Below are 72,089 nucleotides of genomic sequence, written 5' to 3'. Positions count from 1 at the left end.
GTGGCATGGAACATAAGAAATTATCGATACGTTGGAGACGTATCAGCATCCCCAAGCTTAGTTCTGCTCGTCCCGAGCAGGTAAAACGATAACACAGATAATTTCTGGAGTGACATGCCATCATAACCTTTATCATACTATTTGTAAAGCATATGTAGTGAATGCAGCGATCAAAACAATTGTAATGACATGAGTAAACAACTGAATCATAAAGCAAAGACTTTTCATGAATAGCACTTCAAGACAAGCATCAATAAGTCTTGCATAAGAGTTAACTCATAAAGCAATAATTCAAAGTAAAGGTATTGAAGCAACACAAAAGAAGATTAAGTTTCAGCGGTTGCTTTCAACTTATAACATGTATATCTCATGGATAATTATCAATGCAAAGCAATATAACAAATGCAATATGCAAATATGTAAGAATCAATGCAAAGTTCACACAAGTGTTTGCTTCTTGAGGTGGAGAGAAATAGGTGAACTGACTCAACAATAAAAGTAAAAGAATGGTCCTTCAAAGAGGAAAGCATCGATTGCTATATTTGTGCTAGAGCTTTTATTTTGAAAACATAAAGAGAGCATAAAAATAAAGTTTTGAGAGGTGTGTGTTGTTGTCAACGAATGGCAGCGGGTACTCTAACCCCCTTGCCAGGCAAACCTTCAAAGAGCGGCTCCCATTTTATTTTATTTTTGGGTGGCACTCCTTCCAACCTTTCTTTCACAAACCATGGCTAACCGAATCCTCGGGTGCCTGCCAACAATCTCATACCATGAAGGAGTGCCTTTTTATTTTAGTTTTATTATGATGACACTCCTCCCAACCTTTGCTTACACAAGCCATGGCTAACCGAATCCTTCGGGTGCCGTCCAACAATCACATACCATGGAGGAGTGTCTATTTTTGTTAATTAATTTGGGACTGGGAATCCCATTGCCAGCTCTTTTTGCAAAATTATTGGATAAGCGGATGAAGCCACTAGTCCATTGGTGAAAGTTGCCCAACAAGATTGAAAGATAAACACCACATACTTCCTCATGAGCTATAAAACATTGACACAAATCAGAGGTGATAAATTTTGAATTGTTTAAAGGTAGCACTCAAGCAATTTACTTTGGAATGGCAGGAAATACCATGTAGTATGGTGGACACAAATGGCATAGTGGTTGGCTCAAGGATTTGGATGCATGAGAAGTATTCCCTCTCGATACAAGGTTTAGGCTAGCAAGGTTGTTTGAAGCAAGCACAAGTATGAACTAGTACAGCAAAACTCACATAAAAGACATATTACAAGCATTATAAGACTATACATTGTCTTCCTTGTTGTTCAAACACCTTACTAGAAATTATCTAGACCTTAGAGAGACCAATTATGCAAACCAAATTTTAGCATGCTCTATGTATTTCTTCATTAATGGGTGCAAAGCATATGATGCAAGAGCTTAAACATGAGCACAACAATTGCCAAGTATCACATTACCCAAGACATTTATAGCAATTACTACATGTATCATTTTCCAATTCCAACCATATAACAATTTAACGAAGAGGAATCTTCGCCATGAATATTATGAGCTAAGAACACATGTGTTCATACGAACCAGCGGAGCGTGTCTCTCTCCCACACAAGCATGATGTAATCCAATTTATTCAAACACAAACAAAAACAAAAGCACACAGACGCTCCAAGTAAAGTACATAAGATGTGACCGAATAAAAATATAGTTTCAAGAAAAGAAACCTGATAAGTTGTCGATGAAGAAGGGGATGCCTTGGGAATCCCCAAGCTTAGACGCTTGAGTCTTCTTGAAATATGCAGGGATGAACCACGGGGGCATCCCCAAGCTTAGACTCTTCACTCTTCTTGATCATAGTATATCATCCTCCTCTCTTGACCCTTGAAAACTTCCTCCACACCAAACTCGAAACAAACTCATTAGAGGGTTAGTGCATAATCAAAAACTCACATGTTCAGAGGTGACACAATCATTCTTAACACTTCTGGACATTACCCAAAGCTACTGGAAGGTAATGGAACAAAGAAATCCACCCAACACAGCGAAAGAAGCAATGCGAAATAAAAGGCAGAATCTGTCAAAACAGAACAGTCCGTAAAGACGAATTTTAAAATGGCACCCGACTTGCTCAAATGAAAATTCTCAAATTGAATGAAAGTTGCGTACATATCTGAGGATCACTCACGTAAATTGGCATAATTTTCTGAGTTACCTACAGAGAATTTTGCCCAGATTCGTGACAGCAAAGAAATCTGTTTCTGCGCAGTAATCCAAATCTAGTATCAACCTTGCTATCAAAGACTTTACTTGGCACAACAAAACACAAAACTAAGATAAGGAGAGGTTGCTACAGTAGTAAACAACTTCCAAGACACAAAATAAAAACAAAGTACTGTAGCAAAATAACACATGGGTTATCTCCCAAGAAGTTCTTTTCCTTATAGCCATTAAGATGGGCTCAGCAGTTTTAATGATGCACTCGCAAGAAATAGTATTTGAAGCAAAAGAGAACATCAAGAGGCAAATCCAAAACATATTTAAGTCTAACATGCTTCCTATGAAAAGGAACCTTGTACACAAATAAATTCATGAAGAGCAAAATGACAAGATCAGGAAGATAAAACAAGTGTAGCTTCAAAAATTTCAGCACATAGAGAGGTGTTTTAGTAACATGAAAATTTCTACAACCATATTTTCCTCTCTCATAATAACTTTCAGTAGCATCATGAGCAAACTCAACAATATAACCATCACATAAAGCATTCTTATCATGAGTCTCATGCATAAAATAATTACTCTCCACATAAGCATAATCAATTTTATTAGTTGTAGTGGGAGCAAATTCAACAAAGTAGCTATCATTATTATTCTCATCAAGTGTAGGAGGCATAGTATAATCATAACAAAATTTACTCTCCATAGTAGGTGGCACCAAAAAACCACTATCATTATAATCATCATAAATAGGAGGCAAAGTATCATCAAAGAAAATTTTCTCCTCAATGCTTGGGGGACTAAAAAGATCATGAAAACCAGCTTCCCCAAGCTTAGAACTTTCTATATTATTATCAACAATGGTGTTCAAAGCGTTCATACTAATATTACTACCAGCATGCAAATAAGATTCCATAGGTTTTTTAATTTTCGCATCAAACAATCCATGTTTTAAATCAGGAAATAGAAATAGAAGCTCACTCTTGTCCATTATGCCAAACTAGTGTAAAAAAGAAACAAAAAGATGCAATTGCAGGATCTAAAGGAAATAGCTTTGAGCACAAACACAATGGCGCCAGAAAAGTGCTTTACCTGGAACCGGAGTATGAGTGCCTTTTACCTTTCCTCCCCGGCAACGGCGCCAGAAAAGTGCTTGATGTCTACGTTCCCCCTCCTTTCCTGTAGACAGTGTTGGGCCTCCAAGAGCAGAGGTTTGTAGAACAGCAGCAAGTTTTACCTTAAGTGGATCACCCAAGGTTTATCGAACTCAGGGAGGAAGAGGTCAAAGATATCCCTCTCATGCAACCCTGCAACCACAAAGCAAGAAGTCTCTTGTGTCCCCAACACACCTAATAGGTGCACTAGTTCGGCGAAGAGATAGTGAAATACAGGTGGTATGAATATATATGAGCAGTAGCAACGGTGCCAGACAATAGCTTGCTGGCGTGTAGTTGATGGTGGTAGTATTGCAGCAGTAGTAACACAGTAAAACAGTAAACAAGCAGCGGTAGCAGTATTTAGGAACAAGGCCTAGGGATTACACTTTCACTAGTGGACACTCTCAACATTGATCACTGATACGTCTCCAACGTATCGATAATTTCTTATGTTCCATGCCACATTATTGATGTTATCTACATGTTTTATGCACACTTTATGTCATATTCGTGCATTTTCTGGAACTAACCTATTAACAAGATGCCGAAGTGCCGCTTCTGTTTTCTTGCTGTTTTTGGTTTCAGAAATCCTAGTAAGGAAATATTCTCGGAATTGGACGAAATCAAAGCCCAGGGGGCCTATTTTCTCACGAAGCTTCCAGAAGTCCGAAGGAGAGACGAAGAGGGGCCACGGAGGGGCCACACCCTAGGGCGGCGCGGCCCCCCCTTGGCCGCGCGGCCCTGTGGTGTGGGGCCCCCGTGCCGCCTCTTGACCTGCCCTTCCGCCTATAAAAAGTCTCCGTGACGAAACCCCCAGTACCGAGAGCCACGATACGGAAAACCTTCCAGAGACGCCGCCAACGCCGATCCCATCTCGGGGGATCCAGGAGATCGCCTCCGGCACCCTGCCGGAGAGGGGAATCATCTCCCGGAGGACTCTACGCCGCCATGGTCGCCTCCGGTGTGATGTGTGAGTAGTCTACCCCTGGACTATGGGTCCATAGCAGTAGCTAGATGGTTGTCTTCTCCCCATTGTGCTATCATTGTCGGATCTTGTGAGCTGCCTAACATGATCAAGATCATCTATCTGTAATTCTATATGTTGCGTTTGTTGGGATCCGATGAATAGAGAATACTTGTTATGTTGATTATCAAAGTTATGCTATGTGTTGTTTATGATCTTGCATGCTCTCCGTTACTAGTAGATGCTCTGGCCAAGTAGATGCTTGTAACTCCAAGAGGGAGTACTTATGCTCGATAGTGGGTTCATGCCTGCATTGACACCTGGGACAGTGACAGAAAGTTCTAAGGTTGTGTTGTGCTGTTGCCACTAGGGATAAAACATTAGTGCTATGTTCAAGGATGTAGTCACTAGTTACATTACGCACCATACTTAATGCAATTGTCTGTTGTTAGCAACTTAATACCGGAGGGGGTTCGGATGATAACTCGAAGGTGGACTTTTTAGGCATAGATGCAGTTGGATGACGGTCTATGTACTTTGTCGTAATGCCCAATTAAATCTCACTATACTCATCATGATATGTATGTGCATGGTCATGCTCTCTTTATTTGTCAATTGCCCAACTGTAATTTGTTCACCCAACATGCTGTTCGTCTTATGGGAGAGACACCTCTAGTGAACTGTGGACCCCGGTCCAATTCTCTTTACTGAAATACAATCTATTGCAATACTTGTTTTACTGTTTTCTGCAAACAATCATCTTCCACACAATACGGTTAATCCTTTGTTACAGCAAGCCGGTGAGATTGACAACCTCACTGTTTCGTTGGGGCAAAGTACTTTGGTTGTGTTGTGCAGGTTCCACGTTGGCGCCGGAATCACTGGTGTTGCGCCGCACTACATCTCGCCGCCATCAACCTTCAACGTGCTTCTTGACTCCTACTGGTCCGATTAAACCTTGGTTTCTTACTGAGGGAAACTTGCCGCTGTGCGCATCACACCTTCCCCTTGGGGTTCCCAACGGACGTGCCAACCACACGCATCAAGCAAATTTCTGGCGCCGTTGCCGGGGAACTGAAGAAAAGTTACACCACAGAGATCTCTAACTCCCACGTCAACTTTGCGCCAAAGAAATTTCTCAGGCGCTCGTTGCTTCGGGGAGATCAAGACACGCTGCAAGGGGAGTCTCCACTTCCCAATCTCTTTACTTTGTTTTTGTCTTGCTTAGTTTTATTTACTACTTTGTTTGCTGCACTAAATCAAAATACAAAAAAATTAGTTGCTAGTTTTACTTTATTTGCTATCTTGTTTGCTATATCAAAAACACAAAAAATTAGTTACTTGTTTTACTTTACTTAATATCATGCATGTTTTTATTTCACTAGTTAAGCATAATGGAAAACAACAAAAATATGAGAGATCTTTATGAAATTTATCTTGAATTAGGACATGATGTGTTTGAAGAGAGAATTAAAAAACCCATGGAACTTTATATGCATGCTAATGGGAATGTTATTACTATGAATGCTTTGAACACCATTGTTGCTAATGCTATGGAAAATTCTAAGCTTGGGGAAGCTGGCTTTGATGAGCATGATCTTTTTAGTCCCCCAAGCATTGAGGAGAAAATTTTCTTTTATGATTACAATATGCCTCCTATATATGATGATAGCCACTTTGTTGAATTTGCTCCCACTACAACTAATAAAATTGATTATGCTTATGTGGAGAGTAATAATTTTATGCATGAGACTCATGATAAGAATGCTTTATGTGATAGTTATATTGTTGAGTTTGCTCATGATACTACTGGAAATTATTATGAGAGAGGAAAATATGGTTGTAGAAATTTTCATGTTACTAAAATACCTCTCTATATGCTGAAATTTTTGAAGTTACACTTGTTTTGTCTTCCTATGCTATTCACTTTGTTCTTCATTGACTTGTTTATTTACAAGATTCCTTTTCATAGGAAGCATGTTAGGTTTAAATTTGTTTTGAATTTGCCTCTTGATGCTCTCTTTTGCTTCAAATACTATTTCTTGTGAGTGCATCATTAAAACTGCTGAGCCCATCTTAATGGCTATAAAGAAAGAACTTCTTGGGAGATAACCCATATGTTTTTACCTACAGTACTTTGTTTCTATTTTGTGTCTTGGAAGTTGTTTACTACTGTAGCAACCTCTCCTTATCTTAGTTTTGTGTTTTGTTGTGCCAAGTTAAGCCGTTGATAGAAAAGTAAGTACTAGATTTGGATTACTGCACAGTTCCAGATTTCTTTGCTGTCACGAATCTGAGTCCACCTCCCTGTAGGTAGCTCAGAAAATTAAGCCAATTTACGTGCATGATCCTCAGATATGTACGCAACTTTCATTCAATTTGAGCATTTTCATTTGAGCAAGTCTGGTGCCATTTTAAAATTCGTCAATACGAACTGTTCTGTTTTGACAGATTCTGCCTTTTATTTCGCATTGCCTCTTTCGCTATGTTGGATGAATTTCTTTGATCCATTAATGTCCAGTAGCATTATGCAATGTCCAGAAGTGTTAAGAATGATTGTGTAACCTCTGAATATGTCAATTTATATTGTGCACTAACCCTCTAATGAGTTGTTTCGAGTTTGGTGTGGAGGAAGTTTTCAAGGATCAAGAGAGGAGTATGATGCAACATGATCAAGGAGAGTGAAAGCTCTAAGCTTGGGGATGCACCCGGTGGTTCACCCCTGCATATATCAAGAAGACTCAAGCGTCTAAGCTTGGGGATGCCCAAGGCATCCCCTTCTTCATCGACAACATTATCAGGTTCCTCCCCTGAAACTATATTTTTATTCCATCACATCTTATGTGCTTTTTCTTGGAGCGTCGGTTTGTTTTTGTTTTTGTTTTGTTTGAATAAAATGGATCCTAGCATTCACTTTATGGGAGAGAGACACGCTCCGCTGTAGCATATGGACAAGTATGTCCTTGGCTTCTACTCATAGTATTCATGGCGAAGTTTCTCCTTCGTTAAATTGTTATATGGTTGGAATTGGAAAATGATACATGTAGTAATTGCTATTAATGTCTTGGGTAATGTGATACTTGGCAATTGTTGTGCTCATGATTAAGCTCTTGCATCATATGCTTTGCACCCATTAATGAAGAAATACATAGAGCATGCTAAAATTTGGTTTGCATATTTGGTTTCTCTAAGGTCTAGATAATTTCTAGTATTGAGTTTGAACAACAAGGAAGATGGTGTAGAGTCTTATAATGTTTTCAATATGTCTTTTATGTGAGTTTTGCTGCACCGGTTCATCCTTGTGTTTGTTTCAAATAAACCTTGCTAGCCTAAACCTTGTATCGAGAGGGAATACTTCTCATGCATCCAAAATACTTGAGCCAACCACTATGCCATTTGTGTCCACCATACCTACCTACTACATGGTATTTTCCGCCATTCCAAAGTAAATTGCTTGAGTGCTACCTTTAAAATTCCATCATTCACCTTTGCAATATATAGCTCATGGGACAAATAGCTTAAAAACTATTGTGGTATTGAATATGTAATTATGCACTTTATCTCTTATTAAGTTGCTTGTTGTGCGATAACCATGTTCACTGGGGACGCCATCAACTTTTCATTGTTGAATTTCATGTGAGTTGCTATGCATGTCCGTCTTGTCTGAAGTAAGAGAGATCTACCACCATATGGTTAAGCATGCATATGTTAGAGAAGAACATTGGGCCGCTAACTAAAGCCATGCTCCATGGTGGAAGTTTCAGTTTTGGACAACAATCCTCAAATCTCAAATGAGAAAATTATTAATTGTTGGTATATGCTTATGCATAAAAGAGGAGTCCATTATCTGTTGTCTATGTTGTCCCGGTATGGATGTCTAAGTTGAAGAATAATCAATAGCGAGAAATCCAATGCGAGCTTTCTCCTTAGACCTTTGTACAAAGGCATAGAGGTACCCCTTTGTGACACTTGGTAAAAACAATGCATTGTGATGATCCGGTAGTCCAAGCTAATTAGGACAAGGTGCGGGCACTATTAGTACGCTATGCATGAGGCTTGCAACTTATAAGATATAATTTACATGATGCATATGCTTTATTACTACCGTTGACAAAATTGTTTCATGTTTTCAAAATCAAAGCTCTAGCACAAATATAGCAATCGATGCTTTTCCTCTATGGAGGACTATTCTTTTACTTTCAATGTTGAGTCAGTTCACCTATTTCTCTCCACCTCAAGAAGCAAACACTTGTGTGAACTGTGCATTGATTCCTACATATTTGCTTATTGCATCTATTATATTACTCTATGTTGACAATATCCATGAGATATACATGTTACAAGTTGAAAGCAACCGCTGAAACTTAATCTTCTTTTGTGTTGCTTCAATATCTCTACTTTGAATTATTGCTTTATGAGTTAACTCTTATGCAAGACTTATTGATGCTTGTCTTGAAGTGCTATTCATGAAAAGTCTTTGCTATATGATTCACTTGTTTACTCATGTCATATACATTGTTTTGATCGCTGCATTCACTACATATGCTTTACAAATAGTATGATCAAGATTATGATGGCATGTCACTCCAGAAATTATCTGTGTTATCGTTTTACCTGCTCGGGACGAGCAGAACTAAGCTTGGGGATGCTGATACGTCTCCGACGTATCGATAATTTCTTATGTTCCATGCCACATTATTGATGTTATCTACATGTTTTATGCACACTTTATGTCATATTCGTGCATTTTCTGGAACTAACCTATTAACAAGATGCCGAAGTGCCACTTGCTGTTTTCTGCTGTTTTTGGTTTCAGAAATCCTAGTAAGGAAATATTCTCGGAATTGGACGAAATCAAAGCCCAGGGGCCTATTTTCTCACGAAGCTTCCAGAAGTCCGAAGGAGAGACGAAGAGGGGCCACGGAGGGGCCACACCCTAGGGCGGCGCGGCCCCCCCTTGGCCGCGCGGCCCTGTGGTGTGGGGCCCCCGTGCCGCCTCTTGACCTGCCCTTCCGCCTATAAAAAGTCTCCGTGACGAAACCCCCAGTACCGAGAGCCACGATACGGAAAACCTTCCAGAGACGCCGCCAACGCCGATCCCATCTCGGGGGATCCAGGAGATCGCCTCCGGCACTCGCCGGAGAGGGGAATCATCTCGCTGAGGACTCTACGCCGCCATGGTCGCCTCCGGTGTGATGTGTGAGTAGTCTACCCCTGGACTATGGGTCCATAGCAGTAGCTAGATGGTTGTCTTCTCCCCATTGTGCTATCATTGTCGGATCTTGTGAGCTGCCTAACATGATCAAGATCATCTATCTGTAATTCTATATGTTGCGTTTGTTGGGATCCGATGAATAGAGAATACTTGTTATGTTGATTATCAAAGTTATGCTATGTGTTGTTTATGATCTTGCATGCTCTCCGTTACTAGTAGATGCTCTGGCCAAGTAGATGCTTGTAACTCCAAGAGGGAGTACTTATGCTCGATAGTGGGTTCATGCCTGCATTGACACCTGGGACAGTGACAGAAAGTTCTAAGGTTGTGTTGTGCTGTTGCCACTAGGGATAAAACATTAGTGCTATGTTCAAGGATGTAGTCACTAGTTACATTACGCACCATACTTAATGCAATTGTCTGTTGTTAGCAACTTAATACTGGAGGGGGTTCGGATGATAACCTGAAGGTGGACTTTTTAGGCATAGATGCAGTTGGATGACGGTCTATGTACTTTGTCGTAATGCCCAATTAAATCTCACTATACTCATCATGATATGTATGTGCATGGTCATGCTCTCTTTATTTGTCAATTGCCCAACTGTAATTTGTTCACCCAACATGCTGTTCGTCTTATGGGAGAGACACCTCTAGTGAACTGTGGACCCCGGTCCAATTCTCTTTACTGAAATACAATCTATTGCAATACTTGTTTTACTGTTTTCTGCAAACAATCATCTTCCACACAATACGGTTAATCCTTTGTTACAGCAAGCCGGTGAGATTGACAACCTCACTGTTTCGTTGGGGCAAAGTATTTTGGTTGTGTTGTGCAGGTTCCACGTTGGCGCCGGAATCACTGGTGTTGCGCCACACTACATCTCACCGCCATCAACCTTCAACGTGCTTCTTGACTCCTACTGGTCCGATTAAACCTTGGTTTCTTACTGAGGGAAACTTGCCGCTGTGCGCATCACACCTTCCTCTTGGGGTTCCCAACGGACGTGCCAACCACACGCATCAATCACATAACAGAATAGATAAATGCATACTCTACACTTTTGTTGGATGATGAACACATTGCGTAGGATTACACGAACCCTCAATGCCAGAGTTAACAAGCTCCACAATTAATGTTCATATTTTAGTAACCTTATAGTGTAAGATAGATCAAAAGACTAAACCAAGTACTAACATAGCATGCACACTGTCACCTTCATGCATATGTAGGAGGAATAGATCACATCAATACTATCATAGCAATAGTTAACTTCATAATCTACAAGAGATCATAATCATAGCATAAACCAAGTACTAACACGGATGCACACACTGTCACCATTACATCGTGCAGGAGGAATAAAACTACTTTAACAACATTGCTAGAGTAGCACATAGATAAATTGTGATACAAAACATGTTGCAATCATAAAGAGATATAAATAAGCACTTCACTATGCTCTTCATAACAGTGAATAAGTATTCTGTGAAATATAGCCTAAGAGACCCACACGGTGCACACACTGTCACCTTTACACACGTGGGACAAGGAGTCTCCGGAGATCACATAAGTAAAACTCACTTGACTAGCATAATGACATCTAGATTACAAGCATCATCATATGAATCTCAATCATGTAAGCCAGCTCATGAGATTATTGTATTGAAGTACATAGGAGAGAGATGAACCACATAGCTACCGGTACAGCCCCGAGCCTCGATGGAGAACTACTCCCTCCTCATGGGAGCAGCAGCGGTGATGAAGATGGCGGTGGAGATGGCAGCGGTGTCGATGGAGAAGCCTTCCGGGGGTACTTCCCCGCTCCGGCGGCGTGCCGGAACAGAGACTTCTGTCCCCCAGATCTTGGCTTCGCGATGGCGGCGGCTCTGGAAGGTTTCTGTGGGTTTCGTCGAACTCATCAGGGTTTTCGCGACGGAGGCTTTAAATAGGCGAAGAGGCGGCGCAGGAGGGCTTCTGGGGGGCCCACACCATAGGGCGGCACGGCCCCCCCTCTGGCTGTGCCAGGGTGTGGTGTGGGGCCCCCAGGGCTCCCCTCTGGCGGCTCTCGGGTGTTCTGGATGGTTCCGGGAAAATAGGAACCTGGGCGTTGATTTCGTCCGATTCCGAGAATATTTCGTTACTAGGATTTCTGAAACCAAAAACAGCAGAAAACAGGAACTGGCACTTCGGCATCTTGTTAATAGGTTAGTTCCAGAAAATGCACGAATATGACATAAAGTGTGCATAAAACATGTAGATAACATCAATAATGTGGCATGGAACATAAGAAATTATCGATACGTTGGAGACGTATCAACCCTCGCCCTCCTCTGCAAAGGCTACGCCTGCGTCGAGCATGTCCTCGCCACCCTCTAGCCCGTAGACACCAGCGAATGCACGCGCCTGCACCGTCGCCACCGTCCTTGATACGTCTCCAACGTATCGATAATTTCTTATGTTCCATGCCACATTATTGATGTTATCTACATGTTTTATGCACACTTTATGTCATATTCGTGCATTTTCTGGAACTAACCTATTAACAAGATGCCGAAGTGCCGATTCTTTGTCATTGCTGTTTTTGGTTTCTGAAATCCTAGTTTCGAAATCTTCTGGGAATTGGACGTAATCAACGCCCAGGGTCCTATTTGGCCACGAAGCTTCGAGAAGACCGAAGAGGAGACGAAGTGGGGCCACGAGGTGGCAGGACTACAGGCGGCGCGGCCCAAGCCCTGGCCGCGCCGGCCTGTAGTGTGGGCCCCTCGTGCCGCCTCTTGACCTGCCCTTCCGCCTACAAATAGCCTCCGTGACAAAACCCCCAGTACCGAGAGCCACGATACGGAAAACCTCCAGAGACGCCGCCGCCGCCGATCCCATCTCGGGGGATCCAGGAGATCGCCTCCGGCACCCTGCCGGAGAGGGGATTCATCTCCCGGAGGACTCTACGCTGCCATGGTCACCTCCGGTGTGATGTGTGAGTAGTCTACCCCTGGACTATGGGTCCATAGCAGTAGCTAGATGGTTGTCTTCTCCCCATTGTGCTATCATTGTCGGATCTTGTGAGCTGCCTAACATGATCATGATCATCTATCTGTAATCCTATATGTTGCGTTTGTTGGGATCCGATGAATAGAGAATACTTGTTATGTTGATTATCAAAGTTATATCTATGTGTTGTTTATGATCTTGCATGCTCTCCGTTACTAGTAGATGCTCTGGCCAAGTAGATGCTTGTAACTCCAAGAGGGAGTATTTATGCTCGATAGTGGGTTCATGCCTGCATTGACACCGGGACGGATGTAAAAAGTTCTAAGGTTGTGTTGTGCTGTTGCCACTAGGGATAAAACATTGATGCTATGTCTAAGGATGTAGTTGTTGATTACATTACGCACCATACTTAATGCAATTGTTTGTTGCTTTGCAACTTAATACTGGAGGGGGTTCGGATGATAACCTGAAGGTGGACTTTTTAGGCATAGATGCAGTTGGATGGCGGTCTATGTACTTTGTCGTAATGCCCAATTAAATCTCACTATACTCATCATGATATGTATGTGCATGGTCATGCCCTCTTTATTTGTCAATTGCCCAACTGTAATTTGTTCACCCAACATGCTGTTTATCTTATGGGAGAGACACCTCTAGTGAACTGTGGACCCCGGTCCAATTCTCTTAACTGAAATACAATCTACTGCAATACTTGTTCTACTGTTTCTCGCAAACAATCATCTTCCACACAATACGGTTAATCCTTTGTTACAGCAAGCCGGTGAGATTGACAACCTCACTGTTTCGTTGGGGCAAAGTACTTTGGTTGTGTTGTGCAGGTTCCACGTTGGCGCCGGAATCTACGGTGTTGCGCCGCACTACATCCCGCTGCAATCAAACTTCAACTTGCTACTTTAATCCTACTGGTTCGATTAAACCTTGGTTTCTTATCGAGGAAACTTGCCGATGTGCGCATCACACCTTCCTCTTGGGGTTCCCAACGGACGTGTCAACCACACGCATCAAGCAAATTTCTGGCGCCGTTGTCGGGAGATCAAGACACGCTGCAAGGGGAGTCTCCACTTCTCAATCTCTTTACTTTGTTTTTGTCTTGCTTAGTTTTATTTACTACTTTGTTTGCTGCACTAAATCAAAATACAAAAAAATTAGTTGCTAGTTTTACTTTATTTGTTATCTTGTTTGCTATATCAAAAACACAAAAATTAGTTACTTGCATTTACTTTATCTAGTTTGCTTTATTTACTGTTGCTAAAATGGCCAACCCTGAAAATACTAAGTTGTGTGACTTCACAACCACAAATAATAATGATTTCTTATGCACACCTATTGCTCCACCTGCTACTACAGCAGAATTCTTTGAAATTAAACCTCGCTTTATCGAATCTTGTTATGCGAGAGCAATTTTCTGGTGTTAGTTCTGATGATGCTGCTGCCCATCTTAATAATTTTGTTGAACTATGTGAAATGCAAAAGTATAAGGATGTAGATGGTGACATTATAAAATTAAAATTGTTCCCTTTCTCATTAAGAGGAAGAGCTAAAGATTGGTTGCTATCTCTCGCCTAAGAATAGTATTGATTCATGGACTAAATGCAAGGATGCTTTTATTGGTAGATATTATCCCCCTGCTAAAATTATATCTTTGAGGAGTAGCATAATGAATTTTAAACAATTAGATACTGAACATGTTGCTCAAGCTTGGGAAAGAATGAAATCTTTGGTTAAAAATTGCCCAACCCATGGACTGACTACTTGGATGATCATCCAAACCTTCTATGCAGGACTAAATTTTTCTTCACGGAATTTATTGGATTCAGCTGCTGGAGGTACCTTTATGTCCATCACTCTTGGTGAAGCAACAAAGCTTCTTGATAATATGATGATCAACTACTCTGAATGGCACACGGAAAGAGCTCCACAAGGTAAGAAGGTAAATTCTGTCGAAGAAACCTCTTCCTTGAGTGATAAGATTGATGCTATTATGTCTATGCTTGTGAATGATAGGACTAATATTGATCCTAATAATGTTCCATTAGCTTCATTGGTTGCACAAGAAGAACATGTTGATGTGAACTTCATTAAAAATAATAATTTCAACAACAATGCTTACCGGAACAATTCTAGTAACAACTATAGGCCATATCCTTATAATAATGGCAACGGTTATGGTAATTCTTATGGGAATTCTTACAATAATAATAGGAACACACCCCCTGGACTTGAAGCCATGCTTAAAGAATTTATTAGTACACAAACTGCTTTTAACAAATCTGTTGAAGAAAAGCTTGGGAAAATTGATATACTTGCTTCTAAAGTCGATAGTCTTGCTGGTGATGTTGATCTTTTGAAATCGAAAGTTTTGCCTAATGAGAATCATCATAATAAAATTGTTACTACAGCAAATGCCATCCAAGTTAGAATTAATGAGAATATAAGATTAATGGCTGAACTGCGTGCTAGGTGGGATAGAGAAGAAAATGAAAAACTAGCTAAAGAAAAGAAGGTAGCTAAAGTTTGGACTATTACCACCACTAGTAATGCTAATGCTACACATGTTGCTGCACCTCCTACTAATACTAATAAAAGAATTGGTGTTAGCAATGTTTCCACTTCTAATGCAAAGCGAGAAACGCCTCTGAAATCGCTAAAGCTGAAACTGCCTGTGATAAAACTGCTGAAATTTTTTCCAACATTGGGGATGATGATCCCATTGCTTTAGATTATAATGGTTTGAATTTTGATGATTGCCACATCTCTGAAGTTATAAAGTTCTTACAAAAACTTGCTAAAAGTCCTAATGCTAGTGCTATAAATTTGGCTTTCACACAACATATTACAAATGCTCCCAGAAAAGCTAGAGAAGAGAAACTAGAGCGTGAAGCCTCTATTCCTAAAAAGTTAGAGGATGGTTGGGAGCCCATCATTAAGATGAAGGTTAAAGATTTTGATTGTAATGCTTTATGTGATCTTGGTGCAAGTATTTCTGTTATGCCTAAGAAAATTTATAATATGCTTGACTTGCCACCGCTGAAAAATTGTTATTTGGATGTTAATCTTGCTGATCATTCTACAAAGAAACCTTTGGGGAAAGTTGATAATGTTCGCATTACCGTTAACAATAACCTTGTCCCCGTTGATTTTGTTGTCTTGTATATTGAATGCAATGCATCTTGTCCCATTATATTGGGAAGACCTTTTTCTTCGAACTGTTGGTGCTACTATTGATATGAAGGAAGGTAATATAAAATATCAATTTCCTCTCAAGAAAGGTATGGAACACTTCCCTAGAAAGAGAATGAAGTTACCTTTTGATTCTATTATGAGAACAAATTATGATGTTGACACTTCGTCTCTTGATAATACTTGATACACACTTTCTGCGCCTAGCTGAAAGGCGTTAAAGAAAAGCGCTTATGGGAGACAACCCATGTTTTTACCTACAGTACTTTGTTTTTATTTTGTGTCTTGGAAGTTGTTTACTACTGTAGCAACCTCTCCTTATCTTAGTTTTGTGTTTTGTTGTGCCAAGTTAAGCCGTTGATAGAAAAGTTCATACTAGATTTGGATTACTGCGCAGAAACAGATTTCTTTGCTGTCACGAATCTGGGCAAAATCCCCCTGTAGGTAACTCAGAAAATTATGCCAATTTACGTGAGTGATCCTCAGATATGTACGCAACTTTCATTCAATTTGGGAATTTTCATTTGAGCAAGTATGGTGCCATTTTAAAATTCGTCAATACGAACTGTTCTGTTTTGACAGATTCTGCCTTTTATTTCGCATTGCCTCTTTTGCTATGTTGGATGAATTTCTTTGATCCACTAATGTCCAGTAGCTTTATGCAATGTCTAGAAGTGTTAAGAATGATTGTGTCACCTTTGAATATGTTAATTTTTATTGTGCACTAACCCTCTAATGAGTTGTTTCGAGTTTGGTGTGGAGGAAGTTTTCAAGGATCAAGAGAGGAGTATGATGCAACATGATCAAGGAGAGTGAAAGCTCTAAGCTTGGGGATGCCCCGGTGGTTCACCCCTGCATATATCAAGAAGACTCAAGCATCTAAGCTTGGGGATGCCCAAGGCATCCCCTTCTTCATCGACAACATTATCAGGTTCCTCCCCTGAAACTATATTTTTATTCCATCACATCTTTTGTGCTTTGCTTGGAGCGTCTTTTTGTTTTTGTTTTTTGTTTTGTTTGAATAAAATGGATCCTAGCATTCACTTTATGGGAGAGAGACACGCTCCGCTGTAGCATATGGACAAGTATGTCCTTAGTTTCTACTCATAGTATTCATGGCGAAGTTTCTTCTTCGTTAAATTGTTATATGGTTGGAATTGGAAAATGATACATGTAGTAATTGCTATAAATGTTTTGGGTAATGTGATACTTGGCAATTGTTGTGCTCATGATTAAGCTCTTGCATCATATGCTTTGCACCCATTAATGAAGAAATACATAGAGCATGCTATAATTTGGTTTGCATATTTGGTTTCTCTAAGGTCTAGATAATTTCTAGTATTGAGTTTGAACAACAAGGAAGACGGTGTAGAGTCTTATAATGTTTTCAATATGTCTTTTATGTGAGTTTTGCTGCACCGGTTCATCCTTGTGTTTGTTTCAAATAAGCCTTGCTAGCCTAAACCTTGTATCGAGAGGGAATACTTCTCATGCATCCAAAATACTTGAGCCAACCACTATGCCATTTGTGTCCACCATACCTACCTACTACATGGTATTTTCCGCCATTCCAAAGTAAATTGTTTGAGTGCTACCTTTAAAATTCCATCATTCACCTTTGCAATATATAGCTCATGGGACAAATAGCTTAAAAACTATTGTGGTATTGAATATGTAATTATGCACTTTATCTCTTATTAAGTTGCTTGTTGTGCGATAACCATGTTCACTGGGGACGCCATCAACTATTCATTGTTGAATTTTATGTGAGTTGCTATGCATGTTCGTCTTGTCTGAAGTAAGAGCGATCTACCACCTTATGGTTAAGCATGCATATTGTTAGAGAAGAACATTGGGCCGCTAACTAAAGCCATGATCCATGGTGGAAGTTTCAGTTTTGGACATATATCCTCAATCTCAAATGAGAAAATTATTAATTGTTGTTACATGCTTATGCATAAAAGAGGAGTCCATTATCTGTTGTCTATGTTGTCCCGGTATGGATGTCTAAGTTGAAGAATAATCAATAGCGAGAAATCCAATGCGAGCTTTCTCCTTAGACCTTTGTACAAAGCGGCATAGAGGTACCCCTTTGTGACACTTGGTTAAAACATGTGCATTGTGATGATCCGGTAGTCCAAGCTAATTAGGACAAGGTGCGGACACTATTAGTATACTATGCATGAGGCTTGCAACTTGTAAGATATAATTTACATGATACATATGCTTTATTACTACCGTTGACAAAATTGTTTCATGTTTTCAAAATCAAAGCTCTAGCACAAATATAGCAATCGATGCTTTTCCTCTATGAGGACCATTCTTTTACTTTATTGTTGAGTCAGTTCACCTATTTCTCTCCACCTCAAGAAGCAAACACTTGTGTGAACTGTGCATTGATTCCTACATACTTGCTTATTGCACTTGTTATATTACTCTATGTTGACAATATCCATGAGATATACATGTTATAAGTTGAAAGCAACCGCTGAAACTTAATCTTCTTTTGTGTTGCTTCAATGCCTTTACTTTGAATTATTGCTTTATGAGTTAACTCTTATGCAAGACTTATTGATGCTTGTCTTGAAGTGCTATTCATGAAAAGTCTTTGCTTTATGATTCACTTGTTTACTCATGTCATATACATTGTTTTGATCGCTGCATTCACTACATATGCTTTACAAATAGTATGATCAAGATTATGATGGCATGTCACTCCAGAAATTATCTGTGTTATCGTTTTACCTGCTCGGGACGAGCAGAACTAAGCTTGGGGATGCTGATACGTCTCCAACGTATCGATAATTTCTTATGTTCCATGCCACATTATTGATGTTATCTACATGTTTTATGCACACTTTATGTCATATTCGTGTATTTTCTGGAACTAACCTATTAACAAGATGCCGAAGTGCCGATTCTGTTTTCTGCTGTTTTTGGTTTCAGAAATCCTAGTAACGAAATATTCTCGGAATTGGACGAAATCAACGCCCAGGGTCCTATTTTGCCACGAAGCTTCCAGAAGACCGAAGAGGAGACGAAGTGGGGCCACGAGGTGGCCAGACTACAGGGCGGCGCGGCCCAAGCCCTGGCCGCGCCGGCCTGTAGTGTGGGCCCCTCGTGCCGCCTCTTGACCTGCCCTTCCGCCTACAAATAGCCTCCGTGACGAAACCCCCAGTACCGAGAGCCACGATACGGAAAACCTTCCAGAGACGCCGCCGCCGCCGATCCCATCTCGGGGGATCCAGGAGATCGCCTCCGGCACCCTGCCGGAGAAGGGATTCATCTCCCGGAGGACTCTACGCCGCCATGGTCGCCTCCGGTGTGATGTGTGAGTAGTCTACCCCTGAACTATGGGTCCATAGCAGTAGCTAGATGGTTGTCTTCTCCCCATTGTGCTATCATTGTCGGATCTTGTGAGCTGCCTAACATGATCAAGATCATCTATCTGTAATCCTATATGTTGCGTTTGTTGGGATCCGATGAATAGAGAATACTTGTTATGTTGATTATCAAAGTTATATCTATGTGTTGTTTATGATCTTGCATGCTCTCCGTTACTAGTAGATGCTCTGGCCAAGTAGATGCTTGTAACTCCAAGAGGGAGTATTTATGCTCGATAGTGGGTTCATGCCTGCATTGACACCGGGACAAGTGACGAAAGTTCTAAGGTTGTGTTGTGCTATTGCCACTAGGGATAAAACATTGATGCTATGTCTAAGGATGTAGTTGTTGATTACATTACGCACCATACTTAATGCAATTGTCTGTTGCTTTGCAACTTAATACTGGAGGGGGTTCGGATGATAACCTGAAGGTGGACTTTTTAGGCATAGATGCAGTTGGATGGCGGTCTATGTACTTTGTCGTAATGCCCAATTAAATCTCACTATACTCATCATGATATGTATGTGCATGGTCATGCCCTCTTTATTTGTCAATTGCCCAACTGTAATTTGTTCACCCAACATGCTGTTTATCTTATGGGAGAGACACCTCTAGTGAACTGTGGACCCCGGTCCAATTCTCTTAACTGAAATACAATCTACTGCAATACTTATTCTACTGTTTTCTGCAAACAATCATCTTCCACACAATACGGTTAATCCTTTGTTACAGCAAGCCGGTGAGATTGACAACCTCACTGTTTCGTTGGGGCAAAGTACTTTGGTTGTGTTGTGCAGGTTCCACGTTGGCGCCGGAATCTCTGGTGTTGCGCCGCACTACATCCCGCCGCCATCAACCTTCAACGTGCTTCTTGACTCCTACTGGTTCGATTAAACCTTGGTTTCTTACTGAGGGAAACTTGCCGCTGTGCGCATCACACCTTCCTCTTGGGGTTCCCAACGGACGTGTCAACCACACGCATCAGTCCTCATCCGCTTTCGGCCGCGCACGCCGTGACAGACATGGCACGCGCCCGAGCTATCCCATCACGCCCTGGACGCGCCAGCTATACCTAGAGCATCGCCATGATGCCGCCTACAAGATGCCGTCCTTGCCTCGCCCTTTCGCACGCCGGAGACGCCGCGCCATGATCGACCCTCCACAGCACCCACGGCACCCTCACCCGCCTATAAATAGAGCTCTCCCGCGTCTTCCTCCTTCACACCAACTCATTCTCCTCCCCTCCCTGATTCTCCTCGCACAGTTCGCCCACTAAATTGACGCTGGAGCCGCTCCAATTTGAAGCCGAAGGCCGCCGGAGACCTGAGATCGCCGCCATCGATTCACGCCTCCCCGAGCCTCGCCACTGCTACCAGGAGCTTCCTCACCGTCGACAACGCCGCCTCGCACCCAGCAGAACCCCGCGGGAACTTCGGTAAGCCCTCCGACCCCCTAGGCTCGCCGCCAGGTCGTCGGCTTCTCGCCGGAGAAGAAGGTGACCGTGCGCCGTTGATCTCCCTTCTGATCCAACGGATCCTATCGCGCGTACCGTTCGCTCTTTAAGAGCCACTGACGGGTGGAGCCCACCCTGTCAGGCGGCCCGCATGTGCGAGTCACACTGCTGGGCCGGCCCAGCTCGTTTCGTCTGTTTAGCCCGTTTAGCTTTCCCGCCAAGCCCAATAATTCAAAAATAGAATTGCTGTTTAATTCAAATTCCCTGCTGATGTCCACTTCAAATTTGAATAGTTTAAAATCTACTACACCAAATTTAGCAAATTTTATATATTCGGAAAGGTCATGAAATTATCTCAACAATGCCACTGGCCTCATTTCCAAATTCGTAATTGAATTCAAATGATAAATATAACAAGACAGGGCCTTTTCTAACTTCAAATAAATATTAAAAATTATCTACAAATGATTTTGAGTTGATTCCAATTCTCAAAAATCACATTTGACATACTCTAATTGTTTCTGCAAAAATATAACATAGTTGTTTTGCATGATCATGGACTAGAGCACAATAATGGCTATGGAGCCATTTCTAGTCCATTTAACACATACACATAAATTTATTTAAATAGTATGAGAGCTACTCTCTCATTTAAACCTTGATCCTAAGTAATTCAATAAGAGGTAAGGACCTTAGTCTAATGAACCCCATATTTTATTACTTAGAGATATTAAATCATTACCATGCTAGTATTAAAATGCATGAGGTGTAGCACCTCATTTAAATTATACTCTCAAATAATAGATATGAAGTGTTGACCTTGGTCAACCTATACTCATATCTTATTATTATTTGAAGAGATTAAATCTTAATAAGATTCAATGAGAGGAAATTATTTCCTCCAAAGCATTAAAGAGCTATACTAATAAATAAATATAATGAGAGGAAATTATTTTTCTTTACAATAAAACAAAGTAAATCACCATGCTAAATAAGATGTGAGGTTAGCATAGGTTTGTGTGAATCTTTGGTGTGTTTAGCTTAGCACTTAAGTTTTTGTGGTGATTGTATACCTCGTATTCGTGTATAGACGCTAGTAACGAGGAGTACCAAGAGGAGGAAGGCTACTCTCAAGAGGAGGAAGAAAACTTTGACTCCTATCCCCACCAAGGCAAGCTAACACTCTTGCAAGCCACCCTAATGCAAAGCTCCACAAGAGCAAGGCACCATTACATATTACTTATGTTTCATGAACCTATCCTATGTTTTTATCTTGCAATTGATTTTGGCATTATATTTCAAATCTTACTTTTGATTCATGATTCACTTGTCTAGAATAGAACAAGAGCATCAAAGTTAGCCTAAGCAAACAAAGCTAGATAGCACCCCCTCATGACTAGTTGCTATTGCTAAGAAACTAAAATTGACTACTCTAGATGGGAACAATGTGAAATGAAATGACTTGAAAGATTTTGAAGGTGAATATGACCTTGATGACTTGGTGAATTTTGATGAAAACTGATGATTGGGTTCGGATGCGATACCCTTCCAATTATACAAGTACCCCCACAATACCTGATTATGGGTAAGGCTTAACTAGAAACTTATGTAGTTTAGTATGGGTTCCCTCTAAACAAGCATCATAGGGGTTATGCCGAGGCTGCCTCCGTTACACGTGAAATGATGTGAATATGAGGTGAATATACGACCCACGCCCTGTGCAGTTCCCGGGATGACAGTTGGTTTTCGCCGGGAGGCCAAGCTCTTGGGGAGAGGTGCCTATACTAGGTTATTTAAGTGAAAGGTTATGGTTGATGATGCGCGTACTGAGTTACGATGATTCGGGGTTATCCTCGACGGATGTAATCAAAAGTTGTGGCACAAGAGTACAACCTCTGCAGAGTGTTAAACCTATTCGAATAGCCGTGTCCACGGTTACGGGCGATTGGAAAGGCCATACTGTTCCGTTGTCAGAACTGGCCTTAAAAATGAATGGTGAATTGAATGGTGACTTGAATTTTGAAAACACAACTGATGTTGTGGGAATGACACTAATGTTCCCACTTGAGTTAGTCTAGCGATTCAAGCATCTTTACTATATGTTTATGAACTAAACTTGGCTTTACGCAAATAAACCTAGAGCTATGAAACCACTAAAATTGATAAGTACTTACATTAGTATTAGTTTGCGAGTACTTAAAGTACTCATGGCTGTGTCCCTGGTTATTCCAATGCCAGACTATGAAGAGGAGCAACACTATGAGGATGACGGTCAGCAGGACGTGTACCAGAACTAGGATGCTTCTAACGTCAAGCGTTGGCCTGTGGATCAATAGTTCTACCTACTACTACGCTTCTGCTATTTGTGTTCGTTGATCATTAGATCAACTATTTGTGTAATATTGGATCATGTGATCTATGGATGTAAGACTCTATGTGTTATAATAAATGATGACTCTATGATATTCAACTGTTATGTCTCGCAACAACATTCTTCCTGGGATTGCGATGTACGACATAATAGGCACCGGGACTTAAAAATCCGGGTGTTGACAAGTTGGTATCAGAGCCATTGTTTGACCTTAGAAGCCCCTAGTTTAGAATGGACATTTGAAACACTTAGATTTAAAACTAATAAAAGAAATAGTTATGAAAACATATTCACATTCTTACCTTTGAGGATCTTTTTGCAAAATAATAAGTTCATGTTTTTATTACAAGTAAATTAACAATTTGCACACTTGCACTTCTAACTTACTCATCCATGTCTCTACAGATGGAGCCTTTCATCCAGACGGAATTTTACCGGCTTGGCAACGGTGGGGGCCTAGTGTTCGAGCAGGACCTGACTGAGCTGTCCCTGTCTCTCGGACGCCCCTTCCCGGAGTTCTTCGGGGGAGAGGTCGCTGACCAACCCGGAGGACAGATGCAATGGGTGATCATCGCGGACCTCCGCGGAAAGCTCGAGCCGCCAATGACTAGCCGGATCTAGTTCTCCCTCCGGGAGAACACCTGGGCGGATGGACTCGCTCGCGCAATGAAGGAAGCACTAGCCCGCCTGTGTGGGCTGGAACTGCCCCGAATCCGGGGAAGCCGCTTCTTCCACATGGCAAGGCACGACTCCATGGGGGCGCCCATGGACCTGTCTCCTCACGCTGAGCTGAGGAACCATGTGGATCACACCGACTACATGTTGTGCGAGACCTACATCCAGCTCGACAACGCTCGCGCCCTCGCCAACTTCGCCTACGCCCAGATGGCCCAGAAGGACGAGACCATCAAGGTCATCGCCAAGGAGCGCCGGACTCTTCGCCGTGAAAACGCGAAGAAGGACTACACTCTCTCTCGCCTCCGCGAGAAGATCGCGGCTCTGAAGGAGACCATCAAGACTCAGGAGGACCAGCTTCAGGCCCTCGAGGGAGAAGGTGAAGGGGAGGACATCCAAGGGGATGGCTACTCCTATGTGAGCAACGACAACGACTATGAGGAGGATGATGACCTGGACTTCTACCCCGTTGAGGATGAAGCCGTCCCCATCACTGTTGATGGAGAGTAGTCACTTGTGCACCTTGCGTAGGTGTGAGTTGTATCGGTCCCACTGTATCGTAGCTTGGTGAAAGGGTTCTTCAAACCCTCTGATGTGTTATCTTGTACTGTTGCATCATGAATGAAATAAAAGTGTGTTTAGTTTCAACATGTCAAGAACTCAAGTTCTAAATTTTGAACTTTACCCAAAACAAGCCATAGAAATTTCCCTCTCGTCTCATGATCTATCTCCGTGTTCAGATGGCACCTCCAACTCGCACCAGTCAGGATGCACTGCTGCAAATGCTGCAGATGATGATGGAAGACAGAGAGGCTGAACGCGCTGAAAGGCAAGCCAACATCGTTGCTCTGCAACAGCTTGCTCAGAACAACCAAGGCCACGGAAACCATGACCATCCGGGCTCCAAGTTGAAGAACTTCCAGAACAACAACCCACCGGTGTTTAGCAAGACGGAGGAACCCCTTGATGCGGACGATTGGCTCCAGACAATGGAGAACAATCTTGAAGTGGATGGAGGGCAAGCTGAACCAGGCCAATGAAAACCGCAAGCGCCGCATGATGCACCAGAGTGGGCCCAGCAATACCCCCAAGTTTCGCCCTAGCTCAAGCGGAGGGTTCACCCCCAGAAACAACAGGCCACCGGCACAGATGTCGCGCCCCGGTTATCAGAACCGGAGTGGAGGAAACCCCAGGCCATGAGGCCACAACAACAACAACTACTACGTCCACCACAACAACAACTTCAACCGCGCTCCGATGAGAGCCCCCGCCAACAACAACAACACCAACACTGCTCCGAGGACTGGGAGCAATGTTGTTCCCGTCGCCACCAAGGACAAGGCCACCATCACTTGCTATGAGTGTGGTGTGGTGGGACACTACTCCAACGAGTGCCCCAAGAGACTTGCCAAGATCGCCGCCAACACCGCTGCACCTGCTCAGCAGCAACGCCGTGTCACCAACGGCAAGAAGTTTGCCCCCAACAACAACCGCAGCGGCCGCCTCTTTCACATGAGTGCGGAAGAAGCCCAGGAAGCGCCAGATGTCGTGCTGGGTATGTTCTCTGTTAATTCAGTACCTGCAAGAGTGTTGTTTGATTCTGGAGCATCGCATTCATTTGTCACCGAGGACTTTGCATGCACTAGTAAGATTCAACCCATCAGTTTGAAGCATGTCATGATAGTTCAAATACCTGGATCAACAACTAAAGCTAGAAAAATTTGCAAAGATGTACCCATCAGAATTCATGAAATAGAGTTTTATGCAAATTTGATTGTTCTGGGAGCTAAAGGTTTGGAAGTAGTACTGGGTATGGACTGGATGTCCAAACATCATGGACTGATTGATTGTGCCAAGAAGGCCATCACCATGACTAGTAGCACCGGAGTGTTAGTAGAACACATATCAGAAAGACTGCCCAGAAAGTTTACCTGCAACCAGAGTTTAGCCAAGCCCACTTTGGATCAGACCAGGGTCGTCTGTAGATACCCTGATGTGTTTCCTGATGATCTACCCGGTATGCCCCCAGATCGGGATATCGAGTTTATCATTGAGTTAATCCTTGGAACAGGACCCATAGCCCAGAGAGCTTACAACATGAACCCGGCAGAGTTAGTGGAACTGAAGAAGCAACTGGATGATATGCTAGCAAAAGGTTGATTCAACCAAGTGCATCGCCCTGGAGATCGCCAGTTTTGTTTGTGGACAAGAAGGATGGTGCTAACCGTTTATGTACGGATTACCGCAAGCTTAACGATGTCACCATAAAGAACAAATATCCTTTGCCGAAGATAGAAGACCTGTTTGACCAGTTGACCGGTGCCACCGTGTTCTCTAAGATTGATCTTAGGACAGGTTATCATCAGCTGAAGATCCGTGCAACGGATATCCCGAAGACTGCCTTCACCACCAGATATGGTTTGTATGAGTACAACGTCATGTCATTTGGACTGACCAATGCCCCCGCTTACTTCATGAACCTCATGAATAAGATCTTCATGAACTTCTTGGACAAGTTTGTCGTTGTTTTCATCGATGACATCCTAATCTACTCCAAGTCCGAGGAGGAACATGAGCAGCACCTGGAGATCATCCTAGAAACCCTTAGACAGCACAAGTTGTACGCCAAGTTCAGCAAGTGCGAGTTTTGGTTGAAGGAAGTAGGATTCCTGGGACACATCTTGTCAGCAGGAGGAATTGTCGTTGATCCCGCCAAGATCAAGACCGTTGTAGAATGGACAGCCCCAACCACTCAGACTGAAGTCCGTGCTTTTCTCGGATTAGCCGGATACTACCGCAGATTTGTTGAGGGATTCTCAAGCATAGCAAGACCAATGACCCAGTTGTTGAAGAAGGACAAGAAGTTCGAATGGACGGACAAATGTGAAGAGAGTTTCCAGAAGCTCAAGACCAAGTTGACCACAGCCCCAATACGGAACATGCCGGACATCACCAAGCCATTTGACGTGTACTGTGACGCCTCCAAGATTGGTCTTGGATGTGTGTTGATGCAAGAAGGCAAGGTGATCTCATATCTGTCTAGGCAACTGAAGCAACATGAGCAAAATTATCCGACCCATGACTTAGAACTTGCAGCAGTTGTGTTAGCTTTGAAAGTGTGGCGTCATTACCTCATGGGTAATTGATGCGAGATCTATTCGGATCACAAGAGTTTGAAGTATATCTTCACCCAGAAGGAGTTGAATATGAGGCAAAGAAGATGGTTAGAATTAATCAAGGATTATGATATGGAAATTCACTATCACCCCGGCAAGGCCAATGTGGTAGCGGATGCTTTGAGTAGACTGCCGTGTCAGTTGAACTCCATGATCGCCGAAGAGCAACCTAGCCTGCACCAAGAGTTTGAGCAGTTTAGAATGGAGCTAGTTAGCGAAGGATTTCTCGCCAGCATTGAACTCCAACCTATCTTGATTAGTCAGATCAAAGAAGCCCAGAAGGGAAATGCTAGTATTGACGGAATCAAGAGCCAAATAGCTGCGGGAAAGGCACCGGGATTCACCATAGATGAAGAAGGAGTACTTTGGTACAATGGACGCCTATGTGTACCGTCAGATTCCGAGTTGAAGCAAGTTATTCTGAAGGAGGCCCATGACACCTTGTATTCTATTCACCCCGGAGGTACCAAGATGTACCAGGACTTGAAGGAACAGTTTTGGTGGCATGGAATGAAGAGAGAAATCGGAAGCTACATCGCCAAGTGTGACATATGTCAGAGAGTCAAGGCCGAGCATCAACGACCTGCAGGACTGCTACAGCCTCTGCAGATTCCCGAGTGGAAGTGGGATTCGGTAGGAATGGACTTCATCACCGGATTACCCAAATCTAGTAAAGGAAATGATTCTATCTGGGTAGTGGTCGACAGATTGACCAAGGTCGCTCATTTCATCCCCGTCAAGACCACCTATCAAGGACCAAGACTAGCTGAGTTGTATATCTCACGGATAGTCAGCCTGCACGGAACCCCGAAGTCAATCGTGTCAGATAGAGGATCTCAATTCACCTCAAGATTCTGACAGAAAGTACATGAAGGACTAGGAACCCGGCTGAATTTCAGCACAGCGTATCACCCGCAGACTGATGGACAGACTGAACGAGTCAATCAGATACTGGAGGATATGTTGAGAGCATGTGTGCTAGAGTATGGATCCAAATGGGAAGACTGTCTACCGTACGCAGAGTTCTCGTACAACAACAGCTACCATGCCAGCTTGCAAATGGCCCCCTTTGAAGCACTGTACGGAAGGAAGTGCCGTACCCCTCTGAATTGGTCAGAAGTCGGAGAGAGTCAAGTCTTTGGACCAGATATTCTCCGCGAAGCTGAAGAGAAGGTTCACAAGATCCGCGAGTACCTCAAGATAGCCCAATCAAGACAGAAGAGTTACGCCGACAAAAGACGCCGAGAGATGACCTTCAAGATCGGAGACTTTGTGTATCTCAAAGTGTCCCCTCTTAAAGGAATGCAGAGATTCCGGCTTAGAGGAAAGCTTGCACCCCGCTATGTTGGACCATTCAAAGTCCTGAGTCGCCGAGGAGAAGTGTCTTATAAACTGGAGTTACCCGAAGAAATGTCAGTAGTGCACAATGTGTTCCACATCTCACTACTCCGCAAATGCTTGGAAGTGCCGGAGAAGACGGAAGTGTTCAAGAACATCGATCATAGATCTGTGGACATCAACTCAGACTTGACCTATCGCGAAGTGCCGATTCGCATCCTAGAAGAAGCTTTCAGAACCACTCGCACCAGGAGTATCAAGTTTCTGAAGATCCAATGGAGTAACCACACCGAAGAAGAAGCCACTTGGGAGAGAGAAGACTTCATGAAGACTGAGTACCCAAATCTCTTTAGTACCTAGTTTTCTTTAAGATCTCGGGACGAGATCTTTGGTAAGGGGGAAGGGTTTGTAACATCCCAAGTTTTCAATAATAAATAAAGAGAAGAGAAAATCAAATAATGAAAAATTGCAACAAACAAAAACTTTTATTATGCAGATAGTGCCACATATAGTTTATGCATAGTGTGCATTTCTCTTGTGCATTTTGCCATGATGAGTGTTTATTGTTGATCAAGTATGCTTAAACCCTAATCTAATATCACTCAACCCTAAATTGAGAAGAAGAAAAGAAATAGAAAATAACTGAATTCTCACTCACATACAACTTTGGCCAATTATTCAAATCATCACCAAAGGCCACCATTGCTTGATCTATGGTTTGTAAAACTCTTATATAACAAAAACAAACACAAATGCATCGAAGAAACCAGATTCAAATCAAAGGAAATCTCAAATGCAACATACATATGATCATGGTCATATGACCACTTTATAAAATCTTCACTACTTTGCACCCCTGCATTTGAATTTTCTTAAACTAAAATTGGTCAACACTTGCCACCTCATCCAAGACTAAGTCAAAGTGAACAACTTTCCTATTGACCATCAATGCTAACTTTGACCAGGTTGACCAGAATAGAATTGACAAGAGAGGACTTTGAAACAAAGAGAAGATGATCCACTTTTTGAAATGTTGCAAATCTTCATCAAAATGGACACCACCACCATCATTCCATCACACTAAATATATGAATGAAGTTCACCAAAAAGAATTTCGAAATTCAAACATTATTCTCATGCGGCCATTTCATCGAGCACATGGCAGGCAATTTTCCAGAATGGTGTTACACCCAATTACACACTGGTTTCTTGCCTAAACCCACTTTATCTTGTGATCATGAGACTCTACTGCAACCCCTGCATCAACCCCAGTACTTGCCATGGTCGATTAAAGTGGAGGAAAGGGGAGAAAAGCTTCATGCATGTACCATGCCGGCCACCCAGCACTTGATCGACCTGGCTCTCCCCTCTCTCCTCCACCATGTCTAAGAGCATCTCTGGAGCACAAGGACTCTGCCAATGCACGGCCCTGGCTCGCGCGCGCTCGGCATTGGCCAAACGAGGCGTGCCCAAAACGTGCCAGTGCACGCCAGCACGCGCGCTCACCGCGCACTGGACGCGCCAGGACGCCATGCGCTCGAGCACCCTCGCCCTCCTCTGCAAAGGCTACGCCTGCATCGAGCATCTCCTCGCCACCCTCTAGCCCGTAGACACTAGCGAATGCACGCGCCTGCACCGTCGCCGCCGTCCTCATCCGCTTTCGGCCGCGCACGCCGTGACAGACTTGGCACGCACCCGAGCTATCCCATCACGCCCTGGACGCGCCAGCTATACCTAGAGCATCGCCATGATGCCGCCTACAAGATGCCGTCCTTGCCTCGCCCTTTCGCACGCCGGAGACGCCGCGCCATGATCGACCCTCCACAGCACCCACGGCACCCTCACCCGCCTATAAATAGAGCTCTCCCGCGTCTTCCTCCTTCACACCAACTCATTCTCCTCCCATCCCTGATTCTCCTCGCACAGTTCGCCCACTCAATTGACGCTGGAGCCGCTCCAATTTGAAGCCGAAGGCCGCCGGAGACCTGAGATCGCCGCCGTCGATTCACGCCTCCCCGAGCCTCGCCACTGCTACCAGGAGCTTCCTCACCGTCGACAACGCTGCCTCGCACCCAGCAGAACCCCGCGGGAACTTCGGTAAGCCCTCCGACCCCCTAGGCTCGCCGCCAGGTCGTCGGCTTCTCGCCGGAGAAGAAGGTGACCGTGCGCCGTTGATCTCCCTTCTGATCCAACGGATCCTATCGCGCGTACCATTTCGCTCTTTAAGAGCCACTGACGGGTGGAGCCCTCCATATCAGGCGGCCCGCGTGTGCGAGTCACATTGCTGGGCCGGCCCAGCTCGTTCCATCTGTTTAGCCCGTTTAGCTTTCCCGCCAAGCCCAATAATTCAAAAATAGAATTTCTGTTTAATTCAAATTTCCTGCTGATGTCCACTTCAAATTTGAATAGTTTAAAATCTACTACACCAAATTTAGCAAATTTTATATATTCGGAAAGCTCATGAACTTATCTCAACAATGCCACTGGCCTCATTTCCAAATTCGTAATTGAATTCAAATGATAAAAATAACAAGGCAGGGCCTTTTCTAACGTCAAATACATATTAAAAATTATCTACAAATGATTTTGAGTTGATTACAATTATCAAAAATCACATTTGACATACTCTAATTGTTTCTGCAAAAATATAACATAGTTGTTTTGCATGATCATGGACTAGAGCACAATAATGGCTATGGAGCCATTTCTAGTCCATTTAACACATACACATAAATTTATTTAAATAGTATGAGAGCTACTCTCTCATTTAAACCTTGATCCTAAGTAATTCAATAAGAGGTAAGGACCTTAGTCTAATGAACCTCATATTTTATTACTTAGAGATATTAAATCATTACCATGCTAGTATTAAAATGCATGAGGTGTAGCACCTCATTTAAATTATACTCTCAAATAATAGATATGAAGTGTTGACCTTGGTCAACCTATACTCATATCTTATTATTATTTGAAGAGATTAAATCTTAATAAGATTCAATGAGAGGAAATTATTTCCTCCAAAGCATTAAAGAGCTATACTAATAAATAATTATAATGAGAGGAAATTATTTTTCTTTACAATAAAACAAAGTAAATCACCATGCTAAATAAGATGTGAGGTTAGCATAGGTTTGTGTGAATCTTTGGTGTGTTTAGCTTAGCACTTAAGTTTGTTTGGTGATTGTATACCTCGTATTCGTGTATAGACGCTAGTAACGAGGAGTACCAAGAGGAGGAAGGCTACTGAAAGAACATCTCTCATATTATGTTTTGAGTGTTTGATATCAATGTATGTGATCATTTCATAAATTCACCTTCCATAAATTCACCGGATCATTTCCAAACTTGGAAATTGACTTCCTATATATGAATCTTATTCTCCAGACCATTCCGGAACTCCTCGTGATGTCCTGGATCCCATCCGAGACTCCGAACAAAACTTCGAACTCCATTCCATATTCCATATCTACTTAAACGACATCAAACCTTAAGTGTGTCACCCTACGGTTCGCGAACTATGTAGACATGGTTGAGACTTCTCTCCGACCAATAACCAATAGCGGGATATGGAGATCCATAATGGCTCCCACATATTCAACGATGACTTTAGTGATCGAATGAACCATTCACATACGATACCAATTCCCTTTGTCACGCGATATTTTACTTGTCCGAGGTTTCATCATCGGTATCTCTATACCTCGTTCAACCTCGTCTCATGACAAGTACTCTTTACTCGTACCGTGGTATGTGGTCTCTTATGAACCATTCATATGCTTGCAAGCTATTAGACGACATTCCACCGAGAGGGCCCAGAGTATATCTATCCGTCATCGGGATGGACAAATCCCACTGTTGATCCATATGCCTCAACTCGTACTTTCCGGATACTTAATCCCACCTTTATAACCACCCATTTACGCAGTGGCGTTTGATGTAATCAAAGTACCTTTCCGGTATAAGTGATTTACATGATCTCATGGTCATAAGGACTAGGTAACTATGTATCGAAAGCTTATAGCAAATAACTTAATGACGTGATCTTATGCTACGCTTAATTGGGTGTGTCCATTATATCATTCACATAATGCCATAACCTTGTTATTAATAACATCCAATGTTCATGATCATGAAACGATGATCATCTATTAATCAACAAGCTAGTTATACAAGAGGCTTACTAGGGACTCCTTGTTGTTCACATAACACACATGTATCAATGTTTCGGTTAATACAATTGTAGCATGGTGATGACCCACAAGTATAGGGGGTGTATCGTAGTATCTTCGATAAGTAAGAATGTCGATCCCAACGAGGAGCAGAAGGTGTTGACAAGCAGTTTCGATAAAGGATTCACTGTAAATGCTCACAGACAAGTATTCAGGGGGTTTTGATGTAACAGATGAATAAAGTACAAGTAAGTAAAATGCGAGAGAAATAATTGCAGCGAGTGGCCCAATCCTTTTTAGCACAAAGGACAAGCCGGTTTTTTTACTTATAATGACCAAACGTTCTTGAGAACACACGGGATTTTAGTCTAGTGCTTTCGCTACATACAGCTGATTAATCTTCATTGTTTTGATAAGTGTTGTGTGGGTGAACCTATGCTAATGTACCGCCCTTCCTAGGACTAATACATACTTGTGATTATACCCCTTGCAAGCATCCGCAACTACAAGAAAGTAATTAAGATAAATCTAACCACAGCCTTAAACTCTGAGATCCTGCGATCCCTCCTGCATCGATATACCAACGGGGGCTCAGGTTTCTGTCACTCCGGCAACCCTGCAATTGGCAAACGAGTACAAGATGTATTCCCCTAGGCTCATAAGTGGTGAAGTATCGTGTAGTCGACGTTCACACGACACCACTAGAAGAATGACACCACAACTTAAATATCATAACATTGAATATTACTCAACCATAATTCACTACTAACATTTAGACTTCACCCATGTCCTCAAGAACTAAACGAACTACTCACGAGACATCATATGGAACATGATTAGAGGTGATATGATAATGAATAACAATCTGAACATAAACCTTGGTTCAACGGTTTCACTCAATAGCATCAATAACAAGTAGAAATCAACACTGGGAGAGTTTCCCCTATCAAACAATCAAGATCAAACCCAAATTGCTACAGCGGTGACGAGGTGCTGCGGTGGAGATGGCGGTGATGATGATGAAGATGATGGTGATGGCGATGGAGATGATGTCCAGCTCGATGGCGGTGACGATGGCGTCGATTTCCCCCTCCGGGAGGGAATTTCCCCGGCGGATTCCTGCCCGCCGGAGAGCTCTTTTCTCTCTGGTGTTCTCCGCCCCGCAGAGGCGGCTGTGGCTCTTCGCGATGTACCCTCTGGAGCTTAGGTTTTCGGGGCGAAGGCGTGTGCAAAGAAAAGGAGGCGAGAGGGGGATGTGGGCCCCCTCCTCATAGGGCGGCGCGGCTAGGGCAGGGCCCGCGCCAGCCTGTGAGGGGGGCCCATGGCGGCCCTCCTCAGCTCCCCCTTCTGGCTCCCTTCGTCATCTGGAAAAATAGGAATTTTCGTATAATTTCCTTCAACTGTTGATCTTCCGAAATATTGCGTTCTGACGGTGCTTTTTCCAAACAGAATCCACGGCTCCGGTGCGCGATCCCCAAATAATCATGAAACATGCAAAATAGATGAAATAACATAAGCATTATGTACAAATATGAAATATATCAATGAATAACAGCAAATTATGATATAAAATAGTGATGCAAATTGGACGTATCAACTCCCCCCAAGCTTAGACTTCGCTTGTCCCCAAGCTAAACTGAACTCGGTAAACAGGACCACATGTTTATGGAGTGAAGAGTCGATAAATAAAATATGGACGAGAAGCATCATATTCATTCACACAAGACATTCTAGTAAACAACTTCCTCATATAATTCAACTTGAAACAAGTATAAGGTAATCACAAATAAAGGTGCATAAAAAATCATAGTTGGTGATGGCAAACTTCGTTCTTGGTCAGAGAACAGTTAACAGATTATACTCATCTATTGAGCAGCGCTCTTATGTTAAAGCTTATGGTAAACTTGCATAGTCAATCATAATGATCATTGATAACTTGCAAAGCTATATTCATTCAGATAAAACTTGTACTAAACAAGGAAGAGTAAAAACATGATGAAGCAAATCACAATATAATGGTTCGATCACAACAACTCAAATGCTTGCTTGAGATGGAGGGAAATAGGTGTACTGACTCAACATAAAGTAAAAGATAGGCCCTTCGCAGAGGGAAGCAGGGATTAAATCATGTGCTAGAGCTTTTTAAGTTTTGAAATCATATAAAGAGAATAAAAGTAAAGTTTTGAGAGGTGTTTGTTGTTGTCAACGAATGGTAGCGGGTACTCTAACCCCCTTGCCAAACAGACCTCCAAAGAGCGGCTCCCATGAAGGACGTTATCTTTACCAGCAAGGTAGATCATCCCTCTTCTCTTTTGTTTACACATGTACTTTAGTTTATTTAAGGATGACACTCCCCCCAACCTTTGCTTACACAAGCCATGGCTGACCGAATCCTCGGGTGCCTTCCAACAATCTCATACCATGGAGGAGTGTCTATTGCAAAATTAAGTTGCTTACTGATGAATCAAAGAAAAACATGTGAAGAGAGTTATTAATGAAAGTTGATTAATTGGGGCTGGGAACCCCGTTGCCAGCTCTTTTTGCAAAATTATAGGATAAGTGGATGAAGCCACTAGTCCATTAGTGGAAGTTGCCCAACAAGACTGAAAGATAAAACACCACATACTTCCTCATGAGCTATAAAACATTGACACAAATAAGAAGTAATAAATTTTGAATTGTTTAAAGGTAGCACATGAAGTATTTACTTGGGATGGCAGGAAATACCACATAATAGGTAGTTATAGTGGACACACATGGCATGGGTTTTGGTTTAAAGGTTTGGATGCACGAGAAGCATTCCCTCTCAGTACAGGCCTTTGGCTAGCAAGGTTAAATAGCAAGCATAAGAGTTGAGGGAAACAAACAAATATACATGTGATAGAAACAATCATGCATCTTACTTGTAAGCACAAACAATCTTAACTTCAGAATAATAAGCTATGAGCTAACAAGAAAGGAAGACAATGAAACAACTATATGTATTTCTCTTTTTCTACTTAAACCTCAAGGTGTTGTTGCTATTTGACCAATGCTAAGTTTGCCAAAACTAAATAGATTTACTCAATGCTCCCAAAGTGGTACCAATACTAAAATCAAGATCAATCATATAGTAGAAATTGCAAACTAAAATAAGGTGTGCAATACGTAAATGATAAGACTTCTCATTAATATTTCATAACGATAACTCACACCAAGGGATACATAGACAAACTAAAGGAGAGATACTTCCACACTGCAACCCATCTTATACGATAACCTCCCTACTCATGATATGACACTACTTGATAGTAAAAAGTAAAAGGTAGTGATGATGTGATACCGCGGCACTCCCCCAAGCTTGGAACAAACCAAGGGGATGCCAATGCCGATGATGAATCAATCCTTTGGCGATGGTGATGATGAATTCCTCATGCGCTTCTTACAGATCTCCTTAAGCTTCAGCTTCTCAGCTTGGCAAATCTGCACTAAGTCTCGAAGAGATTCATTGTTATCTGAAGTCGGCGGTGGTGACCTGGTGACGGGCATCAAGTAATATTCCAGCATTCTACGGAGTCGGTAATTCTCCTCCCTGAGTATCTCCACTTCTCTTCTTAGAGCCCGGTATTGACCACAAAACTCATCGGTAGTCCGTAGAGCTTCTTCCAGCGCAGGGAAAGAGTCGAGGCCAAGAGCAGGTGGTAAGGGTCCCTGCAAGTTATGAGAGAAAGAACGTCGAGTATCGACAGATCCCACCAAGACTTGCTTACTCCCAACAGCTTGTTGCTCTTGTTTTGACGACTCCCTTTTCACTTCTTCCTTCGAAGGCCCTTTGCCCTTGTTGTCGGAGGCCATGGTGCTCCTAGATTGAAAATAGATCCTGGCAGAGACAGCTCGAAACAAAACACGTCGAGAAAACGATATACGGACCTCCAGGGGTCCGGGGGATTATATAGTAATTTTTTTAAAACAAACGGAAAGTACCAGGTCGAACCAGAGTCGGAAAGAGGCGACGAGGCGGTGTCCTCATAGGGCGGCGCAGCCAGGCTAGGGCCCGCGCCGGCCTATGGGGGCACGCCCTCGTGCGTCTCCTCCACTCCGTTTCGATCTCGTAATTTTTCATATTTTCCAAAAATAGCAAAAACATTGTTCGGAAAGTAAATTGCGAACTTTTCATTACCAGTACTGTTACCTATTCAAAGTCGAGTTCCAGCGGATTGTCAATTTGTCCTTTGATGAAAGCCTCCGGTGTTTCCACTTGAATAATATCAACATCAACATTATAAGAATCACCGGAGATATAATGCTTGAGTCTTTATCCATTCACCACTTGCGTAGCATTGCCTTGGAGAGAGCTAATTTTAATTGCTCCTGAACGATACACCTCCTCAACAACATATGGTCCTTCCCATTTCGAGAGTAATTTCCGTGCAAAGAATCTGAGACGAGACCGATACAATAGGACTTTATCCCCAATATTAAACTCTCTTTTGATGATCCTTCTATCATGCCATTTCTTAACTTTCTCTTTAAAGAGTTTAGCATTTTCATAAGCTTCACTTCTCCATTCATCTAGAGAACTTAATTGCAGCAACCTCTTATTATCGGCTAGTTTAGGATCTTTATTTAGTTCTCTAACAGCCCAATAAGCTTTGTGCTCTAGTTCTAAAGGTAAATGACAAGCTTTTCCGTAAACCATTTTATAGGGTGACATTCCCATGGGATTTTTATAAGCAGTTCTATAAGCCCATAGTGCTTCCTTCAATTTACTAGCCCAATTCTTTATAGATTTATTATCGGTCTTTCCCAAAATAGATTTAATCTCTCTATTCGATAATTCTACTTGACCACTAGTTAGAGGGTGATAAGCGGAAGCAATTCTATGATTAATACCATACCTAGCAAGAGTTTTCCTAAAACCTCCATGAATAAAATGAGAACCTCCATCAGTCATAATATATCTAGGAAGTCCAAATCTAGGAAAAATAATATCTAAAAGCATTCTTAAAGAGGTCTCACCGTCAGCACTTTTGTAGGTATGGCTTCCACCCATTTAGTAACATAATCAATAGCAACAAGTATATGAGTGTTACCTTCTGAAGACGGAAAAGGTCCCATGAAGTCAAATCCCCAACAATCAAATGGTTCAATAACAAGAGTATAATTCATAGGCATTTCATTGCGTCTGGAGATATTACCAACCCTTTGACATTCATCACAAGATAAAATAAACTTCCTTGCATCTTTGAAGAGAGTTGGCCAATAAAAACCTGATTGTAGAACCTTTTGCACGGTTCTATCTCCGGCGTGATGTCCTCCATAAGCACTACCATGACATTTACTCAATATTTCTTGTTGTTCATATTCGGGAACACACCTTCGCAGAATACCATCCACTCCTTCTTTATATAAGTGTGGGTCATCCCAAAAATAATGCCTCAAGTCATAAAAGAATTTCCTCCTTTGCTGAGCTGAAAAAGTTGGAGGCAAGTACTTGGAAACAATAAAGTTAGCATAATCAGCATACCAAGGACTGTCTCGCGAGCTCACCTTTATTACAGCCAATTGTTCATTTGGAAAACTATCATTAACAGGAACATGATCATAAGTAATATTTTCCAATCTAGATAAATTATCAGCAACAGGATTATCAGCACCTTTCCTATCTACAATATGTAAATCAAATTCTTGCAAAAGAAGTACCCATCTAATAAGCCTCTACTTAGCATCTTTCTTTGTCATAAGGTATCTAATTGCAGCATGATCAGTATGAATTGTGACTTTTGAATCAACAATATAGGATCTAAACTTGTCACAAGCAAAGACTACAGCTAATAATTCTTTTTCAGTTGTAGCATAATTTCTTTGAGCAGCATCAAGAGTTTTACTAGCATAATGAATAACATTCAGTTTTTTATCTACTCGCTGTCCAAGAACAGCGCCTACAGCAAAATCACTAGCATCACACATAATTTCAAAAGGCAAATTCCAATCAGGAGGTTCAACTACAGGAGCAGTTGTTAAGGCTTTCTTTAGAGTTTCAAAAGCTTCCTTACAATCATCATCAAAAACAAAAGGTACGTCTTTTTGAAGAAGATTAGTAAGAGGCTTTGAAATCTTGGAGAAATCTTTAATAAATCTCCTATAAAACCCAGCATGACCAAGAACACTACGAATACCTTTAACATCCCTCGGATAGGGCATCTTCTCAATTGCTTCAACTTTAGCTCTATCAACTTCAATACCTCTCTCAGAAATTTTATGTCCCAATACAATTCCTTCATTAGCCATAAAGTGGCATTTCTCCCAATTAAGAACAAGGTTAGTTTCTTCACATCTCTGCAAAACTTTATCAAGGTTTCGCAAGCAACTATCAAAAGAATTCCCATAGACAGAAAAATCATCCATGAATACTTCCACAATACTCTCACAAAAGCCATGAAAAATAGCAGACATGCATCTTTGAAAAGTAGCAGGAGCATTACATAAACCAAAAGGCATACGCCTATAAGCATAAGTTCCATAGGGACAAGTAAAAGTGGTTTTCTCTTGATCTTTAGTTTTAACAGCAATTTGTGAAAACCCAGAGTAACCATCAAGAAAGCAAAAATGAGTATTTTTAGACAACCTTTCTAGCATTTGATCAATAAATGGTAAAGGGTAATGATCTTTCTTAGTGACTTTATTAACTTTTCGAAAATCAATGCACATTCTATACCCTACAACTACTCTTTGAGGGATGAGCTCATCATTATCATTAGGCACAACAGTCATTCCTCCTTTCTTAGGAACGCAATGCACAGGACTAACCCATCTACTATCAGCAATAGGATATATAATACCAGCTTCAAGAAGTTTTAATACCTCATTCCTTACCACCTCCTTCATCTTCGGAATTAGACGACGCTGATGTTCAACAACAGGCTTTGCATCATCTTCCATATTAATAGCATGTTGGCAAATAGAAGGAGAAATCCCCTTCAAATCATCAAGAGTGTAGCCAATAGCTCCTCGGTGTTTCTTCAATATTTCCAATAACCTTTCTTCATCAATCTCTGAAAGCTTAGAACTAATAATAACAGGATATATTTTCTTATCATCAATATGAGCATATTTAAGATTATCAGGCAAAGGCTTTAAATCAAAAACAGGATCTTCCTTTGGTGGCGGTGTTGTACCCAAATCTTCCACCGGTAAATCATGCTTGAGAATAGGTTGGCGAAGAAAAATTTCCTCAAGCTCATCTCTTTCTTTCCTAAAAACTTCACTCTCGCTATTCTCCAAATGTTGCTGCAAAGGATTATTAGGAACAAGAACAATAGATGCACACTGCTCCATTTTAAAATCATCACTAGGCAAATCAGCTTTATAAGGAGTTTTGGTAAATTTAGAGAAGTTAAACTCATAAGATTCACCAGCAAATTTAGTCAAAATTTTCTCTTTCTTGCAATCTATAATAGCTCCACAAGTATTTAGAAAAGGTCTACCAAAAATGATAGGACAATAATCACTAGCAGCAGAACCAAGTACCAAAAAGTCAGCAGGATATTTAATCTTACCACATAGAACTTCCACATCTCGAACAATACCAATTGGAGAAATAGTTTCTCTATTAGCCAGCTGAATAACCACATCAATATCTTCAAGTTCACAAGAATCAATTTCGTGCATAATCTCCGTTTAAAGCTCATAAGGACTAGCACTAACACTTGCACCAATATCACATAAACCATAATAGCAATGATCACCAATTCTAATAGATAGCATAGGAACACTAACTTGTTTGGGTTTATTAGGATGTGAAACAATATTAGAAGCATCTTCACAGAAAATAATATGACCATCCTCCACATTTTCAGTCACAAGATCTTTAACTATTGCAACAGCAGGTTCAACTTTTATTTGTTCTTCAGGTTCTATAGGTTTCTTTTCACTTTTATGAACCGCACTATTTATAACAGAGTACTCCTTCATTTTAGCAGGGAAAGGAGTTTTTTCAATATAAGCTTCAGGAATAACATGATCAACAGTTTCAACTACAACGCATTTATTAATAGATGAATCAATTTTATCTTTGTACGGTTCAGGATACTTATCAAAATTCTTCTTAGGAAATTCATAATGAGAGGCAAAAGCTTTATAAAGATTTGCAGCAACTTGAGAATCAAGACCATATGTAGCACTCATATTACGAAATTTATCAGTATCCATAAAAGCTTCAATGCATTTATAATCATAAATTATACCTGATTCTCTATCCTTGTCGTTCTCCCAACCTTCAGTATTTTCTTGGATCCGATCAAGAAGGTCCCTTTTAAACTCTTCTTTGTTGCGTGTAAATGATCCAGAACAAGAAGTATCCAGCAAGGTCTTGTCTTGAAAAGAAATTCTTGCATAGAAATTATCAATAATAACATTACCAGGAAGCTCATGAATGGGGAATTTGAGCATTAAAGACTTCAATCTCCCCCAAGCTTGGGCAATACTTTCTCCATCATGAGGCCAGAAATTATATATGCGGTTACGATCATTGTGAATTTCACTTGGAGGATAGAATTTAGAATAAAATAAAGGCACAATGTCCTCCCAATCAAGAGAATCACCATTCTTCAGCAATTTATACCAATGCGCCGCTTTACCAGACAGCGATATAGAGAATAGTTTCTTTCTAACTTCATTCATAGCAATACCTGCACATTTGAATAACCCGCATAATTCATGCAAAAACAGTAAATGATCACCAGGATGGACAGTTCCATCCCCTTCATAGTGGTTATCCATAACACGTTCAATAGTTTTCATAGGTATTTTATATGGTATCACTTCCTCACCTGGCGCCTCATCCACTACCGTTGCAGTAGTAGTAGATTTCCCAAATAGAAATTGAAGAGAAGATCTCTCCATAATGACTTATAGCAGCAAAGCGAGAAATAAAATCAGCACAAACAGTAAAGGTTTTCCTTACCAATTCCACTTACCAATAGCGCTTCACTCCCCGGCAATGGCGCCAGAAAATAGTCTTGATGACCCACAAGTATAGGGGGTGTATCGTAGTATCTTCGATAAGTAAGAATGTCGATCCCAACGAGGAGCAGAAGGTGTTGACAAGCAGTTTCGATAAAGGATTCACTGTAAATGCTCACAGACAAGTATTCAGGGGGTTTTGATGTAACAGATGAATAAAGTACAAGTAAGTAAAATGCGAGAGAAATAATTGCAGCGAGTGGCCCAATCCTTTTTAGCACAAAGGACAAGCCGGTTTGTTTACTTATAATGACCAATCGTTCTTGAGAACACACGGGATTTTAGTCTAGTGCTTTCGCTACATACAGCTGATTAATCTTCATTGTTTTGATAAGTGTTGTGTGGGTGAACCTATGCTAATGTACCGCCCTTCCTAGGACTAATACATACTTGTGATTATACCCCTTGCAAGCATCCGCAACTACAAGAAAGTAATTAAGATAAATCTAACCACAGCCTTAAACTCTGAGATCCTGCGATCCCTCCTGCATCGATATACCAACGGGGGCTCAGGTTTCTGTCACTCCGGCAACCCCGCAATTGGCAAACGAGGACAAGATGTATTCCCCTAGGCCCATAAATGGTGAAGTATCGTGTAGTCGACGTTCACACGACACCACTAGAAGAATGACACCACAACTTAAATATCATAACATTGAATATTACTCAACCATAATTCACTACTAACATTTAGACTTCACCCATGTCCTCAAGAACTAAACGAACTACTCACGAGACATCATATGGAACATGATCAGAGGTGATATGATAATGAATAACAATCTGAACATAAACCTTGGTTCAACGGTTTCACTCAATAGCATCAATAACAAGTAGAAATCAACACTGGGAGAGTTTCCCCTATCAAACAATCAAGATCAAACCCAAATTGCTACAGCGGTGACGAGGTGCTGCGGTGGAGATGGCGGTGATGATGATGAAGATGATGGTGATGGCGATGGAGATGATGTCCAGCTCGATGGCGGTGACGATGGCGTCGATTTCCCCCTCCGGGAGGGAATTTCCCCGGCGGATTCCTGCCCGCCGGAGAGCTCTTTTCTCTCTGGTGTTCTCCGCCCCGCAGAGGCGGCTGTGGCTCTTCGCGACGTACCCTCTGGAGCTTAGGTTTTCGGGGCGAAGGCGTGTGCGAAGAAAAGGAAGCGAGAGGGGGCTGTGGGCCCCCTCCTCATAGGGCGGCGCGGCTAGGGCAGGGCCCGCGCCGGCCTGTGAGGGGGGGCCATGGTGGCCCTCCTCAGCTCCCCCTTCTGGCTCCCTTCGTCATCTGGAAAAATAGGAATTTTCGTATAATTTCCTTCAACTGTTGATCTTCCGAAATATTGCGTTCTGACGGTGCTTTTTCCAGCATAATCCTGGCTCCGGTGCGCGATCCCCAAATAATCATGAAACATGCAAAATAGATGAAATAACATAAGCATTATGTACAAATATGAATATATCAATGAATAACAGCAAATTATGATATAAAATAGTGATGCAAATTGGACCTATCACATGGTATGTAAACATTATCATAAACTCAAAGATATTATAATAACCATTTTATTATTGCCTCTTGGGCATATCTCCAACAGTCTCCCACTTGCACTAGAGTCAATAATCTAGTTTACATTTGTAAAGATATAACACCTTGGCCTTCTGGTGCTTTATCATGGTTTGCTCACGGGAGAGGTTTTAGTTAACGGATCTGACACGCTCAGAAACGTATGTATTTTGCATTTCATTTGCGTCTCAACGCATCACTCATTTCCAAATGAGTCGGCATTAAATATGTTTGGTCTTCTGGTGGAACCTTAATTCCTTGGTCTGAAATAAGTCACTAATATTGTCACACACAATATAGCTTCAAAGTTCTGACACTATTGGAACTACACCAAGTTCTCAAAGAACTTCTTGACTTTAACATCCTCAGTCATTGTCAAAACAATGACATAATCTGCCTTCGTTTGTAGAATCCATCACAACATTTAGAACTCATCTAAATCTAACATAGACAACTTCTATCTTATTGTGCTACCTTTTAAACAACACTTAGTCTAATTTGAGATTGAAATTTTATTTTCATATGTGACAAAACAAATATCGTTGCAACAGCTTACAGTGATTTGTTTGTCATTTCTCCATACAAAACTATATATATATATATATATCCTTGGTTCTTCTTAAGTACTCAAGGATATTCTTTACTGTTTTTCAATGATCATCACATGAATCATTCTGGTATATGCTCCTAACTCTTTAGAGCACAGGACATCTGATTGTGTACATATTAATTGTGATCTAAATCACTCATGTGTTTTTACTCATTGAGTGTCAGATACACTCAAGTCTTGTTAAAACTTCACATGACAAGAACATTTTCTTAATATTTCTATATTGAACTACTTCAATATCCTTTCTATGTACTTTGACTTAAATTTATTATGTGTTTCAATCTATCTTCATAGATCTTGACACTAAATATGTTTCAGTCCATATTCTTTCATTGAAGTTAATTCTCAATGAAACCTTTTATAATCAAGTATATAATTACATCATTTATAACCAACTATATGTCATCTGCATAAAGTATTATAAATATGTCTTAGCGCTCCCACTTAATTTCTTGCAAATGCAAGCCTCTTCATCGTCTCTGATGAAATCATAACTCTTTGATCATTTCATCTGGTGAAGATTCCAATTCCGCGATACTTACTTCATTCAATTGAAGTTCGTATTCCTATCTAGTATTCCACGGACTAGCAAAACTCTTGGTTGTATCTTGTATACACCTTTAATACACACTTCTGTTAAGTAATGTATGTTGCCATCCTACTATCATATCTCATAAAAGAAAATGTAGTGATTACTAGAATAATCCACATAGACTATAAGCATCGCTACGGAAGATCTAATCTTATCGTAGTCAATTCTTTGAACTTTGTCATAAACAACTTTTCGACAAGTCGAGCTTATTCAAGGATATTCCATCCAAGTCCATCAATTTTATAGATCCATTTACTTTCAAAAAGTATTCATCTATCTTGGATTTCATGGCGTATAGCCATTTTAACGGAGTCAGGGCCCATCATAACTTCTTTGTATGTAGTTGGTTTATCATTGTTCAAAAAACAATCCTTTGTTCATAAATCATTTATTTGATCACAAAGTAAACCATACCTACAGGGTTCAATAAGTGCTTCGATCTCCATGACTATAACATTCTGTAGACATGGGAGCCATGATCGTCGTGGCCGCTTCCAGAACCAATTCCTGATGCTGCGCTACTCTGATCATTATGCTCAGGTTCATAAACCTTATCAAGTTCTATTGTCCTCCCACTCAAATACTTCGCTAAAAACAATTTCTTGGAAATAAGTAAGAAACATTGACAAACACTTTTGTCTTTGTCTCCATAGTGGAAAGAATTCCCAATCAATTCTGTGGGATAACCAACAAAGACATTCATCCGATTTTGGTTGTAAACTTATTTACATATGCTATGCATACCAAAAATTTAAGAAATGACTATTAGGGTTCATACCCATGCCATAACTCGTATGGTGTCATTTCAACGGATCATGATGATGCTCTATTCAGTGTAAAAGCGGTAGTCACTAAAGCATAATCCACAAAAATATAATGGCATCAATATTTTATCTCATCATTAATCCAACAAGGTTTGGATACATCTCTCGGATACTCCATCATCATTATGATACTCCAAGAAACGTGAGTTGTAGAACAATTTCATAACTCTCTTAGATGTTCGCTAAAACTCGTAATTCAAATATTTCCCCCATGATCCAATAATAGATATTTGACTTTTCTATTACGATGATTTCCACTTCATGCTGAAATTTATTTGAATCCATTCAAATGTTTCAAACTTCTTCCTTATCGAATATATCCACATATATACTCAATTCATTGTTGGAAGTTTTCATGAAGTAGAAGAATCTCCCGCACACAACTATGCCCAGTGAACCTCATACATCATCATGTATGTTTTCACTAAGTTATTTGTCCGTTCAACTCTTGGCCTATGAACGGTATTTTAGTCATTCTCTTTAGAAAAGATTTGCAAGCGCCAAATGATTCAAAAATCAAATGACTCCAAAAATCCATTTGCATGGAGTTCCTTCATGCGCTCCTTTCTAACATGACCTAAATGGCGGTTCCACAAATAAGTGTAATTCGAATCATTTATTTTATTAGCGTCAGTGTTATGTATGTGTGTTTCACCATTAAGATTTATAATAACTTATCCATCGTACATGGATTAATGTCATAATATGAACAACTCATTGTTTTAATTTGACCAGAGCAAAATAACAATTATTAAGTTCTTTATTATAAATTCTAAGGGCTAGATAGAATGCCAACGACGAACATAATAACACTTTACTTTTTGTTCCAGACGTGCATTCCTATCATATTCCTTGTCAGTCACTAAGGCCATTGTATTTCTTGTATTGCGTTGTTTTGTATGACAATTCATACCAACCAATATGGTACAAATACCAAAGAATTTCATTGTGTGACCAAACGAGGAATACATCCATAACATGTATATCATTTATATAAACCTGAGCTAGACTTTCTAGACTTTTCTTTCTTTGTGCCAATAATCTTTTGTAGTTTCTCTTTTAGCTTTCCTCATTATTCAGAAAAACACTTCAACATCAATAACTTCTAGGTTTGTTGGTCAAATACCAATAACCTTGAGGTTCTAACTTTGAAGTTGATCATCATATGACAAGTGTTCCGGATTTCACTATTAGTACCCTTTTAATATGATGAACAATTTCACTCATAATTTTATCATATCATGAAGACTTTTCGAGACCATGTCTGTACATGCTAGGCTCGTAAAGTATATCCTCAGTATTCGCATGTGCAAATCTAGCTTGCACCCGTTGTATGCACACGTAGAATCTATAACACCCGATCATCACGTGATGCTTCGAAACGACGAGTCTTAGCAACGGTGCATACTAAGGACGATCACTTCATGGATATGCGAATATTGTTAGTGCCCCAATAGTTGGAGGATTGGGACGCATTGCGTCTTCAACCTTCGTACATTCCCATAAAACTTATGAGTTTATGTAGTCTCACCAAATTATATTCTATCATCTTGCAATAAGGTCTTAGATATCATATATATCTCATACCTTGATTATTTCTGAAAACTAAATTTTCAGCTCCTTACTTTTCAAACAGATTTTGAACTTCAAGTTTCACGGAGACAAGATAACTTTAGGTACTTAATTGAAACCATAGCTCTCTAAATCAACAATGTGAGGTTTACTAAAAGTTTTGCAATAGGACTTAATCATTTCTTGATTCTTTAACAATACGGTACCAATCCGTAAAGTTTCTTGTCAGATTTTAACAGTATTTCTATCTCAATTTACAAGACTAGCGTAAAGTAGAAAACGGATGCCAATACTACAAAATTAATTCAAAATACTACTCAGACTATGTTTATGATAATTAGTTCATGTTTTAATCTAATTACTAATGAACTCCCACTTAATACAACATCCCTCATAGTTGTTAAGTGATACACGATCCACATCCACTACACCAAAACCGATCATCACGTAAGATGATGTAGTTTCAATGGTGAACATCAACATGTTGATCATATCATCCATATGACTCGTGTTCAACCTTTCGGTTTCCGTTGTCCCGAGGCCATGTCTGTACATGCTAGGCTCGTCAAGCAAACCCAAGTATTCCACGTGTGCAACATGGCTTACACCCGTTGTATGTGAACGTTGAGTCTATCACATCCGCTCATCACGAGATGCTTCGAAACGACGAACTGTGCAACGGTGCATACGAGGGAAGAACACTTTATTATCTTGATATTAATGTGAGGGATCATCTTATAATGCTACCGTCGCGTTCTAAGCAAAGTAAGATGCATAAAGGATTAACATCACATGCAATTCATATGTGATATGATATGGCCCTTTAGTCTTTGCGCCTTCGATCTTCATCTCCAAAGCACGGACATGATCTCCATCATCAACGGGCATGATCTCCATCATCGTCGGCGTAGCGTCAAGGTCAATGGTGCCATCTTCATGATTGTCCTCCATGTAGCAACTATTACAACTACTTTGAAATACTACTCAACATGAAATTTAAAGACAACCATAAGGCTCCTGCCGGTTGCCACAATACAATAATGATCATCTCATACATATTCATCATCACATTATGGCCATATCACATCACCAAACCCTGCAAAAACAAGTTAGACGTCTCTAATTTGGTTTGCATATTTTACGTGGTTTAAGGTTTTCGAGTAAGATCCAATCTACCTACGAACATGAACCACAACAGTGATACTAGTGTTGTCAATAGAAAGAGTAAATTGAATCTTCACTATGGTGGGAGAGACAGACACCCGCAAAGCCACTTATGCAATACAAGTTGCATGTCGAACGTGGAGCAAGTCTCATGAACGCGGTCATGTAAAGTTAGCCCGATCCGCTTCATCCCACCATGCCACAAAGATGCAAAGTACTCGAACTAAAGACAACAAAGCATCAACGCCCACAAAACAATTGTGTTCTACTCGTGCAACCATCTATGCATAGACACGGCTCTGATACCACTGATGGGATTCGTAGCATAGAAAACAAAAAATTTCCTACCGCGAGAACGCAATCCAAGCCAAGATGCAATCTAGAAGATGGGAGCAACGAGGGGATGATCAAGACTCACCCTTGAAGATTTCCAAAGCCTATAAGAGTAGGCTCTTATTGCTGCGGTAGACGATCACTTGCCGCTTGCAAAAGCGCGTAGAAGATCTTGATCACACGGTGCCACGATCGGGCAGCACCTCCGTACTCGGTCACACGTTCGGTGTTGATGACGACGTCCTTCTCCCCGTTCCAGCGGGCAGCGGAAGTAGTAGATCCTCCTCGGAATCTCGGCAGCACGACGGCGTGGTGGCGGTGGTGGTGGAGAACTCCGGTAGGGCTTCGCCTATGCGCTGCGGGAGTTTGTATGTGGAGGAGGGGAGGCTAGGGTTTGGGGAGAGGGGGTGCCATGGGCGCCGGCCTCAAGGGGGCAGGGGTGGTGCGGCCAAGCAATGGGCTGCCCCCTCCCTCTCCTCCTCATTATATAGGTGGAACCCCAAGGGTTTGCCCAAAGTCTTCGAATAAGACCCCAACAGAAAAACTGCCTTATGGACGAAACCTAGAGGGATAGGGACTCTCCCCTTTCCCCTTTTCTTGGCCGGCCAAGGAGGTGGAGTCCACCATGGACTCCACCCTCCCACTTGGTTGGCTGGTTAGGGTTTGTGGAGTCCCTCCGGGACTCCTCCTTCCATAGTGATTTATTTCCGGATAATTCTAGAAACCACCTTCCATAAATTCACCGGATCATTTCCAAACTTGGAAAGTGACTTCCTATATATGAATCTTATTCTCCGGACCATTCCGGAACTCCTCGTGATGTCCTGGATCCCATCCGAGACTCCGAACAAAACTTCGAACTCCATTCCATATTCCATATCTACTTAAACGACATCAAACCTTAAGTGTGTCACCCTACGGTTCGCGAACTATGTAGACATGGTTGAGACTTCTCTCCGACCAATAACCAATAGCGGGATATGGAGATCCATAATGGCTCCCACATATTCAACGATGACTTTAGTGATCGAATGAACCATTCACATACGATACCAATTCCCTTTCTCACGCGATATTTTACTTGTCCGAGGTTTGATCATCGGTATCTCTATACCTCGTTCAACCTCGTCTCATGACAAGTACTCTTTACTCGTACCGTGGTATGTGGTCTCTTATGAACCATTCATATGCTTGCAAGATATTAGACGACATTCCACCGAGAGGGTCCAGAGTATATCTATCCATCATCGGGATGGACAAATCCCACTGTTGATCCATATGCCTCAACTCATACTTTCCGGATACTTAATCCCACCTTTATAACCACCCATTTACGCAGTGGCGTTTGATGTAATCAAAGTACCTTTCCGGTATAAGTGATTTACATGATCTCATGGTCATAAGGACTAGGTAACTATGTATCGAAAGCTTATAGCAAATAACTTAATGACGTGATCTTATGCTACGCTTAATTGGGTGTGTCCATTATATCATTCACATAATGCCATAACCTTGTTATTAATAACATCCAATGTTCATGATCATGAAACGATGATCATCTATTAATCAACAAGCTAGTTATACAAGAGGCTTACTAGGGACTCCTTGTTGTTCACATAACACACATGTATCAATGTTTCGGTTAATACAATTATAGCATGGTATGTAAACATTATCATAAACTCAAAGATATTATAATAACCATTTTATCATTGCCTCTTGGGCATATCTCCAACAGCAAGAGCTTAAACATGATCTATTTGAGCACAACAATTGCCAAGTATCAAATTATTTAAGACAATATACCAATTACCACATGAAGCATTTTCTGTTTCCAACCATATAACAATGAACGAAGCAGTTTCAACCTTCGCCATGAACATTAAAAGTAAAGCTAAGAACACCAGTGTTCATATGAAACAGCGGAGCGTGTATTTCTCCCACACAAAGAATGCTAGGATCCGAGTTTATTCAAACAAAAAAAAAAGCAAACAGACGCTCCAAGTAAAGCACATAAGATGTGACTGAATAAAAATATAGTTTCACTAGAGGTGACCTGATAAATTGTCGATGAAGAAGGGGATGCCTTGGGCATCCCCAAGCTTAGATGCTTGAGTCTTCTTGAAATATGCAGGGATGAACCATGGGGGCATCCCCAAGCTTAGACTTTTCACTCTTCTTGATCATATTGTATCATCCCCCTCTCTTGATCCTTGAAAACTTCCTCCACACCAAACTCAAAACAAACTCATTAGAGGGTTAGTGCATAATCAAAAATTCACATATTCAGAGGTGACATAATCATTCTTAACACTTCTGGACATTGCACAAAGCTACTGAAAGTTAATGGAACAAAGAAATCCATTCAACATAGCAAAAGAGGCAATGCAAAATAAAAGGCAGAATCTGTCAAAACAGAACAGTCCGTAAAGACAAATTTTTCTGGGGCACTTAACAGGCTCAGATGAAAAAGCTCAAAACTAATGAAAGTTGCGTACATATCTGAGGATCACGCAGTAAATTGGCAGATTTTTTTGATTCTTCTACAGAGAGATCTACGCAAATTCGTGACAGGTAGAAATCTGTTTCTGCGCAGCAATCCAATTCTAGTATCAACTTCACTATTAGAGACTTTACTTGGCACAACAATGCAATAAAGTAAAGATAAGGAGAGGTTGCTACAGTAGTAACAACTTCCAAGACACAACAAAACAGTTATAAAAACATACATGGGTTATCTCCCAAGAAGTGCTTTTCTTTAACGCCTTTCAGCTAGGCGCAGAAAGTGTGAATCAAGTATTATCAAGAGATGAAGCATCAACATCATAATTTGTTCTAATAATAGAATCAAAAGGTAACTTCTTTCTCTTTCTAGGGAAGTGTTCCATACCTTTCTTGAGAGGAAATTGATACTTAATATTCCCTTCCTTCATATCAATAATAGCACCAACAGTTCGAAGAAAAGGTCTTCCCAAAATAATGGGACAAGATGCATTGCATTCAATATCCAAGACAACAAAATCAACGAGGACAAGGTTATTGTTAAAAGTAATGCGAACATTATCAATTCTCCCCAAAGGTTTCTTTATAGAATGATCAGCAAGATTAACATCCAAATAACAATTTTTCAATGGTGGCAAGTCAAGCATATCATAAATTTTCTTAGGCATAACAGAAATACTTGCACCAAGATCACATAAAGCATTACAATCAAAATCATTGACTTTCATCTTAATGATGGGCTCCCAACCATCTTCCAACTTTCTAGGAATAGAAGCTTCAAGTTTTAATTTATCTTCTCTAGCTTTAATGAGAGCATTTGTAATATGTTTTGTAATGGCTAAATTTATAGCACTAGCATTAGGACTTCTAGCAAGTTTTTGTAAGAACTTTATAACTTCAGAGATGTGACAATCATCAAAATCTAAACCATTATGATCTACAGCAATGGGATCATTGTCCCCAATATTTTGAAAAATTTCAGCAGTTTTATCACCAACAGTTTCAGCAGTTTTAGCAGTTTCAGACAGTTTTGTACGCTTTGCATTAGGAGTAGAAACATTGCCAACGCCAATTATTTTAACATTGATAGTAGGAGGTTTAGCAACATGTGAAGCATCAACATTACTAGTGGTGGTAATAGTCCAAACTTTAGCTACATTATTCTCTTTAGCAAGTTTTTCGTTTTCTTCTCTTTCCCACGTTGGGCTTGGCTGCTCGCCGTCCATCGTACAAACTCTATGACCGGATCCATCACGAATCCTACACTAGATCGCTTCAACAAAACGCGCGGACCGCTCGCTAAAAATCCTCCTCCCGCCGCCATCGCCCGCACCTCCTGTTCTCGATTCCTCACCGGCATTGACTATCGCCTGTTCCGAAGTGTTCAAGAATATCGATCACAGATCGGTGGATATTAACACAGAATTGATGTATCGCGAAGTACCTATTCGCATCCTGGAAGAAGCTTACGGAACCTCCCGCACCAGGAGTATCAAGTTCCTGAAAATTCAATGGAGTAACCACACCGAAGAAGAAGCCACCTGGGAGCGAGAAGAAGATATGAAGAAGGAATACCCAGATCTCTTTAGTACCTAGTTTTCTTTAAGATCTCGGGACGAGATCTTTTGTAAGGGGGAAGGGTTTGTAACATCCCAAAAATTCAATAAAGAAATAAAGAGAGTTTCCCAAAATGCAAAATTGAGAACCAACAAAAACTTTTTGTCTCCATATAGTGCTATGCATATGACTCACCTTTTATATTTGTATTAGTGTGCATTTGCCATGATGATTGCTTGTGTGTGAACCATGATGCTAAAACCCTAACCAATGATCACTTGATCAACCAAATAGAAGGAAAAATAAAAGAAGAAAAGAAATGGAAAATTTAAACCCACACTCACATATGGTTTAGGCCATTTCTACAAATCCTTAACCTAGACCATTTTGGTTTGCACCATTGGTTGTAAATGGATACTAAACACTTATTAGCACCTTTGGCATCAAAGAAACTCAAATTGAATCAAATTTGAACTCAAAACAAGCTCACATACACTAATGGTCATTTTGATAAAAGTTAGCCTGATGCCCTCTTTGAGCCCCTGTTTTGAAAGATTTCTAAAATGAACTTTGCCAACTCTTTGCACCTCATCCAAGACAACATCAAGGTGAACAACTTTGCCCAAAAGCACCAATGCAAACTCATGCTCAATTTCAAATGGTGATCAAGCAAAGTAGAGACTTTAAAACAGATTCAAGATTATGTGCAATTTGGATTTTCGCAAAACAATTCAAATTTGACCACCACCACCACCACCATTCTACTGCACATAATATATGATTGCAACCCACCAAAATTCATTCAATAATTCAAAAATAAGTTTCATGCGACCATTGTGTCGAATAGGTGGTGTGCACCAATCTGGCAACTTGGTACATTGTAAAATCCAATGGACCAAGGCCTCTCTCCTCAACCCTAGGTCATCTCTAGTACCTCTCTGACCTCTCTGGACTTTGCCAAGCATAATAGACAAGGAATGGTACAAGAAATCGTCACCATCTGACCAAGATCATTCATGCCGTGGCATGGCATGGACATGGACATGCTCCCTCTCTCTCTGATGCACTCCAACACGCCCAACCTTGTCAGTCGTGTTCCCCACACTCTCCTGGTCGTGCCAGACACCAGCCTCGACGCAATGGTGCATCACACGCGCCAGGCCGTGCACGCCCAGAGACGCCCAGACGTGCACGCGCACGACAGAGCGTGCACCGGCACGCTCCAGAACGCTCACGACCACGTCGTCGCCAGACCTGATCCGTTGACCCCTGGCCCTCCTCTTTGCACCACCTGCTTCGCAACGTCATCGGCCACTGCCCAGACACGGTCATTGGCCCGCGGGAACGCTGTAGCCGACGACCTCGTCGATGTCCTCCGCCGCGGTACTGAGCGCTCCCGTCACGCGCTCGTCCTCTCCTCTGCATCATTTTCACCGCCGTCAAGCCTCACATCTTCGCCATGACGTCGCCGAGCCAGGAGCATCATCGCCAGTACCCCAGCACCGCTGTAGCACCGTCGCCATGGGTGACATCGTCACAGCACCACGGCCACCTCCCGCTGCTATAAAAGGAGCCACCCATGCGCTCCAATCTTCACACAGCCTTGCTCCCCTCCCTCTTCTCACTCTCCTCGACCACCGCCCCTCCTTGATTAGCAACTAGCGCCACCCAATTTCATCGCCGGAGCCGCCAGTACCCGCAGGTCACCGCCGCCGATTGGAGCCACCTCGAGCGGAGCCGCGTGTACCTGTAGCCTCGTCGTCAATGCCAACGTCGCTGCGCACATCGCCGTCGACCGCCGGAGCTCCGTCGCGCTCGCCAAACCCCGACCCTCGCCGCCAGTAAGCTTCTCTCTCGCCGGAGACGACGACGAGCCCCAGCCACTCGATCGCCATCTAATCCAACGGCACAGATCGACTCATACCGTTTCGCCGTTTATAATGCACTGACGAGTGGCCCCCACTCTGTCAGGCGGCCCGCTCACGCGAGACGTGCAGCTGGGCCGGCCCGTTTACTTTTCCCCCTGTGCAGCCCATTCTCTTTCCCGCCAGCCCACGTAATTCAAATATGAATTTTCGAATTTTCTAAATTGCTCACAGATGCTGTTTTCAAATGTGAATAGAATAAAATCCACCAAACCAAATTTGACAAATTTTATATATTTGGAAAGCTTATCAAATTATCTACAAAACTACACTGGTCTCAACCTTAGATTATTTGTAGAATTAATGTGACAAAAATAACAAGGCAGGACCTTTTGCAACTTCAAACAATTATTAAAAATTAACCAAAAATGCTTTTGAGTTGATTCCACCTCTCAAAAATCATATTTCATATTGCCTATAAGATTATGTAAAAATATGACATAGTTGTTTGGAGAGTGGATTTGGTAACCGCGTGTATACGTGAGCACGCATGCATTACCGTTGGATTTGCTTTAAGATTCGTGACTTCACAGACGGCCACCAAACGGCGTGGAATCAATCTGACGCCACCTCCTGTCCTGTGTGCTCGTGATGATTACTACTCCGTACGTACTATCTTTTTTTTGTGAATGAGGTCTTGTGCACGTCACCTCGGCAACGTGACGGCCTCCGCCCAACCCCAACGCCTCCGCCCAACCCGAACGCCACCACCACCGCAAGCCCTCCCCGCCGCCGTCCCCCGCCGCGCAGCCGCCGTCGCCTCGCTTCTCCGATGCCGCCGCCTCCGACGACGTGGCGCCGGAGCCGGACTACACCGCCGAGCTCCCGGAGGAGCTCCTGGCCGCGGTCTTCGGCCTCCTCGGCCCGGCGACCGCAGCGCTGCTCCCTCGTCTCCCGCCGCCGGCTGGCCGCCGAGGCCGCCTCGCGCCGCGCCGCGCCTCGCGCTCGACGCGCGGGCCCCGCTCCTCCCGGCTGCTCCGGGATCCTCCGCCGCTTCTCCGCCGTCTCCAAGCTCGCGCTCAAGTGCGACCGCCGCGCCGACAGCGTCGGCGACCCGGCCCTGGTCCTCGTCGCGCGCCGCCTCGGCCCGGGCCTGCGCCGCCTCAGCTGCGCTCCTCCGCGCCGTCACCGACGACGGGGTCCACGCGCTCGCCTCCGCCGCCGTCAACCTCCGCAAGCTCCCCGTCGGCTCCTGCGCCTTCGGCGCCCGCGGCATCGAGGCGGCCCTCCGCTCCTGCACCCAGCTCGAGGAGCTCTCCGTCAAGCGCCTCCGGGGCCTCGCCAGCTCGGACCCCATCACCGTCCCCGGCCCGCGCCTCCAGTCCCTGTCCATGATGTATGCATTAATTTGAGATTTTGTCTTCTCTTTCTTTTTCATTTTTTCCGTTTTCCCTTTTGGCCCAAGATTGGATGCGTTAATTGTGAGATTGATGGAGTATGGATGCGTTAATTGTGAGATTGATGCGTTAATTGTCCATGATGAGGCTGATAGGGAGCACCGGGGCCACTGCGTCCGTCTTTGCCCCACCCGCGGCGGAAAATGGGCAGGAGCAGGTGCTCATGCCGAGCTGCACGACGAGCTCCAATGCCGCAAGCGGAGTCAATCAGCTCCAGCTCTCCTCTACCACCTTTCTTTCGCTTTCTAATTCCGCTCGTGCCAGATCTGCTCGATGGCGCGATGTGCTGGTTCAATTAAACATGTTATCTCTCTTTGGATTCCAATCGGGAAGTGTAGAAAATATCGTGTACGATGAAACATGGTTGTTCTTGCTCGCCGGAGACAGGGCCTGGTGTTCCGCGATGGATATCATGGAGATGGGAGAGAGATGATAAGCGATGGGGTTGGGTTGGGATTAGTCTGCTTTTTGTTCTTACACGCCATCCAATGGATAGCCCACGGTGGAGTTCCAGAATCATCATTGTATACGCCAAATATTCGCACAGTAACGGCAAACTAACACTGTCGGACACGTGTCAGTCTCTCACCGCGTGCTCACGTATACACCCGGTCACCAGGCTTCATCCGTAGTTGTTTGTATGATCATGGTCTCGTTTAAAAAATGGCTCTATGGCTATTTCTAGTCCATTTATATTGTGCCAAAGTTATTTATTAAATAGTATGGGAGCTTTTCTCTCATTTAAATCTTGTCTCAAATAACTCAAAATGAGGTAGGGACCATGGTCTACTAAATCTCATATTGAATTATTTGATGACCTTAAATCATTATAATGTTATTATTAAATTATATGAGGTGTAGCACCTCATTTAAATCATTTTCCCAAATGATGATTATGAAGAGGTTGACCTTGGTCAACCTAGGTCATATATTATTATTTGAGGAAATTAAATCTTAACAAGATTCAATGTGAGGAAATTATTTCTCCAAAGAATTAAATAGAAACACTAAATGATATATTGTAATGAGAGGAAATTATTTTTCTTAAAGAAGAAAACAAGTCAACCAACATAATAATAATGTTGTGATGCTAGCCTAGTTTGTGTGACTCATGTGTGTGCTTAGTCTAGTGTTTAAGTTTTGTTTGGTGATTGTATGTATCATATTCGTTTTTAGACGCTAGTACCGAGGAGTATCAAGAGGAGGAGGAGGTCTACTTCCAAGGAGAGGAAGACCACTTTGATCAATACGCCAACCAAGGCAAGCTAATATTCTTGCTAAGTGCAAAGCTCTCCAAGAGCAAGGCACCACCACATTTTACTTCATGCTTAATGATTCTATCCCAAGTTTTACTTTACAAAGTTTACTGGTTTTGATTTATCAAAGTTTACTTTTTGATTCATGATTCATTTGGTCTAGAGTAGAACAAGATCATCAAAATTAGCCCAGAGCAATGAAAGCTAGATAGCATCCCTCCTGACTAGTTGCTAGTGCTAACAAATAAAATTGACTACTCTAGATGGGAACATTGTGAAATGAAATGACATTGAATGATTTTGAAGGTGAATATGACTTGATGAACTTGATAAAAACTGATGGTTGGGTTCGGATGCGATACCATTCCAATTTACAAGTACCCCCACAATACCTGATTATGGGTAGGGCTTCACTGGAAGTTTATGTGTCTTAGTATGAGTTTCCTCTAAACAAGCGTCATAGGGGTTATGCCGAGGCTGCCTCCGTTGTAAGTGAAATGATGTGAAATGATGTGAAATGAGGTGAATGTCCGGCCCAAGCCCTGTGCAGTTCCCAGGCTGACGGTTTGTCTTCATTGGGAGGCCAAGCTCATGGGGAGAGGTGCCTATACTAAGATATGTAAGTGAAAGGTTATGGTTGATGATCCGCGTACTGAGTTACGATTATTCAGGGTTATCCCTGACGGATGTAATCAAATGTTGTGGCACAAGTGTGCAACCTCTGCAGAGTGTAAACCTATTCGAATAGCTGCGTCCACGGTTACAGACGATTGGAAAGGCCATACTATTCCGTCATCAGATCTTTTCTTGAAAAGGAAGGTTGAATTTGAAATGTTGACTTGAATTTGAATCACAACAGAGTTGGGGGAATGACACTAATGTTTCCACTTGAGTTAGTTAGCATATGAAGAGTCTTTTATGAAATGCTTATGAACTAAAATTGGCTTTATGCAAATAAACCTAGAGCTTAGCATCCACCAAATAAAATGGATAGTAATTACAATAGTATTAGTTTGCGAGTACTTTAAAAGTACTCACGGCTGTGTTCCTGGCTATTCAAATGGCCAGACTATGAAGAGGAGCAGCAGTATGAAGATGACGGTCAGCAGGACGTCTACAACAACTAGGAGTTCTTCTGACGTGAAGCGTTGGCCCGTGGAATTAGATAGTCCACTACTACTACGCTTCCGCTTTGTAATATTTGTGATGTTCGTTGATCAATAGATCAACTATGGTTGTAATATTGGATCATGTGATCTACTTTTGTAAGACGATTATGGTTTGTAATGAATGATGACTTATGATATCAACTGTTATGTCTCGCAACAACATTATTTATGGGATTGCGATGAATGGCATAATAGGCACCTGGGCTTAAAAATCCGGGTGTTGACATGATGCACAACTGGTCCAGCGCCCGAGTCCTGCTCCTGTGTCGTGTCCCAAGCTGCAGCTTTGCCCATCGGAAAAAAATGCCGGAGTTGGAGAGCTCGTATGGACAGCGACCACCCCAGGGTGGATATAATAGGGATGACCCAACTATGTCATATATCTCCACCATGCAGGACGTCGCCAGTACTACGAAACAAGATGCTTTCTACCTGACTTCCAGATCAACCGTCTTAGCACGACCGGCGGTAATCCTGAGCCGTTGCTGTAGAACGCCACCGTCCAGCTGCGCGCGATGCACGCCATCTCTTACACGTGCCGATGGTAGCCCAGCCAAAAGCCATCGCGTCGATCTGGCTTGCAACCGGTATGATGGTGGCCTACAGCCGAGTATGCAACCAGTCTGCCGCCGCCTCCCCTTGAATCTTTGTCTCACTGTGACGACTTCACCGGAGTGAGCAGCAGTCTCGCCATTCGTCCGACGGCATCGTGATGTTCCGCCGACTTTGCCATCACTCCGCATTGTCTAGGCCATATTCTGCCGGCCTTGGCAGACATCCGTTTCCAACCCGATGGACGTGTACTGCATCTACAACACCCCGAACAACAAGCTCTTTGTTCTGGGCTACAAGGCCCGGAGCACGCCCTATGGCCAGCATGAATTCTTGATTAGGCAAGGAGAAAAGACAATCGTCGAAGGTTTAATTCTTCCTCCTTGCTGAAGTAGAAAATTCAGACTTTATATTTCCTTTTGTTGATTGCGGATCACATATACTATGTGGTAAAAAAGTCGGACTTTGATGCTTGCAAATTCAGTACTTGGTAGCAGCTAGACAAAGAGGGAAAGTAACCTCATAGAAAGCTATACAGAAGAAGAAAAGGCTATACGAGTTCATGAACTTTCTACAGAAAAACTCATGCGTACTGAGGCTACATTGTGCACGTAGATATATCCGAACAGACTTGAACTTGATTCACTTTGAGTCCCTTTTCTGAAATCAAGATTAGCAAAGCAATTTAAAACATTCTTGGGGACAAAAGACCCCCGGACCTGACGGCTGTGATTTGGCCACAAGCTGGTACCGAGAAAGAGACAGCTACTGATTTGCCTAAATTGTTTGCATCTACTGATTTGGTAAACAAAACACTTGATACATTTCTTTGAGTGCATTGAATATTGATCTAAACATAAGCAAACTAATGTTGATGCAACTATTTTTTATTATTATGGATAGCACATCTTCTTGATAGAATTTAATAACTTCTATCTCTCATTCATATATTCTAGAGTTTTTTCTATATTTTGAATTTTAAAATAAAATATCACACAACACCTAAATTTTTACCCCAAATAACTAGCCCAGATAAAAAAAACTCCAAAATATTAGATAATGTAACCAAAGATTTGGAAAAATACTGGTGAGAATAAAGTGATAATATTGATTTCTATTCGAGATATCTAGCAATGGGTGAACACACTTATGTGACATAGCTCCATAGCTTTGCGGGGTAAAATAGAACCTGATATCATTCACCTATATTTGTTTTGCGCAAATTTAAGAGACTAACTTATTAACTACCAATCCGTTGCAACGCATATGCACCCCACATAAAAAGTGAATTTCCTCCTTACTTGCATGAACTGATAGCTGGCCAGCCCGAAAGCAAAAGTCACGTGAGAGAAGCCAAAGAAGACGTGTGGAGACATGTGCATCTATTAGACTTGCGTTGAGGGTCTACGGCGAGTGAATTAGCCAGGAATTAGATAGGTCAAACTTGACAGGAAATGGGCGTCTCCTACAAAAAAAGATTTCGTCCTCTCGAAAAAAATAATTCCATTACGTACTGAAATTGTCGGGAACAAATCCGCCGCAACGCGCGGGCATTTTTCCTAGTCTATATATACCTAATAATAAAGTAAAAAGGGTTTCCGTCGTCCGTCACTTTTTGTTCCCAATTTTACCCTCCCACCGAACAATAATTTACCCACCAATGCCATTGTTTAGTGAAAATAACGGTTCGAAATAAAACCCGAAGAGGCGTTCTCTATCTATCTATTCCCCACTCGCATATAACCGGCCACCAACATGGCGCGGCTCCGCACCGGCAGCATCTCGCCTCACCCTTGACGTCCGGCGTGGAGGGAGCCGCGGAGGCAGCGGAGACCGACGGCTCCGAGATTGAAATAGGAGGTGCCGCTCGAAGGACAACAATGAACAATACGAGCTCGTCTTAGAGTTAGAGGTTGCCGAGCATGGACATTCTCGTGTCCTGTCCCAAACTGATGAGCTCGTGCTCAAAGTCCATCCGACAGAATGGGATTGGTAGTGAATTTGTGCTTCCACATTGCAGTATCTCTTGATTTCATACAGAAATTGGTGTCCAAATTTGAGATTTTGGGAGGAGGCTGAGAGATTTGGAAGGGATTTGGGGAAGAAACGGAACTTGCCGAAACTAAGAATATTGGTGGGTCCGAGCGAGGATGGCCCACTGGCCCTCCACGTCTCTGCCGCCGCCGCTGATGCACGCGCGCCTTGAGGAGGGCCAAGGCTGTGAACTCGCCGCCGCGCGCCTAGAGCCAACGCTCTGAGCGTATTTTGCCACCGCGCGCTTTGAGGAGGCCGCCAGGGAAAAGGCCTTCGGGCTCGGGGAATCCAAGACCTGCGCGCGTCTCACCGCCTTCCAAGGCTCCCTCGGGCTCGCGGACGGAGGAAGGGTAAGGGAGGAGGAGCAGCAGTGTTGGGGGTGCAGGGGAAAGGAAGAGATGCCGGTGCCGGGGAGGAGATGAGCGGGTGGCCGCAGCAGCGGCATCGACACCAGTCGAGGGAAGGCCGTCCAGGACTCCTTCCCCAACGCCACTGAACATTACTCCTATGTCTGTGATTCTGAATCTTGAAAACGTTGTACCGTGTTTTCTTTTGATTCTGAATGTAAATTCCATCTAATCAATAATTTGCATATTTTAAATTAAATTGATACATACATGGCTTAATCTCACAATAGGGATGGCTAGACGAGAGACGAGGCCTTTTGGCGTTGCAAAATCAGCAGAGGCAAATTTCTAAACGAACTCTGCTCCGAGACGTACTATACACAAACGCACGACCAAGGGGCTGCAAGCAAGATGGGTGCCCGCTCTCGACCTCGGCCACCTGCTCCTTGCCGAGCGTGAGGGATCTGAGGTGGGCTGACGAAGAAGAAGAACACTGCAACATGGGGAATAGAATCGGGCACCGTGTTTATGGTTAGGACCAAAAACAACTTAAGCAAATTCAGGCTTAAAATAAAATTCGCGGCAAGCAGCCGGGATGAGTAAGCTGGCTGTGTGCATGCAACAGAGGCGGCAGCCATCGGCGAAACATGCGTGCGTGCGGATGTAGAAAGAAATTGCAGGGTTGCACATGTACCTATACTTGCAATCAGCTAGCAGAATGGATTCATTGTCTTGCCACAAAAGCGGAGGACACAGCGGCCGTGGAGAATTGAGGTATAGAGAAGAAGGGGAGGAGAGGGGATTATGAGAAGACAAGGGAGGGGATTATGAGTTCTACTATTTTCGACAGAGTGTGACTATTTTACTCGGTAAAAAAATACATATTCTGAATATTTTTTAATTTATTTCTTCATTGCTCATTTTTGGTAGTTAGCATATTATTATGTTCCTTTTCAGTGTACAATATCAAAGTAGTTGGAAATGTTATGAATAAATATTACTTCAAATATTATTTTGTTTTGTGGGCCACAAGTTGACAAAAGACAACGAATCAAAAAAAGGTCAAAACGCATAGACCTGGACGACATTATGTCGGGACTTCCTATATAGCTGTTGCTGAAGGGTCAAAATATATTATCTAGAAAATCCGTGGCACCACACTGGAATTCAATTAGGCACGTCAATCAACTTTAGGCCAAAATTTTATTGAGTAGTAAAAGGATTAAAAAAACACTAATTTATTTAACTCTCGATCCATCTCCTTTTTAATAAGCGACCTTTGTTCGGGAACACCAAGTGTAGACCACACAAGGATGCCGCAAATGTTCATAACAAGCGAGCGAGATCCTCACAAGATTATATTTTTAGGATTAATCCTGTTCGTCATGAATAGTAGAAATGTTACCATCTTCATCCATGGTGGCAAAGAGGAGAAGTGTCATCACAGGTGATTCGCCAGAGTGTTTGTGCCTTTATTTTTTCCGATGCAACGCACGGTGATTTTTCAAAAAAAAATTACTTTAACAAAATCTAAACATTTAAACAAAATAAAAAAACCCGAAAGAAACGAATGAAACAGAAACCCGACCAAACTTTACAAAATCGAACCACACCGGAGAATAAAAACGTACGCACGGAAATAACAAAGCGCTAACTGGGCCTGGCCCAAGCGCTCGCGGCGGGGCACGGCGTGGCGAATAGGTTTTTAACTCTCGGATGGGTCCCGAGGCCATTTGTTTTGACAAAAAAGATTATTTTTGTTAAAAACAAAAGAAAACAATGATGTATTTTTTTAATGAAAATAAAAAAAAAAGCAAGGGATAATATTAGCAACAAAGCATGAGAAGGCTGACAGCTAACAGTAGAGGAGATGGTGGCGGCAGAGGAGATGGTGGCGGCATGGCGAGCGACGATCGGGACGTTGGAGCTAAGGAAGAGAGGAACAAGAGGAATCATGAGACATGCGGAATATCGGGAGGAACCGGGCGGTACGCGTAGCTCAAGCTGGTGCCATGGAGCGATAGGGTGGCGGTGGGAGGAAGAATATCGCGAGAGAGAGGAGGATGGCCTTGCGCGCAAATTGAGAGGTATCGGCACACGAATATAAACATATGAAAGAACAACCTTTGATTTAATGTGACCGTAGCAACGCACGGGCTTTGTGCTAGTCTATACCTAATAATAAAGAAAATAAGATTTCTTACGAAATTTTCGTCCAACTTATAATAAGGCCTGGAGTTGACGAAAATTACACACCACTGCCATCCATAAGTCACAAAACATACCGCTACGTTTAGTTAGGCCTGTTCTGATTTTCCTTGTGTACGTTCCTCCGCCGTCAAAGCTACCGCGATTCAGCTAAAAAGAACGCTATCGCGATTCCCAGTACAATCTCTCCTCTCGCAGCGAGGAGCCGACACTAGTACACGGTAGCGATTTAGGGGCACTTTGCCCTTCAAAGTGCCCCTAAATATCTCCATTAGAGACACTTTGGTCAAAATGCCTCTAATGCTCTACCTATTGGGGCAGTTTGGAGAAGTGCCCCAATAAATATACACCTATTGGGGCAGTTTGGAGAAGTGCCCCAATAGATATACACCTATTGGGGCAGTTTGGAGAAGTGCCCCAATAAGTGGTTACCTATTGGGGCAGTTTGGAGAAATGCCCTAGTAGGTGAGTCCTTTTTGGGGCAGTTTGGAGAAGTGCCCCAATAGGTAGCTACCTATTGATGCAGTTTGGAAAAGTGCCTCAGTAGATAGCTATCTATTGAGGCAATTTGGAGAAGTGCCCCAATAGGTAAGTCCTATTTGGAGCAGTTTTCAAAGTGCCCCAATAGGTGGCTCCATTTTGGGGCAGTTTTGCAATTGCCCCGATAGCTAATACGATCAAGTTTTAGACAAAACACCAGGTAACAACACGATTAAGTTCTCCAAACTGAACAACATTGCACCATAGCAAAATATAAAGTTAGAAGTGACATGGCATGGTATTGAAATTATTATCAATGCAACTAAGCAACTAGCATGAAGAAACCGTTGGCATCATCTTCAAGTGTCATCACCGTCGTTGATCCTAAGCTCTGAGCAATGGTTTCCATCGGCTCCATGACAGACTGTTCAGTCAAAAAAAAGCACAACACAGAGTTATACCAACTTGTTTGAAAAATTACAGGATGATATATACTATCACTTGATCTCTGAACAAAGGAACTATATGCAAATAAAGCTACACACATCCCCTCGAATAGCACATGCTCTAGCTGCCGAACAACATTCAAATTCAGTATCTGCTATGTATTTTGTGTTGAACATTATTATGATAACATGTTGTGCTGAGGCTAATAGACATTCTACCTGAAAGTTCGAAAACATGAAATTTATAATGCATGCAATGAATTCGACTCGGTCAAGTGAAGGAGACCGGCCAATCGGATGAGAACTATGTGGTATAACCATGTGAGTGGTAGCATGATGAAAACATCCAGTAGGATCAACGCAACAACGTTGGACCATTGTCCCATCTCCTGGCCCTCTTCTCCAAAGCCTTTTTTGGCTACAATTTATCGTGAATATGTGAACTAGGTGAAAACTAGGACCAATGTGCCAAAAAGAAGGCACATACCAACACACGGCTTTGGTCATGCATGTGCGGTTCGCATAACATAGCAACCCAGTTGAAAATGTCAAAAACTACGACCCCGATCTACAATTCATGCTTGGACGAAATGAACAAACAACTAAAGTGCATACTCAAAGTGTGGGACATAAATAGTAAAACAGTAAATTCCACTTTTTACCCTCTAGTTTGGTATTTTTGACACCACTTACCCCATTTAACATAAATTCTCAATGGTTACCCCATTTAGTAAAACTTGTGCCACTTTATACCCCATTCAAAATTGTATACTATGACACCTTATGTTTCCTCTCGTCGGCACTTGTCTTCGCCCACGTCCTCGTGTCTTCTCTCACTTGCATCATGACGACATCCCTTATCGACATCCTCGTCCGTCCATGTGAATAACCCCACCAGTTGGTGCTCCCGTCCATGGACGAAATACGCAAGCTTGTTTGTGCGATGATCGATCTCAGTCACCGCCATTGTGTCAACACCCAGATTTTTAATTCCAGATGCCTATTATGCCATACATCGCAATCCCAAGAATATTATTTTTGCGAGACATAATACTCGATATCACAGAACATTATTTATTACAAACCATAATCGTCTTACAACAAGGGATCTCATGATCCAAGTCTTACAACAACAGTGGATCTAAGGATCCAATACAAAACACACATCGGGAGAAACGTAGTAGCGGTCCATCTGTTCCACAGGCAACGCTTGACGTCAGGAGGTAGTCCTAGTTATCATAGACGTCATGTTGTCCATCTTCTTGGTACTGGTGCTCCTCTTCATAGTCTGGCCATTTGAATAGCCAGGGACAAAGCCGTGAGTACTTTTTAAAGTACTCGCAAACTAATACTGATATAAGTGCTTTCAGCTATAGTAGGGGTTCTAAGCTCTAGGTTTATTTGCATAAAGCCATCTTTATTTCATAAGCACTTATTAGCAAAGACTCCTTATTTTTCCTAACTACTCAAGTGGGAACATTACTGTCATTCCCACAACTCTGTTGTGATCAAGTCAAATTCACCTTTCAAGTCAACAGTCATTTTGAAAACATCTGACGACGGAACAGTATGGCCATCCAATCGTTCATGACCGTGGACACAGCTATTCGAATAGGTTTAACACTCTGCAGAGGTTGTACACTTGTACCACAACTTTTGATTACATCCGTCAGGGATAGCCCTGAATAATCATACTCAGTATGCGGATCATCAACCATTAACCTTACATACCCTAGTATAGGCACCTCCCCTATGAGCTTGGCCTCCCAGTGATGGCAATCTGCCATCCTGGGAACTGCACAGGGCTTGGGTAAGACATTCACCTCATTTTCACGTCATTTCACTTTTCACGGAGGCAGCCTCGGCATAACCTCTATGACTCTTGTTTAGAGGGAACCCATACTAAAGTGCATAAATTTCCAGTTAAGCCCTACCCATAATCAGGTATTGTGGGGGTACTCGAAAATTGGAATGGTATCGCATCCGAACCCAATCATCAGTTTTTGTCAAATTCACCATGTCATTCAAGTCATATTCACCTTCAAAATCTTTCAATGGAATGACTCATCATTCCAAGGTTTTCAAAGTCATTTGATTCACAATGTTCCCATCTAGAGTAGTCAATTTTAGTTTTAGCACTAGCAACTAGTCATGAGGGGTGCTAACTAACTTGTAGCTCTCTAGGCTAAATTTGATTCTCTTGTAATACTCCATACTTAGACCAAGGTTAAATATAAAAGTAAGCCTTGATAACCAAAGTAAAAGCTTGGCAAGATAAAAACTTGGGCTTGGAAAGGAAAAGCCTTAAACACTAAATAACATTGCAATGGTGCCTTGCTCTAGTAGAGCTTGCATTAGGGTAGCTTGCAAGAGTATAGCTTGCATTAATAATAGCTTGCCTTGATTGGTACAGTAATCAAAGTGTTCCTCCTCTTCTTCGTAGAAGACCTCCTCCTCCTCGTATCCTTCAGTACTAGCGTCTAAAATACAATACGAGATGCACAATCACCAAACAATACCTTTCACTTCAGTTCCAAAGATTGAATTCTAAACTGGTAAACACCATATCAGTGTTCATTTTCAGTATTGTCATCTATAACTGTGCCTCATTTTTATCATCCCATTATCATCAAGAATATTATTATCGATTATTTATAGATTTTCCCTATGAAGCCTAGACATATTTAGTATAAGATGCCGTTTTTAAAAGATTGGACTGTACTTATTCTACTACTTCCATTTGCATGCAATCAAGTGAAAGCATATGTCATGGATTCACACCGTTCATGTATATGTGCATTCATGGGTCAGATCATACTTAAAATCAAAGGGAAAAAAGATTACTCGCTATAGTACTATACTGGCATATGCCTCATTCTTGGCTGCCTTTATTCTCTTAAAAGCTCAACCATGTTCTGTTGGACTTTATGTCTGCAATCTTCAGTTATGTTTCTTTACCTGACACTAACCACACAATCTGCATTTACTAACATCTTCTTGTTCCTTGACTTCATTCAGAATAGCCTGCAACGGTTTTCAGTATTCTACAAAACCATGTTCTGTTGGACTTTATCTCTTCACTTTCAGTTACATTTCTTTACCTGACACTTACCGCACAATTTTCATTTGCTAACATCTTCTTGTTTCTTGACTTCATTCAGAATAGCCTACAAAATCATGACCCTTGAGCAGAAATAAATATAAAACGAGAGAAGATGTCAGGCACCGAATATGGAGGCATCATGAAGGTGCGTTGGCAATAAATACATCATTGGTCATTTCCATCTTTTTATGTGTGATTTTTTATTGCCGTTGTCATTCTCAGTGTATAGCTTGTCCGTTGAGGTGTGTTATCATTACAAACCTTTATTTCAGTTGTACTCTTTCATTGACACACCCTTAAAGGTTTCCAACCGTTGTTTCTTCTGCTGAATTTTTATGTTGTGTGGATTGTTGCAATGAGATTGTCTGACAGGTGTTACCGCCTCCATCACAGATATAAGCGTTTGTACTTATTCGCAACATTGATGTTATTTTCTGAAACTTGAAGGATCTATACCCCTTTGCATTAGTATAAATATAAATGGTGATGAAATCCAAATTATTTGATGCACGTAGTTCTTCGTTTGGGAAGCATGGTTAATTTTACAATTTGCTAGAAATTGATGACGATTCAAGCATTAAGAAAGCTGAGGTTGTGCCATTTAAAGCTTCTAGATCAGCAATACTGCCTGAAGTTAATGTTCACACTTGTACTTGCTTCTCAGGTGTGTTTTTATGACACCCTATAGTTGTTGTGTCCAGAATATTAGCAATTACTTTATACTAAAAATCTGAATGAGGATCAATTTCTTCTCGTTGGTATCATCATAGAATGAGGTCACATAATAAGCCCTCAAGAGATCTTAAAGGAGAACATTCTGTTTGGGGTTAAAACTTCATCCATAAGAACCTAAATATGTACTGGGAAATGAGATCCGAGAATCAATATTAACATGTAAAAATATGTAAATTTATAATCTGTGTATGTGCCTGATTGATTTAGTGCTTTACTCTGAACCACTACTTGGTGTTGTCAAACGACCTGAGTAATTAATTTTGTTGATTGGCAATACGATGTCCATATGGTAGTAGATGGTGGTCATGACTAAGAGAACATGCTTATGATTATTTCATCTTCCCAAACCGTTTGCATGTGGTAAAAATATAGTAGCAATCCTCATTTTTTCAGAACTAGAATTCGACAATTTTTTTAATAAGTGTTCCAGAATCAAGAATCTTTTATGTGAATCACCATAATATATCTTGTCTATTTTCTCCTGATCCTTATTGATGTATTGAAAGGAACGAAATAATGCTCGTGTTGTGCTCAATTTTCTTGTTTTGTACAGCTTTTTGTACTATACCTCTTACTACAACTAGACCTTGCCTTAGTTAATTCATCAAAGGATAGTTGTTCAATTGTTTTGGTGAGGAACGAAGTTTAACTTGCGTATTAAAAACTAAATTTGTCAGGTTACGTGCTACGTGCTTACAATTTTCATTTAATGGTCATTTAGTTTGCACCAAAGGATATATGTACTCGACTGTTTTTGAGTGGATGTTATATTTATAGAGATCAATTATATCTGTTAATGCAGTTTTGTCGAGTGTTATATGTACAAGCAGCCGGAGATGAGAGGAAAATGCACTGCATGGAGAAGAATTGGGTTCATTGGAGCTCGAGAGAAGGATGATGTGTCATGGACAAGCATATAATCTGATCATCTTCTTGACACGTGCAGGGGGGCTTGATGTCAAGATACCTTACCGAGGCGCAGACTTTTGTAGAAACACACATACGTTGACACATGGAAACACGACGTGGTACATTTTAATCAAAATGTCGCTTGAGATTTGAGGAATTTGCTTGTGGCCACATGGAGGGAAATGATAGGTGCGACATGCTTGGCATTCATAGTTGTAAAGCAATCAACTATTTGAGTAATTTATCTCCATATAAATGTCTATGTAGCTTTTGGTCCCTTGAAGTTATTTTTAGTCCACATCAAAATAGGAATGATACAAGAACCAATGAAACAAAATCAGAAAGCAATATCATATCACAAGCTATAAAATAAGATAGACGATATCAAAGTTCCCAATCCTCCTGCCTACCAAAAAGTGCTAACTGTAGGATAACGTTGCATAGAAAACAAAAAATTTCCTACGGCGAACACGCAATCCAAGCCAAGATGCAATCTAGAAGACGGTAGCAACGAGGGGATATCGAGTCTCACCCTTGAAGAGATTCCAAAGCCTACAAGAGGAGGCTCTTGTTGCTGCGGTAGACGTTCACTTGCCGCTTGCAAAAGCGCGTAGAAGATCTTGATCACGATCGGTTCCGGCGCCACGAACGGGCAGCACCTCCGTACTCGGTCACACGTTCGGTTGTTGATGAAGACGACGTCCACCTCCCCGTTCCAGCGGGCAGCGGAAGTAGTAGCTCCTCTTGAATCCGACAGCACGACGGCGTGGTGTCGGTGGCGGTGAAAAAGTCCGGCGGAGCTTCGCTAAGCTACGCGGGAGATATGGAGGAGAAGGGGGCGGCTAGGGTTTGGGAGGGGGTGGCCGGCCACTCAAGGGGGGCGGCCAGCTTGTGGTCTTGGGTTGGCCGGCCCCCTCCCTTGGCCCCTCATTATATAGGTGGATCCCAAGTGTTGGTGTCCAAGTCTTCGAATAAGACCCGAAACCAAAACCTTCCATAAGAGGTGAAACCTAGCCCAACTAGGACTCCCACCCAAAGGGTGGGATTTCCACCTCCCATGTGGGGGGGTGGCCGGCCCCCTATGGAGGAGTCCACTTGGGACTCCTCCCCATCTAGGGCTGGCCGGCCATGGAGGTGGAGTCCCATGTGGACTCCACCTTCCTTGGTGGTTTCTTCCGGACTTTTCTAGAACCTTCTAGAACCTTCCATAGAACCTTCCGCGACATTTTATTTCACATAAAATGACATCCTATATATGAATCTTATTCTCCGGACCATTCCGGAACTCCTCGTGATGTCCGGGATCTCATCCGGGACTCCGAACAAATATTCGAACTCCATTCCATATTTCAAGTGCTACCATTTCAACATCCAACTTTAAGTGTGTCACCCTATGGTTCGAGAACTATGCGGACATGGTTGAGTACTCACTCCGACCAATAACCAATAGCGGGATCTGGAGATCCATAATGGCTCCCACATATTCAACGATGACTTTAGTGATCGAATGAACCATTCACATATATTACCAATTCCCTTTGTCTCGCGATATTTTACTTGTCCGAGGTTTGATCTTCGGTATCACTCTATACCTTGTTCAACCTCGTCTCCCCGACAAGTACTCTTTACTCGTACCGTGGTATGTGGTCTCTAATGAAATCATTCATATGCTTGCAAGACATTAGACGACATTCCACCGAGAGGGCCCGGAGTATATCTATCCGTCATCGGGATGGACAAATCCCACTGTTGATCCATATGCCTCAACTCATACTTTCCGGATACTTAATCCCACCTTTATAGCCACCCATTTACGCAGTGGTGTTTGGTGTAATCAAAGTACCTTTCCGGTATAAGTGATTTACATGATCTCATGGTCATAAGGACTAGGTAACTATGTATCGAAAGCTTATAGCAAATAACTTAATGACGAGATCTTATGCTACGCTTAATTGGGTGTGTCCATTACATCATTCACACAATGACATAACCTTGTTATTAATAACATCCAATGTTCATGATTATGAAACTAATCATCCATTAATCAATAAGCTAGTTTAAGAGGCATACTAGGGACTTCTTGTTTGTCTACATATCACACATGTACTAATGTTTCGGTTAATACAATTCTAGCATGATATATAAACATTTATCATAAACATAAAGATATAAATAATAACCACTTTATTATTGCCTCTAGGGCATATCTCCTTCAGTCTCCCACTTGCACTAGAGTCAATAATCTAGATTACATTGTAATATACCTAACACCCATGGCATTCTGGTGTTGGTCATGCTTTGCCCTAGGGAGAGCTTTAGTCAACGGATCTGCTACATTCAGATCAGTGTGTACTTTGCAAATCTTTACTTCTCCATCTTCGATGTACTCGCGAATCGAGTGGTAACGCAGCTTGATATGCTTCAGCCTCTTGTGTGACCTTGGCTCTTGTGCATTGGCGATGGCACCCATGTTATCACAAGAAATGATTAATGGGTCCAATGCACTAGGAACCACACCGAGCTCTACAATGAACCTCTTCATCCATACCACTTCGATGAAGCCTCCGAAGCCGCTTATGTACTCGATTCTATTGAAGACTTCGCCACCGTGCACCGCTTCGAGCTTGCCCACCATCGCAGCACCATTCAATATAAACACGTACCTGCATTGTGACTTAGAGTCATCAGGATAAGTGTTCCAACTTGCATCGGTGTAACAGTTTACAACGAGCTCTTGTTCACCTCCATAACAAAGAAACATATCCTTAGTTCTTTTCAAGTACTTCAGGATATTCTTGACCGCTGTCACGTGTTCCATCCCTGGATCACTTTGATATCTGCTAGTCAAACTAACAAAGCATGTGCTATATCCGGTCTAGTACATAGCATGGCATACATGATAGATCCTATCGCCGAGGCATAGGGGATGTTACTCATCCTTTCTCTTTCTTCTGCCGTAGCCGGTCCTTGAGTTTTACTCAATACCTTGCCTCGGTAACATAGGTAAGAACCCTTTCTTACTTTCGTCCATTCTAAACTTCTTTAGAATCTTGTCCAGATATGTACGCTGTGATAGCCCTATTAGGCGTCTTGATCTATCTCTATAAATCTTGATGCCTAATATATATGATGCTTCACCAAGGTCTTTCATTGAAAAACTATTATTCAAATAACCTTTAACAATGCTTAATAGTTCTATATCATTCCCGATCAATAATATGTCATCTACATATAATATCGGGAATGCTACGTAGCTTCCACTCACTTTCTTGTAAATACAGGCCTCTCCATGACACCGTATAAACCCGAAGTCTTTGATCACCTTATCAAAGCGTCGGTTCCAACTTCTTGATGCTTGCTTCGGTCCATAGATTGAACGCTGAAGTTTGCATACTTTGTCAGCATTTTTAGGATCGACAAAACCTTTTGGTTGTACCATATACAACTCTTCCTCAATGTCTCCATTAAGGAACGCCGTTTTGACAT

Source organism: Lolium perenne, chromosome 7 (assembly GCF_019359855.2).
Source record: "Lolium perenne isolate Kyuss_39 chromosome 7, Kyuss_2.0, whole genome shotgun sequence".
Taxonomy (NCBI): Eukaryota; Viridiplantae; Streptophyta; class Magnoliopsida; order Poales; family Poaceae; genus Lolium; species Lolium perenne.
This window is presented reverse-complemented; position numbering follows the sequence as displayed.